This window comes from Miniopterus schreibersii (assembly GCF_964146895.1).
Source record: "Miniopterus schreibersii genome assembly, chromosome: 2".
In the NCBI taxonomy this organism is placed as follows: Eukaryota; Metazoa; Chordata; class Mammalia; order Chiroptera; family Miniopteridae; genus Miniopterus; species Miniopterus schreibersii.
The window spans coordinates 185,525,246-185,593,656 of record NC_138102.1 but is presented as its reverse complement, the minus strand read 5'-3'; the positions used below and the strand labels follow the sequence as shown (position 1 = coordinate 185,593,656).

At 62.9% G+C, this 68,411-nt stretch overlaps 1 protein-coding gene across 2 annotated transcripts; it reads left to right on the top strand.

The window, feature by feature from the left end:
- Positions 1 to 12,484: 12,484 nt before the first annotated feature.
- WNT7B (Wnt family member 7B) lies at positions 12,485 to 59,524 on the top strand. 2 transcript variants are annotated; one of them, XM_081130132.1, is made up of 4 exons: positions 12,485 to 12,654; positions 35,626 to 35,848; positions 50,434 to 50,705; positions 56,851 to 59,524. In XM_081130132.1, the coding sequence occupies exons 1-4, from the start codon at positions 12,559 to 12,561 to the stop codon at positions 57,328 to 57,330; spliced, it is 1,071 nt and encodes a 356-aa protein (XP_080986258.1). In that variant the 5' UTR covers positions 12,485 to 12,558; the 3' UTR covers positions 57,331 to 59,524. The 2 variants fall into 2 exon arrangements, with proteins under 2 accessions (XP_080986258.1, XP_080986259.1); XM_081130133.1 differs by having other exon boundaries at positions 12,500 to 12,654; positions 35,626 to 35,852.
- The last annotated feature ends 8,887 nt before the right edge of the window (positions 59,525 to 68,411 follow it).

Here is a 68,411-nt window from a genome sequence, read left to right as displayed (position 1 = left end):
AGGGGTGGCCCGGGGCCAGGCCCCCCCACCTCCGTCCCAGCCACACAGGAAGGCGGCCTGTCCTGGAGTGAACCCGCCATCAGCGTTGTGATTTCAGGCGCCAGATTCGCCTCCCGTGGAATCAAACCGATTAAGGGACTTTCAGGCTTCAAAGGGTGTGGGGCCCTCGGACCCTGCCCAGGGGTGGGGGCAGGACTTGAGGAGATCTCAGCGGCCTTGGGCCTCTGCCCAGTGCTCCCCGGCGAGGCCTGAGCTTCCTTCTGCCTCAGAGTCCCTCCAGGTCCCCCAGGTCCCCACGCAGTGGCCTCCGGGTACAGAGAAGGCCGGTTTGTGCAGCTCGGCCGGCGTCCGCCTCTCCTCTCCTGCTAGACGCGGCTCCGTCCTTTGTTTTTTGAGGGGTAGATGTTAAAGTTTTCCTTCCTCCAAAGCCTGTGCGCCCCAAACCTGGAACACAGTAGGCTTCAAAAATCCTTAGTGGTTTCAAACTGCTCAGTGAGTGAGCTGGGATGGTGGCAGTTTCTGGTCCTCAGAGACTGAGGGTGTGTGTGCATGTGTGTCTGTGTGCACGTGCGTGTACATTTGATATAGTGTGTGCATGTGTGTCTGTGTGCACGTGCGTGTACATTTGGTATAGTGTGTGCATGTGTGTCTGTGTGCACGTGCATGTACATTTGGTATAGTGTGTGCATGTGTGTCTGTGTGCACGTGCATGTACATTTGGTATAGTGTGTGCATGTGTGTCTGTGTGCACGTGCGTGTACATTTGGTGTAGTGTGTGCATGTGTGTCTGTGTGCACGTGCGTGTACATTTGGTGTAGTGTGTGCATGTGTGTCTGTGTGGACGTCCGTGTACACTTGGTGTAGTGTGTGCATGTGTGCCTGTATGTGTGGTGTAGTGTGTGCATGTGTCTGTATGTGTGGCGTGGCACGTGCACACTTGTGTGTGCGGTGTCATGTGTGTGTGCATGTGTGTATGTCTGTGTGTGTGGTGTGGTGTGTTCACAGCCCGAAGCACGCACACTCCATACCTGCCCCGCTGGCCGACTCCTCTGTGTGTCGCGCCCTCTGGAAGCTTCCCTGCAGCACTGACTTCTCCCCAGCCCCCCGGGGCTCTGCGGCCCTCGCTCCTCGGGGTTTAGGTGGGCTTGAGGGTCTCCCTCCCTCCTGACCACGAGCTCATGGTATTATTCAGCCACAAAAAGTCAGGAAGCACAACGCAAGACCACTTCATACCCACCAGGAGGCTCAAGTACAAATACCAACAGCATTAATAAAGCACACGGGGAAATAACACATGAGGATGTGGAGAGACTGGCACCCCAGGTGTGGCTGGCGGGGATGTCAACGGCGCAGTGGCTGTGAACAAAAGCTAAAGATAGACGGTGACCCTGCAATCCCCTCCTGGGGTACACGTGTCCCCGGAGAGCTGAAAGCAGGGACGCCAGCGGACACCTGCACCCATGTCCACAGCGGCACCATTCCCCATGGCTGGAAGGCAGGGACACCCCGAGTGACCACCAACGGATGTGGTCCATCCAGGCACCCCCTACTCAGCCCGACGGGGCCCCTACATTCAAATAAACACTCCTGCCCCACTCCTGCCCGTCTGGCCTCAGTCTCTCCGCGTGCGTAGGGCGCAGCCAAGCACGTCCCCGGTCTCACCGTGTCCTTGCAGCGCCCCGGGGAGGCATCGCTACGGAGAGGTGAGGGGACCGGGGCTGCACAGCCCTCCCTGTGTCCGTCCCTGCAGTGCCCTTGCAGACACAGTCCGGTCCCACGGCCACGTCTTTCCCGGCCACAGAGCGCCCTCTCGTGGTCACATTGGGAGTTTTCGGGGACTCAGCGGGAACTGGGCGGGTCCAAGGTCAAGGGCCTGAGGCCAGGGGCTGCCTAGGGATTGAGGCCCGCCCACCGGAATCCTGGGAGGACGGGGGCAGGAAGTACTTTGAGTGGGGCGGGGGGCAAATCAGACCTCCCATGTCTCAGGGGTGAGTGGTGTTACTGTCCCCATGGTGCAGCTGGGACCGTGAGGCCAGGAAGGGGGGTGTCACCAGGGCTCTCTCCCCAGAACCACCTCTGGGTCTTCATCCCACAGGGACCCACTTCCTCCCACTTGCTTCTGCCCCCCAGGCCGGGGCCGCCCTTTGTGGGGGCACAGTGGACATCCAGCCGGGGCCAGGGCACCGTGTGGCATACAGGCTCGGGCAGCCCTCAGGACACAGGGGTGCCAGGGCCCCCTCGCCCTCCCGGGTGGCCCTACCCGGATCCTGACCTCTCCCCTCCTCCACACAGTGGAGGCCCCAGAGCCTGGACTGAGGGGAGGGGCTGGGAGGCCGTGATTTGTGATCTATCAGAAGAAACATTTGGTCTCTGTCCCAGTTTCTGGCACCGAGCTCTTAAAACTCTCCGGAATTTCCTAAGTGCTGAGAGTGTAAAAGTGTCTTTTGTTATGTTAATGAGGTGACTTGGAAAGCGCCAAAGGATGGGGGTTGGTCACCGGAAGAACCAGCCACGTGATCAGAAGCTGGGACTTTCTGTCCCCCCAGGGGTCCGGGACCCCCACCCCCACCCCCACAAAGCCCCAGGGCTGCAGCCTCAGTGTCCCCATGGGCAGGGCTAAGAGCCCACACAATTCGAAGACACGCCACCCAGCGCCCGGGGAACGGTCAGCCCCACTCGCATTCCTTGGTCTCCTGGGCCAGGCTCCCTGTCCTGCGGCCCAGCGCCGGGAGGGGACAGGGCTTCACCCCGCCAGGGCCTCAGTTAGGGGTGCGCGTGTGAGGGCGTTCGTCTGCGCCACGCTGACTCCCTCCCCGAAAACCTCCCCGTGTGGCCTGCAGTGCTGGGAGAAGGCCGGGAAAGCAGCCCCCGCACGCCAAGGGAAGGAAGGGGAGGAGGCTGAACTTGGCCTCCCAGCCGGCCACCTTTCATCTCACGTCTATTCGTCGCCCACCAGGCAGGGAGGGCAGGGTGCCCAGAGCACCCAGGGGTGGCTCAAGGGGCATGAAAACCGCAGGGAAGGGAAAGGCAGCCAGTGTTCAGGAGCTGCCATGAGTCTCCACAGTCTCGGGGTGGGGCGTGGGGGCACGGGACTAGGGGAGGGGGTGTGCTGGCAGGATCCACTTTCCCAGAGCCCTGGCTCTGCCCTGAGCGTTCACCGTGTCCCTGCACCGGGCGCCCAGCTGCCCACCTGGAGGAGGAGGCCGCCCTGGCTGCCACCCCTATAGCCACCGCTCCCTCCCTCAGGCAAAGCTCCTCTGAAGGGGAGGGGGGGGGGTCACCGCGGGGGCAGTTCCCATATTACCAGGGCCCTGGAAATGCCCCAGTGTTTGCAATTATTGTCACTCGCAGGCAGGACACCTCTGGTTTACTGGGCACCTAGTGTGTGCCAGGCCCCAGCTATGGGTGGCATGCTTCTGACAACCCAGGAGGTGGCTGGTGTTTCACCTATGGGGAAACTGAGGCTCAGAGTCACAGAGCCTGATACCCACAGCCCCTGTCCCCAGATTCTTACCCCCCCTTTCTGCTCAGTTGTGAACCCGGGAGCCAGCTGTGGCAGCCCCTGTGGAACTGCCTCCTCCCCTCCCTGGCACATGGTTCTGCAGACTGTGTCTTTTTTAACCTCACCTGAGGATTTAAAAAAAAATTGATTCTAGAGAGAGAGGAAGGGAGAGGGGCACAGAGACACAGAGAGAGAAACATTGATAAGTTGCCTCCCATACATGACCTGGCCGAGGATTGAACCCGCAACCTGGGTATGTGCCCTGACCAGGAATTGAACCCGTGACCCTACAGTGCACCGGACAACGCTCCAACCAACTGAGCCACACCAGCCAGGGCAGACCGCGTCTTTCTAAGCCTCCCAGCTCAGGCTCCTGGGGAGGAAAGGCTCCCCCGAGTCTCACAGGGAGTGTGAGGAGAGGAGGGGCCAAACCAGCTCTTCAGGACTGGAGCTCCCTAGGCCCCTTGGGCACCCAGCTCTGAGCAGCCCCCGTTCCCTCTGTTAAACCTGGAGTGGAGGGGGTGGCAGCAGGGAGCGCCCCAGGGGCGGAGGCCGGTCCATCGCCTCGTTCATTCGTTCACTCACTCACCATTAAGGGGGTGCTGCCCAGATGAGGGCTGACAGGGCACCAGTGTGGCCAAGGCCTCAGCGTGGGTGACAAACTCCCATTTCACAGCTGAGCAAACTGAGGCCCAGAGCTTGTGCCGTACTAAGGCATTTTCTGGGCCAGGACGAACCTGCCCTGGCTCTTGGATGCTGCCCTCTGGTGGCCTGTGTGTCTCAGGCCTAGGTGAGGAACCCCCATGGAGGGGGTCCTGAGGAGTCCTGGTCAGTGAGCCCACCTCCCTGGGACCCACCTCCGCACTGGGGGATGGGTGCAGGCGAGGAAGACCGTGTGGCCAGAATGGGGACCCCAGACCATGTATCCGATGCTGGATTGGTTGCTGTAGCCATGCGAGGGAGTGCCAGGCAAGCACCCAGGGGACCCCTTGGATGCCGGGGCCACCATGCTTGGCCACTGGTTGACCCTGGTCGTCCTTCTGCCTCCTGAGCTGCAATCTCCCTACTCTTGAAGCAGGGGGTTCCCACCAGGTGCTCTGACCATGAATCAGTCTCTGTTGTTCATGAGTCACCTGGGGGTGGGGTCATGTGCAGCTGGCCAGGCCTCCTGTAGTCACTGTTGGCCCTGGGGCCACGGCTCTCTGGTGTCTGAGATGGAAGAACAAACACCCCATTACTTTTAGATCAATCTGGCAAATAGGATTATGGCCACAGACGCAATTACATTTCAGACAGTGAATCCAGCTTCTGAAGGCCGAGGACCCAGTTCAGAAATGAGCTTCCCCCTCCTCCCACTGACTGGCAGTCATTTCCGGAGAGGCTGGAGAGCAGGAGACTCAGCCCTGCTTTTTAAAGAATACACACGGCTTAAAAATGCGTGAAGTTAAATGCAGGGTGAAGATGGAGAGAAAATGAATGCGTTTGCATCGCACAGCGTCCCTCCCTCCTGCACCTCCCAGGCCCTGAGTCAGATCAGCCAGGAGCCGGTCTTACTAACTCAACAGTTGTTCTATGAACAGGGCTGGCTGATGGCGGGGAGGGGGAGGGGGAGGTGTCCACCTGCCCCTTTATTCCTTCATCACAGCCTTTATGGGCCTGGCTACAGGCTGGGGCCCAGTTGATCCTCCAGGGAAGTGGTCTGAACAATCAGTTGCCCACAGGCTGGGTGGATCCAGGAAGGGGACACCTGAGCAGATGGCAGGGTGGGGAGAAGTCAGTGATTGTGTGCCCCAACAGGCGTCTCCCCATCCGCCTTTGTAACAAGAGCTCCAGTTTTAGCTGGGTATAGTACTGCTCAGCTAGCAGGTTACATTTCTCAGCCTCCCTTGCAGCTAGATATGGCCATGTGACCAAGTTCTGGCCAATGAGAATTAAGCGGGAGTGTTCAAGAATGGGGAGAGGCATGCCTTTATTTGGTCCTTCTACCCAGCAGCCTGGAAAGCAGACGTGATGGCAGACCTCTAGCAGCCATCTGGGACTCTGAGGTGAAGGGACACATGCTCTGGGAGGCAGAGCAATGAGTTGGCAGGAGCCTGGGTCCTTGATGACATGTGTGGCCTTTAGGCAAGCCCCGGTTTATCTACATCTAGACATCTATTATGAGTTTTGCTATAATATGCATCAGAACTAATGTATTGGGAAGAGCATTTAAAGAAGAGAAAACAACATGTGTGACAGCCAGGGCAGCTTGGGGGCATGCATACAGTGTGATCGGGTCACATGGTGCAGCAGGATGACTGGGCAGGTCAGTGTAGGAGCTAGCCCTGAGGGCAAGGTCTCCCGGACTAAGCTAAGGAGCTAGGGCTGCACCTTCTAGACCAGCAGCTGTGGAAGCAAAGCCCTAGGGGGGCCTGTAAGAATATAATAGTAGTGTGGGAGGGTGTCAGGCATGTGTGGGGAGGGCCAGGGTGGAAACTGGCATCTAGAGGGATGTGAGGAGCTGCTGGTTTTCTTCCAAGGTCCATTGTCTCCTTCTGCCCTGATGGGTGTCTATGTGCTCACCTGTTCTGTGAAGTGGAAACTGGTTCTGGCCAGCAGCCCAGCCTGTGACCAGGGTTCCCAGCTCCCTTGCAGCTGGGCCTGGCCATAGACCGGGCCAGCATCAGTGGGATGTGGGCAGAGGTGTTGTCAATGGGATGCAGGCAGGAAATTGCTTGTTTGGACTTTTCTGCTTCCCTCATGCTGGAGCTCAGGTGTGCCCATGACCCCACTAGAGCCTGGCAGACCTGGCAGACCAGGCCACATCCCAGGGATGTCCAAGCAAGAGGATGGATGGAACCTGCCTCCTCCACATCCAAAAATCCAAACCTCACAGCCTAGACCCATGGCTCTCAAGCAGAGCTGATTCTGCCCCCAGGACACTGGACAATGTCTGAGACACTTTGGGTTGTCACAACTGGGGGGAGTGGTGTGTTACAAACACCCAGTGGGTGCCCAGTACAGCACCCACCACAGAGAAGAATCCAACCCCAGATGTCCCTGAGCCGCCAGTGAGGAACTGCCCAGGGCGCAGCATTCAGCCCTTGCCCGGAAGGACAAGCTCTGAGGCTTTGGTCTGGCTTTCAGTGTCCTTTATGGCTTGGCCCAGCCTAAGGGATCAGAAGGTCAGTAGTCAGAGTCAAGCTGTAAATGGTAGAGGAAAGAAGAGGGAAAGGAATTCCAGGTGGGGAACAGCATGGAAAAGGCACAGAGCTAGGACTGAATGGTGGACCACGGACTACTGGCTATAACAGTCCTGTTGCTTCTTTGGGCAGGTGGTGCCTCTGATGTAACAGAGGAAAATTGCCCACCAGGCCAAGGGGAAGTGACTGATGCATATTTCACAATGTGCTTTGCTCGGAGTGAGGCTTTTGCCTTTTTCCCAGCAGGCATATTTGCGGGCAACGGGAGAAGCTCACAGAAGCCACTGTGAGCTAGAAGTCCGAGCAAGGGTGCTCGGCTGTGTCTCCCTACCCTGAGCCTGAGCCATTGGTTCTCTGGCTTCAGGTGACAGAGTGAGCCCACCCTTCCCTACAGGAGAGGTCTGCATCAGTCAGGGTGAGTCACACTAGCTGCTGTAATAAGCAAGTCCTCATCTCGGTGGATGGTGGATGAACACAACGAAGATGGATTTCGCTCTCATGTGACATTTCAACAGTGGCTGGTAGGGTTTTTCAGCAGCTATCAATGGAGGTGATGTCACTGACCTGAGAGTTTGAGATTAGACAGGACGTCGGGAAGCCCAGTCACCCAAGATAGCATCTGACGATCTTTCTTTCCCTCTCCAGGGCCTGACCCAGCTCCTGGCACCTTTAAGCCAAACAGCAAGTTCATTCACAAGGCAGCCCTGAGCCTCCATCAAATGCTTCCTTTCCTGGGTTCACAACCCACATGGAGGTCGGAGGTCAGAGGTCAGAGGGTAGCTGCACATTTTATTCTGGGTGCACCAATGCTGGCTCCAGGTGCTCACGCCTGGTTCTTTGGGCTCCCGGATGCCCTGTGGAATCTCATCAAGCTCTGGGAGTTGCCCTGTCGGGCTTCCCCTTTTCCCAGGGGAAGGCCCGATGCCTTGGCAAAGGAAGGTGGTCTAGAGGCCTCCCCAGAAGGCTCTTCGGCTCCTTCAGGAACTCCTCCATCTCCCACGACCCCTTCTCCCAGGTGGGCTCCAGTTCTGTCTCACCAGAGGGTGTTCTGCTCCTCCCACAATGAACCACCCTTCCCCACAAGGGCCCTACCCACCTTGGTGGGGCTGGGAACCCTGAGGGGACTCAGGGAAACCTCATGAATGAAGAGGACCTGGGATGTGTCCTTGTGTCTACAAGGCGCATCTCCTCAGCCTGCTGAGCTCTGGAGCCAGTGGGTGTTTACTAAGCTTGCACACTCCCAGGCCCCTTCCCCAGGATGCTCTGAAGAGATCCTAGGAGTCAGCCGGTCAGGCAAGCTTGAGACACTCCCTCCAGGGCCTGCCCCTGTTTGCCCTGGCTCCCTCGAGCCTTCAATAGCTCCCCAGTGCCCATAAAATCAAGTCTGTGCTCCTCAGGGCCTGAGCCCTGCCTCTTCCTGGTCTAATCTTTCCCCCGACTCCTGCCTCTCAGCGCCCAGCAGCGGCTCCATCTTTTGGCCTTCCGGCCCCATGTCTGCACGTCCGAATCGTACTGGACTTGTGCTGTGTTGCCATGGGTGACGTTGCCGCACACAGCTTAAGGCCACATCTGTGTGTTACGCCACAGCTTTGGGGGTCAGAAGGCCAGCGTGTCCTGCAGCTGGGCTCTCTGCTCAGGGTCTCCAGGCGAGGCCAGGTGTCGGCGGGGCTGGATCTCACCCGAGGCTCCAGGGGAGAATCCAGGCTCCTTGGGGCAGAAGCCAGGTCCTTGCGGCTACAGAACTGAGGTCCCGTCTCCTTGTTGGCTGCCAGCCAGGGGCCACTCTCAGCTCTCGGGTGCCGCCCGGATTCCTCACCACGAGGTCCCCTCCACCTCCAAAGGTAGCAGTGGCACCCCAAATCCACCTTGTGCTCTGAATCTCTCTGACTGCCCCTCTGCCACAAGCCAGAGAAAACTCTCTGCTTTTTATTTTATTTGTTAATCCTCACTGGAGGATATTTTTTCCATTGCTTTTCAGACAGAGTGGGAGGGAGGGAGGGGGGGGGGAGAGAGAGAAACATGGATGTGAGACAGACACATGGACTGGTTGCCTCCCTAGGGACTGGTTGCCAACCAGGGGCGAGGAGCGAACCTGCAACCCAGGTACATGCCTTTGACTGGGAATCGAACCCACGACCCTCTGGTGCGTGAGCAGGTGCTCTAACCACTGAGCAATGCCGACCAGGGCAAAACTATCTGCTTTTAGAGGGCTCACTCGATTAGGCCAGGCCCACGGTTAATCCACTTTGGAGGAATTCAAAGTGAACTAATCAGTCACCTCATCACCTCTTTTGCCATGTACCGTGACAGCTAGCATCGCACCGCCACATTCACCGTCCCTGAAATTAGGGCAGGATACCTTGGGGGGTCATTTAGAATCCTGCTCACCACACTGCCCTTTCTCTCCAGGCCCCCCCCAGAACCTGACTCCCCCTGGGGTTCACCCCGTGCCACCAGCACGTTCCCCGTGGCCTCCTGTCCTCTGGCTTCTCACCACACTCAGTGTCCCCCCATTGAACTGGGGGCTCCGCTCCTGAGGCGCAGGCCCCGCCTGCCTAGAGGCTGCGAGTGCAGACAGAAGCTTAGCTCCGGGCCCGATGGGCCGGCGCTCGAATCTCAGCTCCGCCAACTGTGTCACCTTCTCGGCCTCAGTTTCCTCATCTGTGCAATGGGTTTAGTAGCATCCCACAAGGCTGCACAGGGTCCAACAGACACGCACGTGTTTCTTCTCTAGAGGGGGCTCAATACAGGTTCAGTGCAACCTGAGTAGACATTTGGGGGGGCCCAGGAAACGCTTGTCAATGAAGCCAGGAGCAAGGAGCGAGAACAAAGCAGGAGAAAGGCGCCGGAATGGGGCGCTTGTGCTGGCGGCACTGGGCAAAGCCCGGCGGAGCGAGGTGCCGAGCTTGATGCCTTCAAGTGACAAGAGGAAAGACAAGGGCGGTGGAGAGGAGGACAAGGGTACATGTGATGAGGCTGCGGGTCAGGTGGGGCCAGGGGTGCCAGGCCAAACCCGCACTGACTGAGTGCCCGCCCTCTGCCCCCACTGTACACGTGCTTTCACATGGTAACTCATTCGACGGTCAGGACCCCGTGGGATGCAGGTGCCACTGTTCCCCCCGCATGGAGATGAGGAAACCCAGGCTGCAGACGCTGAGAACGTTGCCCTGCTGGCCCCACGGAGCCCAAAGGTGGCCTAAGACCCATCCGGGGTCCCTAGGGTGCCCTGACTCTGGAGACTCCTGCCCTTTGGGCATCGGCCGGTTTCCATAGAGTGGGAACCAGAGCTCCATCCCTGGCAGAAGGGTCCCCTCTCCTTCCTTCCATCTGCTCTTTCCCGCGCCTCAGACAGATGTGAACCCCTGGAGCCAGACCCTGTTGGGGATGGAGGGAGCTGCAGTCCCAGGTGGGAGGAAGGGCAGGTGGGGTCGCAGACCTCGGAGCCCTGGAGTCAGCCCTGGGAACCCAGGGGTGGGGACCTCAGGCGCAGCTGCCCCCTGACGCCAGGCAGCTGCTTCTGCTCCCTGCACGCATGCACGCGTGTGCATGTATGTATGTATGCACCTAGGCATGTACGCACGTGCAGGTGCCAGCTCCCCGGCGCCGCTTCCCCCCGCAGCCGGCAGGGGGCAGCAGGACGCTGCGTAGCTGCCCCGGGGTCCCCAGGGCGCGGCGTCCGGAGGCCCAGGCCGGCTGAGTCCCACCTGCCGGCCCGGCCCTCCCACAGCCCGACCCGCAGGGGTCTGGGGTGGGCGAGGGGGGTCCCTGCGCCCGGGGCCGGGGGCGCAGAGGCCCGGAGGTGGGAGGAGGCCACCGCTGGGGTCCCTGCTGCTCCCGAGGACTCGCCCTACTACGGAATAGGGAGACGGAGGGTGATGGTGGAGGGGGTGTTGGGGTGGCCCCGGGCGCGGTGCCAGGGTGGGGACACCGCCCGTGTCGTCTCCCCCCCCCCCCCCCCCCCCCCCCCCCCCGCCGGCGTGGCCCGGTGGCCTCAGCGCCCCGCGGCCCGGCCCGCGCCCCCGCGCGCCGCCAGGTGGCAGCATCGGCCCGCGAGCGAGTCCGCGCCCCGCCCGGCTCCCCGCCCCCAGCCGCCCGCTCCGGCCACCGGCCGCGAGGGCTCGGCCCTGACCCTCCGTCTCCAGAGTTCAGCTTCCCGTCCGCGAAACCCCAAGTCCACGGCCGGGGGCGCGGGCGTGCGGGGGCCACTCGGAGCTGATGCCACTATTGTCGTTTCACGTCCGTGCCTCAGTTTCCCTGCCTGTGACGGTGTCCCGCGTCCCGTTCACCCGGGACCGCTCCCCATCCGCGCGGCTCCCCGGCTCTGCACAGCTGCACCCCCTTCCCCCATTGGGGGCCAGGGATGGCCCACGCCCGGGTCCTGGCGCGGGTTCAGGGGATTTGAGGGATTAGGGAGGGATCAGGGGCAGGGGGTCAGCCGGGCCCGGGGCGGGGACGGAGGCTCCGAGCCCCAGGTCCCCGCCGGAGCCGGGCTGGGTGGGACCAGGGGTGACAGGCAGCCACCCCTCCCCACCTCCATACGCCCACCCTAGGGAGTCTCTGGTCCCAGCTGGTCCGAGGGGACGAAGCTCTCCCAGCGCCGTCCACTCGCCCTGGAGCTGCTGCCCCGCCGGCCGCGACCCCGCGGGGCCGGGAGGCGCCGGCCAGGGCAGAGGTTGGGGGGCTCCCGTCCCACCCCCTCCCAACGGGCAGGGCTTCCACGAAGCAGGGTCTGCGGGGGCCCCGGCGCCCACTCTCTCCAGACCCGGCCGGGCCAGGCGGCTCCGGGGGGAGGCCCGAGCTGGGCCCGCGCAGGACACCGCAGGGACTGGGGGGCCGGGGCAGCGGGGAGAGGAGGCAGGGGGACCCCCGCGGCCCGGAGCCGTCTCCATCGCCCAGAGGCTCCCGCAGGTCACTGGGCCATCGCCCCGCGTCTGGCCAGGCCTGTCTGTCTGTCCCCATCCCGAGTGAGCCGCGCTGACAGGTGGAGGGACCCGGGCGCTGGAGGGAGCGTGGGGACGGCGCCGCGCGGAGCTCAGGGTGTGGCCCGGGAGGACCCCGCGCGGATAACTGCGGGGGGAGGGGAGGCGCGGGGCCGCGCGGGGCGGGTGGTCCCTCCCTCCCCCACGAGGGACTGCGGGCGGAGTGGCCACCACGGCCCGCGCCGTCCACTCCCGGCCGCCCCGCCCCGCCCCGCGGGAGCAGAGGCGCGCGGCCCCTCCGCAGGTGTCTCCTCCGAGCCGCACCCTCCCCCGCGCCCCCCCCCAGCACCCAATCTCCCTCCCCCAGCCGGGTCCTCGTAGGACAGCGGGAAGGGAGTGGGCCCGGGGAGGGGGGTCCGGGGGGTGGATGCGCCTGTGTCACGGGGGAGGGAGGAGAAAAGGGAGGGGAGCGCCGGGGAGCGAGGGAGAGAGAGCGCGCGGCGAGCGAGGAGGGCGGGCGGGAGGCGGGTCCTCCTACCTGGGGCGCGCTCGCTCCCTCGCAGCTCGCTCGCCGGGCCGCGAGTCACCTGGGGAGGCGGACAAGTGCGGACACATTGGCCGCCTGGCGCTCGGGGAGGCGCGCACGGCCCCAGGCGGCTGCGCCCAGTCCAGGCAGCGCCCGCCCGGCCGCCGCGCTCGGGCCCGGCCCGGGTCCCCCCGGCGCTCTCGGGGCTCCGCGGCCGCTCCCCGGGCTCCGAGGCTGTGCCCCCGCGCCGAGGTCCCTCCCCGAGGCGCTAGCGGCGGCGGCGGCGCCCCGGGCTCACCATGGTGGCAGCGCGCGCCCCGCGCCCGCGCGTCGCCCGCCGCCCGAGCCGCAGCGCCGGCTGAAAGCGGCCCGCGCGCCCCGCGCCCGCCCGCCCGCCCCGCCCGCGCGTCCCCTCGGCCGCCGCTGTCTATGGCGCAGCCCCCCGCCCTGGATCATGCACAGAAACTTTCGCAAGTGGATTTTTTACGTGTTTCTCTGCTTTGGCGTCCTGTACGTGAAGCTCGGGTGAGTAACGCGGCGGGCAGGGCGTCCCCGCGGGGGCGCTGGGCCGGAGGGGCCGGGCCGGCCTGTGCGTGGCGTCCTCGCGCGGGCTGAGCGTGGACCCCGCCGACCCCCGCGCGGCGCGCTGTCCCGAGGGGCGCGGGCCGGGCTGGAGGAGGGCGAGCGGGGCGCCCGGCGGCCGCGGGCGGGCTCGCGGGTAGCGGGGAGCGTGCCCGGCGCCTACTTTCACCTGTTTGGGCTCCAGGCCCCGGGGGTGGGACGCGCCTTCCCTCCCCCGGGCCGCGCTGGGCGCTGAGCCCGGGCCGAGCGCTCGCCGCCTGGAGGGCGCGCCGGGGTGGGGGGCGCGGGGGGGCGCGCGGGGGGCGGCGGGGAGCCCGGCGGGCGGGGGGCGCGCACCCCCGCCGCGAGCGCGCAGGCCGGTGCCCCCGCGCGGCCCTCCGTCTCTATCCATCACCCGGACGTGTTGAAATTACCTTGACAACTCGTCCGGCTGGCTCGGGATGGGCCGCGCGGCCGCCGGGCCGCCTCGGGCTCGGTCCGGGCCCCGCGCCCCCGCCCGCCCGGGCCTCGGGCCGGCCCCTTCTCCGCGCTCCCCCTGCAGCGGGCGGGCGCCCGGCGGGCCGCTCGCGCCGCGGTAGCTGCTCCGAGTCGAATTTCCACATTCCTGAAGCCGCCGAGTCCTTACCTGTTGAGCTGCGCGCTCCCCTAGACAGACTCCGTCTCGGCCTCGCTCGGAGCGGGGGCGGGGGGGCGGCGTGATCGCGGACGGGGTGCGGTGCCGCGCTCCCGGGGCTCCCGGACCCCGCGCCTCGCCGCGCCCTGCGCGCCTACTGTGCGCCTCGGCCGGCGGGAGGGAGGCGGGCAGATCCCGGCCGCGGGCGAAGCCGGCCAACAGCCCGGAGGGAGGGCCCGGCCCGGGCCGCCGGCCGAGACGTGGAAGCGCCACCTGAGAATCGTTGGCGTCCATTTTACAGATGGGGAAACTGAGGCCGGCGCAGCCGGGGCGGGACGGGAAGGCCTGCGTCCCAGCCGCAGGGCTGCAGACCCCGCGCGCGCGCCCGCGGCGGCTGGCGACCCGGTGTCCTGCGGGCCTGTGGGTAGGCCCCGCGTCCCTGGGTGTTTGTTTATGGGAGGTGAGGGTTCCTGCGTCGAGTCTGCGGGGGTGGGGAGTGGGGAGCGGGGAGGGAGGGAGGCACTGTCCTCGGGCCTCTCCAGCAGCCCCCGCGGTTACTCTTCTTGTGCTCCCCAAAGGAATGGGCACCCCCTAACGGGGCTCTCTCTGCAGCCCGGCTCTCAGCACTGAGGCCGGGTCCCCTCCTGGCAACCCTGGAGCTATCAAGTGCCCTCACTGTTCCCGTTTTTAAGGGTTAGGATACCCAGCAAGGGAGGGCAAGTCTCTTGCCCACAGAGTAAGCGGCAGAGCCGAGAAGGGCGTTGGCTCTGGCCTCCACCACGGACCCCTCTCCCCAGCACCCATCCTCAGCACCAGTCACCTGAAAGCCGCTTGCAGGAAGAGCTGGGGAAGCACCCCCACCTCCCCTCTCCCAGGTGGGGAAGGGAGGGAGGTCAGTGTGCCCTGCCTAGGCTCCCAGGGCTGTCCCCCCACCCCACGAGCCTCCTGTCCCCTCTGTAAATGGAACCGCAGCTGTGGCCATCCTGAACTGGGTGGTGGCCCGCGTTTGAGTAGGGAGAGCCCAGTGCGTGGGTGCCGGCCTCTCTGGGAGTGCATAAGAGAGCGAGGCCGTGGCCCAGGCCCTGCGCTCCCCTCCGGTGGAGGGACCCAGGAGTGGGGACTCCTCCCCCGGTGCCCCCTAAGGCACACACTCTCTCAGTCCCCAGAGAGGAGCAGGAAGCCCCGAGAGACACCACGGGGCCTACTAAGGGGAGGGCGGCTCAGCCCCTGCCACCACCGCAGCCCCCCTGTCCTTGACCTTGTGGGGATGAAGGGGCCTGCTTTCTTCCTAGAGCCAACTGGGTTGTCTACGGCAGGGAGGGGAGGAAGCTGGGCCCAGATGTCACCTAAGGGGTTAAAAGACCTGGGAGCCCAGTGCATCGAGGCCGAGGTTTGGGTGGCCAGTGCTCCCCCCCACTCCTCACCCAGTGGCCTTGGGTGAGTTCTTTAACCTTCCAGCCCACCTCCCCTCATCTTAAAAATGGGGTAACGGTAGCACCTCCTTTACTGGGCTTGGTGAAGGTTAGTCCTGGGGGCCTTTGTGTGAGATGGGGGGGGGGCTGTCCTAATAAACACCTGTTCACACCAGCCCAGCCTTTCTCCTAGTTAATGACCAGGACCTCACAGCGGCTGCAGGGGTCCTGGGGTGCCTCCTCACAGTGTATTCTGGGGCCTCAGCATTGGAGGAGTTGGGATTTCAGGGCCACCAAAGTCCCAACCAAATGGCAGAGACTGTGTGTGTGTGTGGAGGATATTTCATGATGACACCTTGCCTGCCCACACCTTTCCCCTCCCCCCCACATATGCCCCTCAGCCAGGGCAGATCTGCAGCCCCTGGGAGAGCTCCCAGACCAGCAGGGGTGGAGAACTCGGCCCTCACCATCCCTATGGGGATGGGGTCCCAAGACCACATGTGTCTTGGGTTTTGCACAATTTTAAAACAAGTGGCTTTGGGGAGTCACAGTTCCTCACTTGGGGACTAAGCAGCCTCCCAGCTCCAGCCCTGGACGAGGCCGAGCCAGGGCCTGGGGGATCAGTTTGGAGTCTGGGCACCCTCTGTCCTGGGGAATAAGGGTCATGAAGTCCCAAGACCAGCCCTGCTCCATGTCTGCCTCCTGCCCTTGGGCCGGGAGAGGCCAAGGGGCCTGAGAGCCCTGGGCCGGGAGAAAGACGGGGGAGAGGCAGCCCTTGCTCCTGGATGCTGGGGATGGGTCTCCACACCTGGTCGAGAAGCCGGGAAACCCAGTACCGCTGGGACCACTGGCCATACTGCGGACACATCTCTTTTCTTGCCATGTACCTGCTTTGTGCCTTTGCCCCGGCTTAAGGGGTCTACACCGCATCTTGAGAAACACTGACGTGTAACCAAGCTCGGCAGACAATAGGAGGTGGGACTCAAAACCTGTGTTTCTGGGCTTAAAAAAAAAAAATCGCTGGCGAGAGGATTGTTCAAAAAAACTGTGTCCCACACTGATCCCAAACAACCCTTCAAAAGAGAGCCAAAGAAGTGGGGGGGGGAGCCGGAGTTGGGGGCCTCTGTGCACCTGCTGGGGGTGCGTTCCCACTGTGAGCCCCTTGGAAGAGACTCGGAGGTAGAACCCCGCAGAGGCCCCAGTGCGCATGTGCGCAGGTGAGCCCCGCGGGGCCGGGCCTGGTTGGCCACAGCAGCGAGCGCACCGGACCCGCAGCCGGCCTCACCAAACCGCGGGGCGCGCGGGCAGAGCGCAGCACGCCCGGGGCATCTGTGCGCGCACACCTGCGCCCGCACCGACGGGCCCACGCTCCCGCAGGCACCCGCAGGCACCCGCAGGCACCCTGAAGCGCGCGCTGCCGAGCACGGCCCCCAACAGGAGCGCACGCCCCCGCGCGGTTACCCCGCCGTGCTCCCCCCCAGGTGCACCCTCCAGCGCCGGCCAGAGCTCTGCGGCTCGCCGAAGTTGCGGGAAGGGGTCCAAGCCGAGGCAGTTTGGGCAGGCCCCGGGGGCGGCTCCCGCCGCGCGCTCGGGTCAGCCTCCCCTTTAAAAAACCCGCCCGCGGAGGAGGCGGATGTGAGGGCCGCCCGGCCAATGGCAGCTGCGGGCCTCGGGAGACTTGGAGACGTGAGCCGGAGCGAGTGACAGAGCCGGTTCCGACCGATCCACGGACGGAGGTCCAGACGGCGGCTGAGGCTCACCCGCTGCCCCCTGCCCGCCCCACCCCCGCCCCGCACTCTAGCCCCTGCGCCATGCGCGGCCCTGGCGGCGGGGCACCGGCCACCACTGCGCCGGGACCCGCGCGCCAGGGTCCCTAAGCACCCGCTGCCGCCGCCCTACCCCGGGGCGGGCCCGGAGCCCCCGGCCTCGGCGGGTTCAGGCGCCCTGCCCGCGGGGCCTGCCCAGCCCCGCCAGGAGCGCCGGCCCACCATGCTCCTGCTGTCGCCGCGGAGCGCGCTCTTCTCCGTCTATTGCCCGCAGATCTTTCTCATCTTGTCCAGCGGCAGCTACCTGTGAGTGCCGCGGGCCGCACGTGGGCGGGCGGGCGGGCGGGGGGCCTGTCCTCGGCCTGACGCTCGGGAGCCGGACGCAGGGGACGAGGCGGCGAGGTCCCCGGGCGGGGCGCCTGGTGCCCAGCGCGCGCGAAGCAGGGGGACTTGGGGTCGCCTGGCCGGCCTCAGCCGCGAGGCGGAGGAGCCCGGGGAGCGGGGGCGGTGGGAGCTTTGGCAGTGAGAAGTTACGGCTTTGGGGTTAGAGAAAAGGTGGCCCCCAAGAGGCCAGGCTGAGCCCCAAGACCAGGCTGCGGGCACCGAGCACGAAGGCCGGAGGGCGCGGGGGCGGTGCGGCGATTCCCTGCGCGTCCCAGCCGAGTCCTGGACCGTAGCGCCCCCCTCCCGGTATAAGCCCGCGCGGGCCGCACCGTCGTGGCCCACCTGAGAGCGCACGCACGCACCCGCTCCCCTGCGTGAACCCGGCGCGCACGTGCGCGCTGCTGACCCGCAAGGTTGCTGCGGCTTCTCCCGCCTTCCCGCCGCGCTCGGCCGCCCGACCGCCGCCCGGGCCGCTCCTCACCTGGGGCGAGGGGGCCACCCGCGCGCGCGGCGGGCCAGGTGCGCCCTGGCGGTCCGGGGGGGCGCGCGCAGAGCGCGGGCGGGCATGTGCGTTCGCCGGGCTCGGGCAGCTCCCAGCAGGGCCCGGCCGGGCCCAGGGAGCCGAGGGGGCACGTTGGCGCAGCGGTGGCTTCGCTGGATTCCTAATGGGACGCATATGCTCTGGCCTCCGATTTAAAAAGAAGTTTGATTTATGGAACCGCCGTTTGGGGGAATTTAAGCTGGATGCTACTGATTAAACCTCAGAGCCAGCGCGCCCTCCCCTCCCCCTCCCCCTCCTTTACACGCGGGCCACGTCCGGGGTCGCCTACCGCGGCCAGAGGAGGCGGCCGCCGCCTCCCCGCGCCCCGCGCCACCCCTCCCCCCACGAGGCCGCAGTTTTAATAAATCGCCTCGCCCCCACCCCCTTTTAATAGAGACGCAGCCAATTTCTCCTCCAGCTCCTAGGAAATTACTATCCTACCAGTTTTCCTTCTATAAATAGTCGCGCATCTTGAAACAAAAGTTCGCAACCACAGCCAGATGCTGCGAGGCCCGCGGTTTCCCGGGCTGTGGGACATAATTACAAGGTCCGCGCGCAGAGAGCGCTCCAGGCCCGGCGAGCAGCCCCGGCTGTGGAGGCATCGCCCGGGGCGGGGGGAGCAGGCTGCCCGGGCAGGGCGCGGGGCGCGGGGCCGCTGGGCACCGCCTGAGCATTGGGGACTCGGGCTAGGAAAGGGATCCCAGCTTCTGGCGTCGCTCCCAGGAAATGGATCAGCCCAGGGGGCCTTGGAATCCCGGCCTCGGTTCTCGGAGGTCAGAGGTGGGGGTCCGGAGCCTCCCCCTCCCTAGAATGCCCCGCACCTCAGTCTTAAATCTTGCTAGAGAATCCGCAGGCCCTCTCTGCTTAAGAGCTCAGCTCGGGGCCAGCTGGCTGAGGTTTGGCCTTAATGGGGAGGTGTCGGGGCGGGAAACCTGGACTCCTGGGGTGGTTTGCAGTGAGATCCTGAGAGGAGGTGGTGGGCGAGGGGCTCAGGAGCTGGTGAGGGCAGCCGGGGGGCAAGGCAGAAGTGGAGGGGCTCTGAGGCAGGTGGTGGCCTGTATCCCTCAGCAGACCCGGAGCTTTCTTTTGGGGTTGGCCCTCCAAATCCGGGTCTGCAGGGACCGCCATCTGTGCCCACACAGGCTCTCTCCACGGTGTGTGCTGCCAGCTTGGTTGGCAGAATTCCCCTAAAACAACAGCTTTCTCAAATGTTCCTGGGCCAGTGCTGGGGTCTGGAGGGGGTGGCAGGGGCACAAGTCCGATTGCCCCCTGCCCTGCCTCCATCTGCCCGCCCTCCAGCCGGCCCAGGCTGACCTGAGTCCCCCCCGGGAAGAAAGTGCTGATGCCAGTCTTTCCGGAGCAGAGAGGAGCTCAGATGTTCCCGGGAGCGAGGGAGGGAGGCCTCAGCATCCCCGGGCCTTCCCTGCCCTGTTTGGATGGGCACAGACCGGATACATAAAGTGCCACGGGTGGGAGCCGGGCCCGGGTGATGGGAATGAAATGCGGTAGAGCTGATGCCTAGAGGCAGGTGGGGCCTGGCCGGTGGGAAAGCTCTTTGAGAACTATTTCGGGTCAGTGGTAAGCCCGCCTGAGCACCCCAGGGATGCTGAAGAAGGTCGGCCCTGTGGGGTCTGAGGATGCCCAGGGCAGGAGGGGCCCTGGGCGGAGGCTCCTTTCTTCTCTAGAGAACTTTCCAGAAGGCATCCCATTGCTGGGATCACAGACGCTGGCGGACAGTTGATCCTGTCCCTTTCATCTGGGCTGCTCTCCCAGCGCCCTGTCCTGGGCTGTGGTCCGTGCACAGCGAATCCCAGATGCATGCCTGGGCCCCTGCCACTGATTGGGTCCGACGGGTGTGCTGGCCTGGAAAAGGGCCCCGAGCCCCCCTCCACCCCCCATGCCTGATGCAGAGCTTGGCTGGATGAGCCGAGCAAGGCAGCTCTGGACAGCCACACCCTCCTCTGCGCCTCTGTTGTCAGAGCAGAAGCTCCCAGGGCTGGTGGGGGTCAGGGAGGGCCCAGGGAAGGGCAGGTGGGGGGTCACAGGCCAGGAGGAGGGCCAGCGATGCCAGGTCAGCTGGTATGGGGGCCTGGTGGAGGCCTCGTGCCAGGACCAAGCTGACCTCCTGTGCTGGGCAGGTCCTTCCGGTCTTGGCCTCCCTCTCCCAGATGTGGGGGCTGGCTGCAATGATCCCCCCAGGTCTTCCGGTCCGAGCCTCTCATGGTGACCGCCTGCTCAGGGAGCTGAGTGAGTCATGAGTGACAGGGCGGTTACTCACCGACCACCTGGCTGGGGGGGGTGGGGGCACTCACCACTACCCAGCCCAGGCTGGGCCTCTTCCCGGCTCCGGCTCTGCTGCTGTGGCTTTATTGGTGGTGTCTGCCGCAGCCCCAGGAGCCCCGTGGGCATGACCCTGGTGGGGGGGAGCTGAATCAGGTCTACTCCCGTGGCATCACAGCCCACGTGAGGCAGAACGGGGCCACCGGCTCAGGCGTGGACAGGTCACCCTCAGGAGGAGCAGCTCCCGGCTAGCTGGGAAGGCTGTCTATTGGGGTAAGGAAGGAGCTCTGCTGTGTGGCCTCGGTCAGGTCTCTGAGCCTCTCTGGGCCTCAGTCTCATTGTCCATCACTAGGGATGGAGAGCCTTCCTCTGCCCCTCAGGCCCACACGCCCTCAGGTCTGAAAGCAGGCGCAGCATTAGAGAGGGTGGGTGTGCACACGGGGGCTAGAGCCAGGGAACCTGACAAAATCTTTGCACCCAAGAGAACCCCAGCTCAAGATGCACAAATCAGAGAGAGCCCCAAGAGGTCACTATGGTGTGAGTGAGACCCGTCAAGCACTTGTTAAGGGGGCTGGTGCATACTGGAGAGGACTCCCTTTGACCCTCTGTGGGGCAGGTGAGGGCTGGGTGGGATGGGGCTCCCCTGGGGCTGCGGCGGATCCGTCGAGGCTGCAGGAGAATGGCTCATTTTCTAACCAGGTTTCCCTTGAGTCCTCGTGAGGCCAAGGGGCCCAATGGTGACCCAGATCTCATCCCTGTTCCTCCTCTTACTGCCTGGACACATTCTGGAGCCCCAGCTGTGTCCTCTGTACAGAGGGAGCCATGGGAACTCAGATCTCCTAGAGTGGGTGTGAGAATTCAACAGGCAAATGCAGAGATGTGCTCCCCTGCATTCCGAGATTACAGTGAGCGCTCAGGAGACGGGCTCATTCCCAGTTGTTAGGAGCAGGGAGGCCCAGTGCTTGTTCGGAGGAGAGTGATGAACTCTCAAGAGTGTCTCAGAGGGCTTCCTGGTGGGGCTGGCAACAAGACAGGGTTTTGAAGGGTGGATAGGAGTTGCCCAGACTAAACAGGAACATAAGAGAGGACCCTAGAAGGAACAACACTTATTGTCAAACCCATTCACCCGGGGTTCCTCTCGAGGGAGCCTCATGGCATCTTGCTGAGACAGACAGACTGAATGATGGGGCCCAGCAGAGACGCCTTCTCCTGAGGGCACCCAGAACCCAGGGCAGCAGCCCTCTGGGGAAATGTTCCCTTTGGTGTTCCAACAGAGAGAGGAGCCCTGGGGTCTCTGGGGTCTCTGGGGTGGCCAAGAGCTGGTGGAGGTGCTCTGGGGGGCGGAGACCACCATGAAGGGAGGTGTTTTCTGAGGCTCTGACTGCACATTGTTCGTTTCTGCATTGCGCTCCCCTGGGGACATGGTGGACATAGGCCCAGCAGGTTACACTCCCTGCCCCCTCCACCCCACTGTGTCCCTCAGAGCCTCATGCAGCCTGTGGGGAGCCCAGGGCCCCAGCTGGTGACCTGGACTGGTGGTGGCAGGGGAGGGATGGGAGGAGATGGAGGTCTTGATTATGGGACCCAGACCTTCTGTGGGCTCAGGACTGGGGGGTACCCAGAACAAGCCCCCTGAGTGCAGCCTGTGGATAGCCCCCTGAGCTCTCAGGCCTCTTGCCCTGGGGAAGTTGGAGGGGCTTCAGCTGGCTCCCCTGAGGCTCCATTCTTCATGGCCCTGGGTCCTGCTTAGGCTGGGCTCAACGCCCCCTCCCCCAGCAAGGGGACAGGAGGCTGGGCGCCCTCCCTTGTCAGATGAAACCCCGGCCCAGGGCTCCCTCAGCCTGATGAAAGGGTCATTGTGTGGCGCAGGCCGCCCGCTGGCCAAGGACAAACCACCGTCTGTCCTCCTTCCCTGGCTCGGGGCTGGGCCCCCCCTGGGCTGGCCGGCGGGGTGGGGGTGGGCACAGGTGCGCTCCCTCTTCCCTTTCTCCAGCTCCGCTGTCCCCATCACAGACCCGTCCTCTTGCTCAGGCCCCTCCCAGTCCTGCACTGACAGGGGGCATCCTCAGCCCTGAGTGGGGAGCCTGAGGCTCGAGCCAGCCCAGCTGTTGGAAGGGAGGTAGCGAGCTTTCTGGCCCTGGAGGCATGCAAGCAGGTGCAGGAGTGAGGGCCAGGGATGCCGGGGAAGGGGCTGGCCTGGAAGACAGCCAGCCCTCTCTAGGGCCTCTGTGCCAGTAGCCATGTGGTGTGCTCGGTCCACTCCATGGACAAGGATACTGAGGCCCTAGTGGGGCCCCAGAGCCTCTGGCGGAGCCCAGCCAATGCAGGGCCTGGAACCCTGCCCACCGACGCCTTTCCCAGCCTCGGGCTGGAGCAGGTGGCCTCTGGGGCCCTGGGGATGCCACAAAGGGCTCTGTCTGAGGCTGCCAGTGGAAGACACTATAATTGGGCAGTCCCCAAGTGGCCATTGCTCTGGCAGCCGCCCAGCGTGGAACCAGGGAGGACACCACCCTGCCCTGCAGGCAGCTCCCCGGCGTTGGGCATGGCCTGGAAGAGCCTGAGTTAGTGTTCCCTGGCTCTGATCCTAGTGACACCAGTGGGCCTCTGTCACTTTCCGGATTACCCCCTCCCCCAGTGCTGTCCCTGCCCCCAACCCCACTCCAGGTCAGAGCTGTTCCTTGTGCTGGGAGGCCCTGCTGTTACGCCCAGGCCCCTGGAGGGAAGGAGCCCGGGAGGAGGGTGGGCAGTGTCTCAGCTCACCCCCGTAACTGACATTTGTGTTGCCAGGTACCCAGAGCTGAGACTCAGGCCCTTGCTGTCCCAAGTGGTAAAACAGATTTGAAAACCCCTTTGAGTGGGATTCCTCCAGACGTGCCACCTGCCCCTGGACCCCCAGCTGGGGGACAGGGCTTTGTATTTGGCTGCCAGAGGACTCAGGTCCCCTGGGAAGGCCTCTGGTGGGGGAAGGGGGGAGACTGACATGTGCCTGAAGCTGGGGCGGCCTCCACGGTTTCCTCCCTGGCTGCCAGGACAGGAGTGCTAAGCAAGGGCCACCCCCGGGAGGTGGTGGAGTAAAGTGGGGTGTGCGGGGGTCAGTAACCCTCTAAGTCATGTCCAAGGGGGCTGAGCCCAGATGCCAGCCTAGATGCCTCCGCTCAAGGCATCCTGCTGAGGTGGGTTTCCAGCCAACGCCACTGTCCCGCTAAGTCACCCACCGCCTGTGACCCCACGGGGGTCTAGAAACCTGCTCCCCGCTGGGTAGGACTGTCTGATGACCGGGAGTCATGAGAAGCAGCCCCGGCTGGCCAGCTGTGACCTCTGCCGGGTCAGCATGTGTTCGGTACCATGTGCCCTGGACTTGTGGTAGCCTCAGGGGCACCTGCCGCTTTTCTGGACCTCGCTTTCTACATCTGGGTGATGGGCCTAGAAGCTCTCTGCCCTGCTCTCCTCCCCTTCGCACTTGCTCCCCACCACTCTGAGCACCCCGTACTCTGAGCCTGCTCCCCACCACTGAGCCCCCCTGCAGCCCCCCCTCCAAGCCTGCCCCCCACTCTGAGTCTGCCCTCCTACCACTCCGAGGCTCCCCCACCACTGCAGGCCCACTCTGCCATTTCAAGCCCTCCCCCCCAATCCGAGCCTCCCACCACTCCAAGCCCACCCCCCCTCTGAGCCTGCCCCCCCACCTCGAGCCCCCTCCCTCCAAGCCTGCCCCTCAGGCCTCAGCCTCTACAGCAGCCCAGCGGCAGGTGAATGCAGGTGAGCGGCGCCCGCGGGTGGAACTAGCCCTTCCCCTGCGCTGCACGGCGGGGCCCCTAACGCATCTGCGTCAAGGGAGGACCAGGGGAGACTTCTGGTGGAGGTGACCTCTGACCTGGTCCTGAAGCATGTCCTGGAGAGAAGGTGGCATCTGGTGGAAGGACGACTATGGCCTGGGCTGGGTACACCGAGTGGGCAGCAGTGAGAGTGGGGTAGGCGGGGGAGGTGAGGGCAGAGTGCAGGATGGGCGGCTCGACCTGGGGACGGGGTCGACAGAAAGGGGTGCTCCTGCCACTGGCCTCAGATGGAGGGGGCTTCAGGAAGGGGCGATCGGGGGTGACGGGGCACTGTCAGCGTTGCAGCTCCGCGAGGTCAGGCCTATGGCTGCAAGGTTGACAGCCGATGCCCTCCCAGCATCCAACACTGCACCGGGCACCTAGTTGGTGCCCAGTAAGCACATGTCGGATGGTCAGGTGGCCACTCGTGTGTCTGGGGCCCAGTGAGGCCCTGTCCAGTGATGGCAGAGGTCTCCAGGCTGGTGCTGGCCCCAGGGGAGTAGGTGGGCATAGGGGTGGGCTGGGGCCTGGGCAGCCTCCCAGATCCCCTGACTCAGGTCTTCCTGGTGACTTCACTGCTGGCTGGGAGTGCGGGGAATTTCCAGGTGCTTCTGGCACACTCCCTCCGGAAGGAGCTAGTCCATCACCTCACAGTCCCCATCTTCCCGGGCCCATCCTGGGTGCCCATCCTGGGTGCCCATCCTGGGTGCCCGTCTGCCCACCTCACGCCCTGCGGTAGGCTGAAGTGGTGGCTTGGCTGCTCCAGCAGGGTCATCACCCCCTGGGTGGAGCACAGTGTCTGGCATGCCCAGGCTCCCAGGGTCACCTTCCTGGGTCTCAGGCCCAGGAAATAGGATGCCTGGGGGGGGGGGGGGAGGCAGGAGCCCAGGGCTAGCCGGGCGGCCAGGTGTCACGGGAGCACTGGACAGGGAGTCAGCAGCCTCAGGCTTGGTAGCTCAACCTGTCCCCAGTAACTCCTAGCACACAGGGCCTCAGGGCTCATCACATGGGGACCCCAGAGACAGCGGCCCTGGCAGTGCTAGATGGGGGCTGCAGTCAGTCCATATCTGGGGCTGGGGCTGGGCTGAGGGCTGTGAGCTGCGGAGAGCCCCCCTGTCCTCTGTGTCAACCCCACCTGGCTGGCCCTGTGACTGAGCAAGCCTTCACTCCAGGCTGCAGCCCCCCCGCCGTGGGGGTGGGGGTAGGGGTGGGGGAGAGGGCTTGGATGCCCAGCCCCATGCTCCCTTATTTCCTTTCCAGCAGCTCCAGGAGCCAGGCAGGGTATGCGGTGTGGCGACTCCGTCTGCTGGGGAAGTCCTCCGCGTTGTCTGGCTTCTGCCCCAGGAGTGGGCATTGCAGGGGGCTCCAGCTGCTCCCAGGGTGCTGGCCACCACAGGCATGGTTCCCAGCCCCTCCCAGAGAGGCGCTGAGAGCCAGGGTTTGCAGCCAAGTCTGAGTGTGAGCCCAGAGCGACCCCTGGCTCCCCCTCCCTGCCTTCCTTCCAGGGTGGAGATTCCTGCAGGGGGAGGGGGGGGGGAGAGCGGCCAGCAGTGGAAGAATGCTGAGGAAACGGGAAGTGGGGAGAAGGGCCCAGGGCCTGGTCCTGCCCTGGGCTCTGATGCCGAACCCCTGCCAGGTGGTTGCGTGGCCTTGGACCAGATTCCGCGCCTCTCCTTCAATTGGGGGCTGGCCGCAGAAGGTGGGGGCCGTGCTCAGGTCCCCAGGCAAGGCCCAGCCAGGGAGGTGTTGCTGAAGGTCTGGCCTCATTAAGCACTCACCACATCAGTCAGGTCCTCACAGCCAGGATGCCCAGGGGTGGAGCAGGCTGCTCCTGAGGTAGTGAGCACCCTGTCCCTCGAGGCATTCATGATAAAACACTTGGCTGAGGAGTCCCTGATCGCCCAGAAATTCCCAGAAGGAAAAGCCCAGGGCAGTGGGCTGCTTAAAAAGCGAGGCGGTTGGGGAGGGGGTGGTTCTGGCTCAGAGGAGCTCCCAGCTGTGGTGGAGCTGAGGGCAGGGCCATAGAGCTGGGGGGACCTGGGTGGGGGGCCTTGGCTTGGGTTCCTGATCTGCTCTAAGCTACCACATGGCCCCTACAGGCCCCGCCTTCATGTATTCCTAGAATGGGGACCCTCCAGGACACCGGCCTAAGTTTTAGTCCTAGGGCCAGGAACTCAGGCCTGCCCTGCAGTCCACACAGAGGTGGCTGCTCACTGCCCACTGCCTGCAGGGGCTCAGCGCCCACACCCACTGCTCAGACCACGTCCCGAGTAGCCAGGGAGGCAGAGGCCTGGCTGACCTGTGAGGAGCCCAGACTCCAGCCTGGCTGTGGGCCAGCCTGGCCTGCCAGCCTCTTCCCACCTGTTCCTCCATCCTGTCAGTCCAGCGTCTGTCTTGAGGCTTCAAGTTGGCAATCCTGGTCACCCAGGCCTGCAAGGTGCCCCTGTGTCCCACAGATCTGGGGCGTCAGGGCAGAGGCTGAGGCCAGAGCTGGGGGTCTCATTCCTGCTCAGGCCTTAGCTCGCTGTGCAGCCCCAGGGAGCATGGCACCGGTGTCCCCTTCTGTCCTCTGGGGAGTGGGGAGAAAGGCCAGGAGAAGGCCTGGGCAAAGTCCAGAGCACAGCAAGGGGGTCAGGAAGTGTGGCCACGGCCTGGCCAGACAGGTATCATTGACTCTCAGCCTCTGCAGGAGCCTGGCGTGGATGCATCCAGGCTGGGAGGACAGAAGAGAGACCCAGGCAGGCTTTTTGGAGGAGGCTCCAAGCTGGGCCTGGAATTTTGCCCTTTCTGTTGGAGGGAGCAGGGGACCGCTATGGGGGAATGGCAGGTCCACTATGGCCTGAACCCAGGCATGTCATGATAGGCCCTGAATGCCCAGCAGAGGTCTGGACGTTTCTGAGGTCAGGGGTCAATGTCTTAAGGTTCTGATTTCACAGATTTAGCATATGTGGGGGCTGCTCATGGGTGTAGAGGACCCCTGGCTGTCCTTGCCCACCTCCAGTGGCCTCAGCCCTGCCCAGACCCTCTGCTCTCTGCCTGCTTTTGCCCAGCCTACATGCTTTCTCTCCAGGGTGGGGCCCCAGGATGCCAGGCCAGGAGTGCCAGCTCGGTGGGGAGGGAGGGCTGGTGAGTGAGCGAGGGAGCAGGTGGACGCTCTGCTCTCTTCCCCGGGTACACCGCAGGCTGCGAGCTGAGCAGGGCAGTGGCCTGGAAAGCCTGCGGCAAGCCAGAGTCACGGCAGCTCAGGGAGCCAGCCTGCAAGACCTGCCTGTGAGCAGGGGCTGTTCTCCCCATTGGACAGATGGGCAAACTGAGGTTCAGAGGGGCCAGTGAGAGTCAGTGGAGGAGCAGAACTCGAACACAGGATCCCAAACCAGAACACTCTCCTTAGAATACAGCTAAGGTCCCTGGGCGGCGTGGCTCAGCGGTTGAGCATCGACCTAGGATCCAGGAGATCGCAGTTCAATTCCTGGTCAGGGCACATGCCTGGGTTGTGGGCTCGACCCCCAGTGGGGGGCGTGCAGGAGGCAGCCGATCAGTGACACTCTCTTATCATTGATGTTTCTCTCTCTCTCCCTCTTCCTTCCTTTCTCTCTGAAATCAATTAAAAAATATATATATATTTTAAAAAGTTTTGCTTAAAAATAAAAAAGTGAATACAGCTAAGGTACCTCGATTGTCACCTCGGCCTCTCACTATGCAGATGGGAAACTGAGGCTTGGGTGGGGCAGGGAGGGGCAGAGGGATGGTGTCCTCTTGGGATACCCTGGTCCCTACCCACCACCTCTGATGCCCCCTTCTGGATGTTCTCTAAAGCCTCAGTTTCCTCCTCTGTGGTCGGGCTGGAGAGGCCCATCCTGAGGAGCTGTCTGGGGAGGAGAGGCAGGGTGGGGATGCCACTCAGGACGGTGGTCTTTCTGACCTGCTCCTCCCCGTAAAGTGCAGGCCCTGTGTCTAGGCAGGTGAGGGGACAAGCCAGGTGGCCAGGACGGGCTATGACCGGGTCTGCTCTCTGCACACACATCCCCACCACTGGCTGCTGGGTCCGGGTTCTTCTAACCCAGGCTAGTAAAGGGAGAAGCCATTTGCCAAAAGAGGGCTGATGGGTCCCTATTTTCAGATGAGAATATTGAGACTCAGAACAACCTTAGGTGGCCTTCCCGACATCTGGGGATGTCCCCAAGCCCCATGCTCCCCACTGAGCCTTGAACTCCAGCAGGGGAGGGAGACGAGTAAACTTGGGAAGACCAGAGAAAGGACAGGTGACGTGAGTGCCACCAGGCCTTTGGACCAGCTGTGCCCGCCTCTGACCTACTCTGTTCCCTTCTGTCCCGAGAGGAGGGCCGCAGGGACCCATCTGGCACTGTGGGGTGGCTTGGGGGGTCTGCAGAATGACACAGACCTGGAAGACCTCTTATCCCCACTTGCCAGGCAGAGGCACTGAGGCCAGCATCAGCCCCCATGGTTGCTCTGCTGGGCTCCTGGCTGGAAAGTTCTGGGCCAGCCCCTGCTCACCTGAGGGAGAGGCTGGCAGGAAGTGGCCTTGGGTGGGCGTGTGGGCCAGGTGCCGCCCTCTCAGGTATTTGCCGAGAACTTCCTGGACAAGTGGACCCAGCCTCGCCTCCCTGGCTGATCACAGATAATTAGAACATTCCTCAAATATTTTGCCGGAGGATGCCCGAGAAGGAAGAATTGCAAAGCTCCCCCGGGCCAGGAGCGTGGGCTGGAGGCGCTCTGGGCAGCTGGGCAGCCGGGCCGGGGCCAGGGCTGGGGGCCTAGAAGGAGGCTGGGGATGTGGCCCAACGTGGCCAGCATGTCCCCATCTCCCAAGGAGCTGGGGTGAGGGTGGGGCTCAAGTCCAAAGCCAACTCAGAGCCAGCTGGGTGCTGGGCAATGTTGGGGATCCCCGACCTGGGGAGCCCACAGCAGGTGAGGGTGGACAGCCCTGCCCCTAGTGGTGTTAGGAAAAGCCTGAGGGGTCCACACAGGGTCCTGCCTGGGGCCCTCCAAGGAGGGTCTGTGGGGAAGAGCAGTGAGGCTGAGAGGACACATCAGCCCCGGGCAAATGTGCGGATTCTCAACCCGGAGCAGTGTGGGGTAAGAGGGAGTGGTAAGGGCTGTGCGTGCTTGCGGCCAGTCTTGTGGCTGACACCCATGACCCTGACAGCCCAGCCTGAGGCCACTGTCCTCCTCTGTAGGGAGGAGCTGGGTGTGGGTGGGTGGCCCCAAAGGGCAGAGGGGGCTGGGTGGACTGCCACCTGGGGAGGGTGAAGGCGCAGGCATCCTCCAGTGACCCCCCCTAGCTCTAGGGGGAGGGTCTGTCTGGGGTGTTGAGGTCCAGAGGGTTCAGTCATGTGGTCCAGCTCCAGGAAGAACTGGGATCCTAACCTCCCCCATGGAGTACTGCCCTGGTCCTAGCCTGGGGAACACTCCCAGGCTCCTGTGGTTGGCTCAGGGCAGGGGGACTGGGGTGGTGCTCTGTCCAGAGGAGGGCTCAGAGGGGGCGCTGGGGCCAAGAGGGTTGCCCCCCCCCCCCGGGACACTCGATCCTGGTTTGCCTGTTGGGGAATTCACAGGAGAAATGAGAAGCCAGGTGGAGGTGTCTGGCTCTGTGGCCTCCTTGAGACACATGGCCGGCCCCATCTGTGGCCATAGTTCAAAGGCCCTGCGGACAGATCAGACAGCTCCCGGCCTGGGAGGCTCTGTCACATGTCCTGGGCTGGCAGAGACACCTCTCCCTCTGGCTTTTAAACAGAATGACAGGGCTTGTCCCATCACTGGCGATGCTGGGGACCAATGCCCAGTGGATGTTGGAGCAGGGGGGCTGCCCTGAGGAGCCCCGAGGCTGAGCCGTGGTGGGAGTATCTTAGCCAGAGCCCAGAGCTGTTTCCTCCCAGCCTCCGGCAGAGACTCGGGGAAGGGGACACGGCAGGTGCTGAGAGGAGGGCACTGCCTGTCATAGCCCCACCCACGAAGGGCCCCCTCCAGCCCAGGGTCTCCTGTCCCAGTCCTCCTCATGCCCCAGGAGCCACCGAAAGTAGCCTGCCTCCTTTATTTGGGGTTCACAGAGGCGGAGGGCCTGGTAGGGATGGGCCGGCCCCGGACCAGGCTGGGGACGCCTTTTGATCCCGGGGTGCCTGCGAGCCTGAGTTTGGGCCACACTCCTGTGAGGGCCCCCCAAGACCAGGCACACACAGACAAGGCCCACAGCAGTGATTTCTCATTCACATTGTATTTCTTAAGCGTATTTTCTTTATTTTAATTTTTGTAAGAAAACTTGGTGTTTTCCTTCTCGCCGGATCCTGTGAGCCCTGTATATTTATTTGTGTACTGAGGTGAAACTTTCAGAGCGTAACTGCAGCAATCTCAGGACAGTCGGATGCATTTTTACCAATGTGGGCACCTGTGTAACCATTACCCAGCTCGGGACAGAGAACATTCCAGAACCCAGCAGGCTCCCGGGCCCTCTCCCAGCAAGTGACTCCCACCCACGGTGACTCTAGTCTGGCTTCTGTCTCGAAGGGGAGTTGTGCCCAGTCTGGAGCGCATGTCCAGTCTGGCTTCTTTTGCTCAGTGTGTCTGGGAGTCACCCGTGTGGATGTGTGTCACCCACTGTGTGAACGTCCCATAGTGTGTCATCCCCCTGGGAGGGACACCTGGATGGTGGTGCCAGCTCGTGCAGGGCACACGTGCTTGTCTTCAGTGATGCAGGGCTCAGTTCCCTTGGGTGTATAGACTCCATCCAGAGCAAGATTTGGGGTCAAGAGCTGATCCAGGAGTGAACCCCCGGGGGGGCACCGTGGTGATGTGGCCGCCCACTGGCTTCAGAATGGCCCGGGTGAGCATCAGTCCCCCCGATGGATGTAGCTGCTCCCTGGTCCCCACAGCGGGAGTGGGTCCTCCGGGCTCAATGAATGACAGTCGTAATGGTAATGGGCCCCCAGTCTCAGGCCACAACGGCTAATGAGGGCCCCCACCGGTGACCTCTGACCCCAGGCCTTCGCATCACGCCCTCCCAGCGGCCATGTAATATAGCAGGCCCGTTGTTACTCCCATTTCACAGATGTGGAAACTGAGGCACAGGCAGGTTAAGAAACTTGCCTGAGGCCTCACAGCTAAGAGGGGGCAGAGCCGGGTTTCCAGCCGAGCTGGCGGGTACCTGTCCTCATTCCTCACCCTTGCCCCGCAGGGCTGCCAGGTGGGTAGGCTGGTACCTGGCTGATGCCACAGCAGAGGTCCCACCCCGCTGGCCACTTCCGCTCCTGTCTGTCACCTGGCAGTGGTGACCCCCCCTCCCCTCACCGGAACCACCTCATCCCCTGGGGACCGCCCCAGAAGACCCTCCTGGGTGCCCTCCCTGTGGTCCGGGGGCAGCCCCTCCTTGCACGATGCCCTGCTCCCTGCTTGAAGCCAGTGCCAGGCCCACTGCTGGCTTCCTGCCCTCTGGTCTGAGACCTGAGGCCTTGTCCACAGTCCCCAGGGGACAAGAGCTTCTTGTCTTCAGAGCCCGGAACCCCTTCTCCGTGCTCCCTCCTCCAGCCGGCCCCGGCCAGGGGTGAGGGAAATTTCCAGACTTTCAGCTTTGCCCCCTCCTCCTGGCATCTTGCCCAGGTCCCGAGGTCCCTGAACTGGGCAGGGGATGAGCCCCGAGCAGAATTTTCCATGGAAAAAGTCAGCGACTGAAACAGGAGCACCCTCCTGGCCTCTCCGTGGGCACGGGCCGCCCAGAGCGTCCTTGCCAGCGTCTCCCGGGCACCTGAGCGGGCAGCTGGGGGCGGGAGGAGCCCAGAGGGTTCTTCCCACTTTGGGGTGAGAGCCGGGCCCCCCGCAGGGCGACTGGATGAGAGAGTCATAGCATGCCCTCACCCAGACTGCCAATTACCCAGGATGCCGCCTGCGTCGCCCGCCTCCCCCCCGCACCGGCTGTCTGGTTATGTGTGTCCCTCCCCACTCCGATGGTTTCCTAATGACGGCCAGGCCGGGCGCCCTTATCAGCTGTCCCCTCCCTTCCAGGCGGAAGGAAGAGTGTGGGCAAGTCCTGGGTGTGGCCGGGCCAGGCCGCCCGGGAGGGCAGTGGTCAGGCTGGCAGGGCACTCGAGGGCTGGGGGGGGATGGGCCCCCGCTCTGGACCTCGAACGCCAGCCACAGGAGTGTCCGCGAGCCTGGGTGAGCTGACGAGTGACCTGGAGGATTTTCAAGAGGATGTTCAGCCTGGGAGGGTGGAAACTGTCCTAAGAATGGGATGTGGTTGTGGTTTCCACTCCACTAGGCCGTCCTCAGTGCTTGTAGTGCACCTACTATGTGTTACTATGTGCGGTGCTTGCAGCCACAGCGCCGCGGCCACCTGCCTCTGGAAGCAGAGACCAGGCTCCAGGCCTGGCTGTGTGGCCTCGGGCGGGTCCCCCAGCCTCTCTGAGCTCCAGTCTGCACACCTGTAGCATGGGCATAGTGAGGGTCCCCTCACCAGGAGGGGACTGAGACCTGGCAGAGGCCGAGTTGCCTAAGGTCAGTGCTCAGGACAGGAGCGTTTAATATTGTTGGGGGCAAAATCCCCACATTCTAAGGAAGACAATTCTGAAATTTTTTCTGAATTATCAATCATATCTGATTATTCATGTTCCTGGCACAAAATGCAGTGTGACTCTCTTCTGCAATGCCTATACCTCACCTGTAATCCAGGCACTCGCTGGGGGGTGGCTGGGGGCTCCCTAATCGTTGGGCCCCCACACCCTGGGGAGACATACGCGAGTACAAGTGGGGTGCCACTGGGCAAGGCCTCTCTTCCCTCAGGCCCACCCGTGGCTGGGGTGTACAGGTAGGGTTTTAAAAAATTGTTGCTAAAAGACATGTAATGTAAAATTGGCCTCTTTCACAATTTTAAAGTAAACAATTCAGTGGCGTTTGAACATTCAAAGTGTTGTGTAACCCCCACCTCTCTCTAGTTCCAGAACTTTTTTCATCGCACCAGGTAGAAATTCCACACGTACGGAGCAGGGGCACCCCATTCCCCTGTCCCCAGCGCCTTCCGTCGGGCCTGCCTTCCGTCTCTGTGGATTTACCTTTGCTGGGCATTTCACATAAACAGAGCCACACAGAATATGGTCTTTTGTGTCCAGCTTCTTTCACTGAGCAAAGTTTTTGAAGTTCATCCAAATGGCATATATCAGTACTTCATTCCTTTTTATGGCTGACTAGTACTCCACTGCATGGACATACCACATTCTGTTCATCCATTCGTCTATTGATGGGCCTCTCGGTTGTTTCCGCCTTTGGGTTACTGGGAATTGTGCCGCTATGAACTTGTGTGTTTACGTTTTCGTTTGAACACCTGTCTTCATTTCTTTTGGATACATACCAAGGAGCGGAATTGCTGGGTCCTGTGGTCTGCACCATTTTACATCCCAACCAGCAATGGGCGGGGGTTCCCGTGTCACCACATCGTCACCAACACTATTCTCTGTTGTTTGAGCATAGCCACGCCCACAGGTGCTCGGCGGCCCTCTCGGGGGTTCTGATTCACATTTTCCTGATACGAGTGATTTTTAGAACCTTTCCACCTGTTTGCTGGCCATTGGTGTATCTTCTTTGGAGAAATGTCTATTCAAGTCCTTTGCCCATCTTCAAATGGGACTCTTTTTGTTACTGAGTTGTAGAAGCTCTTTCAGACGTAACCTTTGAGCATTCATTCACTCGTTCACCGATCTATTTCACAAACACTCATGGACAGCGACACGGGGCAGCCCCTGAGGCCCCAGATTCAGCTCAGACTGGACACTAGTGCCTACTGTGCTAGTCCTCAGTGTCAAAGGGTTGGGACCCAGTGGGGCTTGCACTTGGGCCTGGAAGGGAAGGAGCATTTGCCAGACCAAAGAAAGCAGAGAGAGAGGCGCCGCAGGCAGAGGAACTGGCACAAGTAGAGGTGGCAGGGTGCTCAGGAGCCAGATCCCAGGAGACCTCCAGTCCTAGGCAAAGGAGCCTGGGAGCTATGGATGGGCTCTCAGCAGGGGGGTGGCATGGTCAATGCAGATGTTGGCACCAGCGGGGCTGGGGGGCCTGCCTGGAGGCGGAAGACCAGGGCTGCAATGATCTATTTCATCCCCCAGCATCCACCCCAAGTCCCACTGGAGTCTCCCCAGTCAGACCCCATTTGTCCGCACTCCTGCCCCCCGCAGGGGTTCTCATCCCAGGCAGTGGGGTGTTGCCGCCTAGCATGCTGGAAGAACTGGGGAGCAGGGAGCCTGCTTTCAGCATCCAGGATCCAAGTGGGCTCTGAGCGCTGACCTGTGGCCTGGAGGCTGGTGCCCGGCAGGGTTCCCATCCATCTCATTTCCCCGGGTCGGTTTTCTGAGGATCTACAATTACTCTGGGCTGAATTCCCCAGATTCCAGCCGGCTCCCAGCCCCACCCGCCCAGATGCTCTTCCTCCACGCCAGCCTTCCGGTTTCTGCCCATTGTGCCCGTGGGAGACCCAGGGGGGGTCTTGGCCAGATTAGCGGGTGGGCTGGGCGGGCTGTGGGGATTGAGTGTCGGTCGGGCATCCTGGTCCCAGCACGTGCTGTGGGCTCTGGCCACACGGGGACTTTCCCAGCTGGCTGTGGGTGCTCGGCCGCCCTGGAAAAACACCGACAGCTTTCTCTCAGGAAAGGGGCGGCGGGCGGCGGGCAGAGGAAGGGCCTGCCCGGGCCGGAGGCCAGGGCTGTGGGCATCAGCTTTGGGGGCCCTCGCAGTTCCCCTACTCGCACCCCCTGGCCCTCACTAAGCCCAGCAGTTGCCCTCAGTCCTGCCGAAGCCGCCCACCTCCCTCCAGCGTGCCGCCCCTTCTCCGGTGCTTAGAACCGACTGGCAGAGTTTCTGCAGAAAACAGTTTGGTGGTTCCCCAAAAAGCTAAACAAACTCCCGTGTGACCCAGCAATTCCACTCCGAGGTCCATGCCCCAAAGAACTGAACACAGGGACTCAGCAAAAGCATGTCCACTCGTGTTCACAGCGGCTCTATTCACAGCGGCCGAAAGGTGGAAGCAGCCCGAGGCCCAGCGGGGAGAAGCAGGCGAGCGTGAGAATGCGGTCTCTCCGGGCCGTGGGATCGTTCGGCCTTAACAAGGACGGAGGGACAGACAGACACCCGCTCAGCGCGCATGACCCCTGAGGACGGTGCGCGCAGTGAGGGAAGCCAGGCGCCCCGCGCCCGGTGCCCTGCAGGTCGCAGGGACGGAGGCGGCCTCGCGCTTGATGGGGCTGTGGGAGGGGCGGGAGTGCCCGCTGAGGGCACGGCTGCCAACGCCCTGGACTCCACGGAGGGGCTGGTTGCAGCGACGTTGTGAACGTGTAAATGCCACGGACTGCACGCTTCGAAACAGACTGCGTGTTAGGCGAACTTCACTTCCTCCGAGAGACCGAGCCTGGCGGGTGCCCTCCCGTTTCGGCCCTGGCTCCCGGAGGGTGCCGGGTGAGTGATTCCAGGGCACCCTCAGGGGCTGCTCCGAGGTCCCCATGTGGGAAAGCACCCTGCCCCGGCCCGGCACACAGTAGGTGCTCAGCTCATCTTGGCTCCCGTTTCCCCCTCTGAGGGCACCCGGTCATCTGGAAATGCCACAGCTGTCCCCCAGGTGTGCAGCCTTCGCCCGGCTGTCCTGGCAGTCCGTGTGGTGGTGGTGACCGGGGGACAGATGTCTCCTACCCCCGTTTCATGGACGTGAAAACAGAGGCTCCGAGGAGCACAGTGCCCTCCCGAGTCACACACAGGCTGCAGCCGGAGCCAGGATGCAGTCAGTGGGCTTGGCGTGTGGCCCAGGCCCCCGGGAGCCAGGTCTGCAGTGACGGGGAGCCCCAGTCGGGAGCTGGGGGTTTGCTGCTGTGGGCAGCCGCGTACGGACCCGAGTTGGTGGTTGTCAAACCCCAGTGTCTGTGTAGCTGCTTCAGAGGCATGGGTCTCACATTCTGTGGGACCCTTGGTTCGTGGGACTTGTGACTCCATGTCTTGCAGTGTCGTCGTGGCTCTTGCGATCTGGAGGTTGAGAGGGCATGTGGGTGGGTGTCAGTGGAAAGCGGCCCCTTGGGGCCGGGCCTGGCCAGCGGCTCACCTCATCTTGTCCTTTCCCTGTCCGCAGAGCGCTGTCGTCCGTCGTGGCCCTAGGAGCCAACATCATCTGCAACAAGATCCCTGGTTTGGCCCCGCGGCAGCGTGCCATCTGCCAGAGCCGGCCCGATGCCATCATCGTGATTGGGGAGGGGGCGCAGATGGGCCTCAACGAGTGCCAGTACCAGTTCCGCTTTGGGCGCTGGAACTGCTCCGCCCTCGGGGAGAAGACCGTGTTCGGGCAAGAGCTCCGAGTAGGTAAGGGCACCTCTGGGCTCTCAGGGACCCCGCCATCCCAGCTTTGGGTGCCGGGGACCAGGCCGCCTGCTAGCCCCGTGAAGGTCAGGCCAGGCCAGGCCCCCCTCTGACCAATTTCTTTCCCCACGTCCTTCTCCATGCCTGGCCTGGGTGGGGACCGGGACCCCAGGGGGACCCAGACCTGGCCTGGGCCCCGGGGACACTGCCACGTCGGGGAGGAGGGAAGCTGTGATGGGAGTCAGCCTGTGCGGTGGGTGAGGGTCCTCACTCTGGGCTGTGGGCCGGGGGACGCCGTCCTGTCCTAGACGTGAGCCAGGCAGGCTGTAGGTGGGCAGTGCGGTGCAATGGTTAGAGGCGTGCCCTGCCGCTGAGCCGCTGTGTGTGCCCAGGACCTCCAATCCCCCCCCCCCCCGTCGCCCTCACTTGCACTGCTGTCCCTGGAGATGGGATGACAGCCGCAGATTCCACATGGGGCTGCTGGGGGGCTGGACGCGATGGTGCCCAGCCCGTGGGAGCTGTTGTGTAAATGTCATGGTCCCAAGAGTGAAGGGGTTCCAGGCAGAGGGAACACGTGAGCATGTGTACACGGATGCTGGGGCATGACTTGTGTGGGAACTCGAGAGTCCGGCGGCTGGAGGGCAGGTGGTGGGGTGTGCAGGTGGAGTCCGGCTGGAGGTGGGGTGCTCCTCCAATCCCATGGATAGTCGCAGCTGCTGTAGGACATGAGGCGGGGTGGAAGGATCTCTGCTGGCTGTGCCCCCTGCGCCGTGCATGGTTCCCGGGCCACACACCATGTCTCCATGTCCTTATAGCCCTGGGGAGGCTCCACTGCGCCCATTTTACATCTCCCTGGCAGGGAGACTGAGGCCCAAGAGGGGCTTAGAGGGAACAGTGTGGCTTCCAGTGTCTTACCTGGACTTGAATCCAGCTGTGTGGTCTCATGCCACTCGGGGCTGCTCGGGGCATCAGTTTCCTTATTTGTAAAATGAGCTCTGAGCGAGCAGGCCCTCGGATGGGCCCCGGAGCCTCTCCTAGGGTCTGCGCACGGTTGGTGCTCAGTAAACTGCTGCTGAGTGAGGGTGGGAAGAGTCAGTCACAGAGCCTGCCCCCCAGGCCACTGTGAGGGTCAGAGGGGGAGAGTGGTAACTCAGGAGTGCAGACCCCAGCCTGTAGGCACAGGTGGGCCTCCGAGCCTGTGGGCACAGCATGTCTTTCCGGCCCCTGAGAGCCAAGGAGCCACAGCTGCTGGGACCCGGGCCAGAGCCAGAGCTCTGCAGGGCTTGGAACGCCTGGCATGGGGCTGGGGTGGCGCGGGGGAAAGCCCCCAGGGGCCCCTTTGCGGTGAGCAGCCTGTGGGTGGCACCTGGCTCAGCAGGGAAGGTGGCCCCACCCCTCCCTGGGGCCCCACCACCCAAGTACAGCTCCTCTCTCCAGGTGCCAGCTGGGGAGCTGGGGCTGCCCGCCCATCCAGCACAGTGCCAGGTGCCCACTTGACTGCCTGGCCCCTCACCCTGGAGGCTCTGGGCTCCGAGGCAGCTGTGAGCATCCCCACTGCACAGCCGAGGAGGCCGAGGCCCAGGCCGTTTTGAGGTTGCCTTTGGCCGCAGGGTTTCCACGTGGCTGAGCTGGGTTCAGATCTGGTCTCCTCTGGAAATCCTCGGTGCCTCGCTGTGCAGACAGGCAGTGGAAGTGGGCCCGGGGCCCGACAGAGGGCTGGGACCTGGGGCTTTATGTGAGATCACGAGACAGGGTGAGAGGGAGGCTACGCTGAGCCTCTCCTTGGGGTCGGGCCCAGGCAGGGGGCTTTGCAATCAGAGCCCCAGTAGATGCCGGGTCCTACGCACTGGTTAAAGCCTGGAGTGGCGTTGGCCTGCACCAGTGACCTGCCCCCACAGGGGACACTGTCAGTGTCCATCCAGGTCACCTTTGCTGAGCATCATGCCGCCTCCAGGGGCTGTGAGGGTCGTGGCTATCAGCTCACCCTGGTCTTTCTTAGAGACCAGTCCTCAGCCCAACAGGAGTCGGGGGTGGGGGGTCTGAAGCTCTGCCCGCAGGGAGGGGCCGCCACAGCCAAGGATGGACTGAGGCGGGGTGGGGGTGGGGGCCAGTAATAAGGTCCCCTCCTGCCTCCAGGCGGGGCTGCTCTGGGTGCTCTTCACGCCCTGAGCTCCCTCAGCATCAGACGTCTCAGGCTCTGCTCCCGGGGAGCCCACCTAAGAGACCCCCCCACTTTGATGAGCATTTCAGAGGCAAACTTTGGCAGAGCTGTCTGTACCCACTGTCCCCATCCCTCGCTGCTCTGCTCCCTCCTGCAGTAGCTAGGCCACCAGAGGCCTCCACGTGGCCGCGTGGCCTCTCTTCCGTGGCTGGTCTTCCTCATGTGTCTCCGGCTGCCCTTCTTGGCCCCTCTCCAATCTGCTCTTCCAGAGCCAAGACCAGCGTGGCCGCTCCCTGTGGATGGCTCAGCAAGCTGACCCACGGGAACCTCCGGCTCAACACGCCAGCATCCTGCTGCTTAAACCTGCCATGCCCAGCCTTCCTCCCTCACCCCACCCCCTGGCCCGACCGCCCGGTTGTCTCTGCGATAACCTGGTGCTACTCCCTGTCCACCTCTGCGCTCCACCCCCTGGCCACTGCAGGGCTTGCCTCTCTGGTCCTCCCCTGGCAGCTCTCAGTACCTTCTCCTGCCTCCCACCTAGTCCCAGCCATGCCCTTCCTCCAAAACCTGCAGTAGCTCCCTATTGCCCAGGATAAAGTGAACTCCTCAGCTTGGAGTCTAAGCAGCCACTGCCTTATGTCACTCCTGCTACCCTCCCTCTGGAAACCAGGGCTTCAGCTGTAGCTGGCACCCTCCTCTGTTCTGAGAACACCAGGCCCCTTCCCTCCTCTGGGACTTTGCTCCTGGGAGGCCCTTTCCCTCTACTCTGCTGATTCACGTCTGACTTCCTGAGGGGGATGCCCGGCCCTTCCTTGTCCACAGCCAGGCCACAGTCACATCCTCGTCTCAGCCCATCTCCCTAGTCTCAGCCGCAAGTCAGCTCAGCACCTGCCCCGAGCCATCCCTGCCCCTGCCCGGGCTGGGTGAGTTCTCCACGCCCAGGCCAAGTCCCCTGCTGACCACCGCCGTCACCCAGGAGGGCTCTGGCCACTGCTGGAACAGGGCTGCTCTCTGCAGGCAGCAGGCGTCCCCGCTGGGTGCTACGATGGTCATCGGGGCAAGCACCTTGCTCCTCCCAGGGCTCGGCCTGGGAGCTGGGAGTCACGAGCAGGAAGTGGGTCGGAGCAGCGAGGCCAGTCCTTGTCAGAGGCATGCGGGTGCTCTGGGCACAGGATGGGAGCCGAGCCATGAGCTGGCAGGCAGCCGGGGGCACTTGTGGAAGCAGCCACTCAAGCGGTGACAATTAATGATTGGCCCCGGGAGGGGGAATGGCCTGGGTGGGTGGGACAGCCCCCTTCAGGCCTTGCCTGTGACCTTGGGCCATGCCTAAATCTTGGGAGCTGAAGGGAAACCCCTTAAAGGGCCACATCAGCCCCTGTGCAAAGTTACAATCCCTGTTCTAGCACCTGGTGCTGTTGCTTCCATGCCTCCAGGGATGGGGAGCTCACTACTCCATATCAGCCAGATCTTTCTTGTGCTGACCCTGTAGCTGGCTTTGCCCTGGGGCTCTCCAGGTGCCAGTTGCTCTCTCCCTTCAGGGAGTGAGGCCAACACTAGCTCCCTCCACCTCCATGGTTTGCCCTCATGCCTGGTGGCTTCCACCCTCTGGCAACCGAGCCTGCCCCAGGCCTGTTTCCTCATCTATTGAACGAGGCTTGTGGCCAAGGCCCCTCCTGGCCTGTCTTCTACTAACTGAAAATGAGCTTGTGTGTGTGTGCGTGGGGGTGTTAATGTGTCCCCAACTCAACTGTCTTATGCCATGAGTTGGAGGGGGAGGGCCAGGGAGGGAGACCAAAGTTGGGGGTGAAGTTTATATTCCAAGGATGCCTGTTAGAAACTCAAGGACCCCGGGGGCCCCACGAGGGACAGGCCATTTCTAACGGGTCTCATATTTGATTTGGGACTGTTGCTGGGGCTTCCTGGCCAGGGTGACAGGTAAGCTGAGACCCGAGGGAGGATCAGAGTGATTCAGACCTGCCTGGAGGGGTGAGCCCAGGGAAGGGAGCTCCAGGTGGAGGGAACAGCATGCACCAAGCCCAGAGGCCAGAGAGTAGATGGTATTTTCCAGGAACTGTGGGAACATCGAGGGTGAACCGGAGGGTGCATGGACCTGAGGCTGGAGGAGGGGGCAGGGCTGGAGCACTGTGAACCTGGGGCGTGAGCTATGTGTGTGCTGGCCTGGACGGCACGGGAGGAGGGCCCCACCCCCACCCCCACCCCCACCCCCACCGGAGCCCTTGGGACCCCCCTGCACAGGCTCCGACCCCGACCCGAGCGGCCACGGAACACTGAGTCCTGCCCATCATGTGGCACTCAGACATGACCAGGCATAGGGGCCGCCCCTAATCCTGGCTCACGTGGCCGCCCCGGGCCGCCGTCTCCGTCCCATTTGCTTTGTGGGTGAGATTTGTGCTGGGAGCCAGCCTTGAGCCCACCCACCGCACGCAGTAGGGGCGCAGCGAAGGCCGTTAGTTCCTGGACAGCCCGAACGAGCAGTGACTCACCAACCTGTCTGAGAGGCAAGGACCCTGGAAAGGGGAGGGTGACCCCATGAAAGGGGAGGGTGACCCCAGGTCCCATGAGCCTAATGCGCATGGGGCCCCTGTCTGGGGTCCCCAGGAGGGCCAAGGGCTCAAGGGCTGCATGGTCCATTCCAGGGCCACAAGCCACTGCTGGCTGGGAGCACTTGGACACGGCACGTGCAAACTTAAATGTGCCAAGGGTAAGGGACACAACAGATTTCGAAGACTTTGATAGAAAAGAAAGCAAGTGAAGTATCTCCTTAATAATCTCCCCATTGCTTCCATGCTGAAATTGGCTAAACTCGCTACAGGATGAAGTTCCCCCGGTTATTTCACTTTCTGTGGCTGCTAGAAACTTTGAATGACCTGTTGGGCTTGTGTGGGACTTCTGTTGGGTCGCATGTTATCAGCGGGGTCAGGGGCAGCCCGGAGTCAGCCTGGCCAGGAGAGAGCAGACATTTGAGCCCAGATCTGACTGTCTCTTCCCAGGACAGTCCTCCAGCTCAGCTGAGGGCATAGGGTCACTGACCAGCTGCTTCCTGGGCAGCGCAGGCCAGGAGGGTGGCTCCCTGTGGTGCCCCTGTTATCGGTCAGCCTGTGAGCATCGAGTGCCTGCTGTATACCAGGCCTAGGCAGGGTGCCAGGAGGTGTCCCTAAGGCCCAGGATGCCCTAGGGGCGTGGACGGGGCCGGGCTGGGCGTTCAGGCCCTGGATCTTAGGGAGGTACATCTTTGTCCTGTCTGCCTGGTCACTCCCCACCCCACTCCACCCTGGAGTCCTGGCCTGAGGCAGAACAAAGGCCCGGGGTGCAGACATCTCTGAGGGAGGCTTGGGCCCAGGCAGCCAGGACACCGGGGACAGTGAGGGCTCGAATATGAGAGTCAGGAAGACTTCCTGGAGGCGAGCTGCTCATGCCCAGTCCTGCTTCGGGAGGTGGTGAGGCCTGAGGTGGCTCGGGATGGGGGGGCCCGGGCTCAGTCCCCTCCTCCGGAAGGCCAGCTTGCACCTGAGCAGGGCGGCCCCTAGGGTGACCATGGAAATGGTCAGGCTCAGGGCCTGCCTGTGGGTGGCATGGAAGCCCGAAGGTCAACGAGCCTCTGGCTACCTGGAATTTTCCATACTCCCTGGCAGGGCCCCAGCAGACAGACAGGCATGCAGTGGGGATGGGCCCAGGAGGGCAGAGGGCACTGCCAGGGAGGTAGACCCCACCCAAGCCAGCTGCCCCACTCCCACTGTGTGCCCTTGGGCATGGTCTTGCTCTCTCTGGGCCTCAGTTTACCCATCCATACCAGGGGCTGAGGCTGGGGCCCACACTCCACCAGGTCTGGGGGTCTCTCCTCAGAATGGGGGCAGGAAGGCCCTTGGCTCTTTAATGCCCACTGCAGGGTTCCGTCGAGGGGTTCCATGGACAGGGGTCTGGGACCTGGGCTCTGAGGCAGGACATAGGGCACAGGGTGGGCAAGCCTCTACCCTCGGCCCCCAGGGCCAGGCCTAGCCCTGACCTCAGCCAAGCTCCAGGCCTGACTCCTCTGGCCACCGTTTTGGGGAGGATCATTTCTTCTGTGACTGCAGCCATGTCCTGAGGCCCACTTTCACGAATGTCACTCATTCTAGGTTCTACTGTCCACACATCACAGGTGGGGGGCTGAGGCTCGTGAGAGGCAGGTGCCCCGCCCCAGGGCACAAGCCAGTAAGAGCTGGAGACTTGAACCCAGCAGCCCAGCTCCGCACCCTGGCAGGGGTCCCAGGGCCAGGGGCTGTTGGCCATGGGAGGAAGGGGCTCTGTGCCATCCTGTGCCCCTACCCAGGCAGCCGCTGATTTTGCTGAAAGGCCAGATGAGGGAGTGTTCAGGAGGGCAGGCTGCCTGAGGCTGACCCCCGTAATAAGAGGGGCTGCAGGAGCGGCTCCCAGCTCTGCCAGAGCCCAGGGCCGGGTGGAGGCTCGTGAGTACAGCCCAGCTCACGACGCAGACCTGGGCTCCAGCCCAGGTTGCCCCTCACTGTGTAGCCTCAGGCCATCTCTGCCCACTCTGGGGCGGGCGCTCCCCAGGCCCGGCTGGAGCACGACCCACCTGCAGGCCCGCACAGCCCCGTGAGGGCCTCGCTGGGTCAGAACAAAGGCCCGGGGTGCGGGCGCGCTGGCGTGTTCGGACCTGGCAGGAGTTTTTCCAGGGCTCTGTTTATGACAACGGCAGGGAAGGGCTTAGCATGGAGACACTGACTCAGCCGGGGGTTGAGCCCTGAGCCGGGTGGGGGCCAGGGCGGGGCTGGAGAGACAGGGACAGAGAGGGTCAGAAACCGAGAGGGAAGGACAGACAGACATAGAGGGAGGGACAGAGACCGGCAGCACACACACAGACACATACAGGCACACACATGAACACATATGTGCACACACAGCGCCAGAGTGGCCCTCCCCTGCCCCCTCCCCACCCCGGGCCAGGGTCCAGGCCAGCTCAGCGGGTAATCAAAGCAGCCACGAGCATCCTGCATTGCCTGGGCCCCGGCGCCTGCGCCCCTCGTGGCTCTGACTCACTCCCGCTGCAGCCCCTGGGAGCTGGGTGCTGCTGTGGCCTCCCCGGAGCAGGTGTGGAAACAGCCCTCCAGCCGTCTCTGGGCAGAGCCCGATCGGACCCAGGTGGACCAGGGCTCCGGGCTCGCGATTCTTCGAGTGTTCAAAGAGGGATTTGGGGCCTCGCAGCATCTCCGGGCTCGCCTGACCCCCGCCGTCCCTGCCTCCACCTCCCTGCCTCACCCAACCCGAGTCCCCTGTGTGCTGGGAGGTGGCTCGGGCAGGGAGCTGCACCCCTGGACCCTGTGACTTAGCCCAGGCTGAGGGCAAGGGGCCAGGTTGTAGTGTTGGCAGCCAAAAGGGGCCAACTGGCCCCACCCTGCGTCCCTGGGCTTCTCTTCCCAGCTCCTATGCCCCCTAAAACCTAGACTTGGGCACTGCACCTGCTTGGCCGGGGAACACCGGGCGCTGCCAGGGTGGCCTGGGGATGCCTCCTGGCCTCCTTGGCCTCACTCTCTCCATCTGTGAGCTGTGTGTGGCGTGGGGGAAGGTACTGTCCCCCACTTCTAGGCTCATGAGAGCTCATCAGCCACCACTGGCTGGGCCTCAGGCCTGGAGGCCTCAGGAACCCCATCCTTCCTGTGTCCCTGCCCCACATCAGCCCCAGCAGCCCCACTCGGACCTGTTTCTCAGGAAGATCCATCTGACCACAGCTCCCTGCTAAAGAGCTTTGGAACCCACCACACTGGGCCTCACTCCCATGTTATCTGGGGAAACCGAGGCCTGAGGCGTAAAGGACTGGGCCGGGTCACCCAGGAGCCCCAGTTCCATCTGGAGTTGGCCCTTGCAGAGGGTGATCGGCAGGGCTGGGCATCTCCCGGGCAAGGCTTGAGTACCTAGCTTCCCTGCCTCCCTTCTCCTGTCCCCCTGGGGACCCCAAACTGCCTGTGACCGAGGCAGCTCTCGATTCCCCCAAAGCTGATCCTGTCCATCCCTCTCTCAGTGGCAGCCAGGCCCCACACCAGGAGCCTACGTGGGCCCGTCTTTCCCTAAACCTTCTCACCCAGTTCACTGTGACCCAAGCCTGGCCGCCGCCTCCTTGCAGGCCACCAGCATTTCTTACGTTGACCCTTGTAGCAGCCTCCCAGTGGGTCTCCCTGTTTCCACCACACCCCTGCCATCAGCCTGAGGGTCCTTCTCCGTGTCAGTCTCAGCAGCACCCTCCAGGGACTTCTCATCTTCTTAGAATAAAGTCTAAAACCCTCCCCATGGACTCCCAAAGTCCACGCCATGGGCACCACTTCATCTGCTACTGCTCTCTGCGCAGATGGTGGCTGAACTGAGCTTCATGCCCACACACGAGACATGTACCACACACAGGCCCTCCGTGGCTGTATACATTTGTGCATCCGTGTGTGTGTGTGTACCCAGCTCATTCTCTCCTCAGAGCCTTAGCATTGCTGTTCCCTCTGCCTGAACACTGTTCCCTGTGCCTGTGCATGGCTCACTTCTCTCATCATTCAGGACCCGCCTTCAGCATCCTTTCCTGAGAGGGGCCCTCCCTGGTCACCCTCTGCCTCAGTCCCTCTAGCCAGCCTGCCTGTGACCCCTCTGTGGTTCTGATCTTCTGACCGTGCCCTGTGCCTGCACTCTGTGAACCCCTCCCAGTCCATTGGGCCCCTGGGCTGCAGTGGGTCAGCCTGGCCCTGCTGAATGCTTGGTCTTGGGCCTGGGGATGGGTGGGACTTTGAGGTTTGATTGGAGGGTGGGCTGTACTTGGTGCTGGGGAGACATTTGGATGGTAGCAGAAAGGAAGGGGTGAGGGAAAGCAGAGTGCCAGGGGCTGACACAGGCAGGCCAGAGGCCCAGGCTTGGTCGTGAGGTTTCCCTGTCCTGGCGGGTAGGGAGTGGTCTGAGCACAGACCTTGGGGGCCTGGGTCAGATCCCAGCTCTGTGACCTCGGGCCAATCGCCTGCCTCCTCCGAGCCGGGCATCCTAACTGTGAGGTGAGGCCCCTTGAGAGTTTAAATCGAGTAGGACGAGCCATGTGCAGTCACTTAAAAACCATCAAATGCTCTGTTTTATAACAGCTCTATTGAAGTATAGTTCTCACACCACACGATTCATTGATTTAAAGTGTACAGTTCAGTGGTCTTAGTGTATTCAGAGTGGGCAACCGTCACCACAGCCAAGCTTAGCATCTTTTCATCATGTTCAAAAGAAACCCCGCACCCCTTAGCTGTCTCCCTCAGTCCCCTAAACAACACACACCCGCTTCCTGTCTCCAGGGGTCACCTGTTTCCAACATTTCGTATAAACGGAATCATACAGCATGTGGCCTCTGTGTCCGGCGTCCTTCCCTGAGCCTGTTTCCCAGGCCCGTCCCTGTGTCAGGACGTCGCTCCTTTTTACGGCCGAGTAATATTCTGTTGTATGAACGGGCCAGGTGTCCTCTTATCTACTCGTCTGTAACGGACATGGGGGGTGTCTCCCCCCGTGGGCTGCTGTGACTGTGCCGCTGTGACTGTTCCTGAGTCGCTGTGCGGACACGTGTGTTCATTTCCCTCGAGTGTGTGCCTAGGAGGGGCTGCGGGGTCACACGGTGGCTGTGGTACCATCTTGAGGACCCCATGAGCGGCTGCACCACGTGACCTTCCCCGGCAGCGTGTGAAGGCTCTGCCTTTGCCACATCCGTGCCAACACTTCTCGTCGTCCGTCTTTTTATGTTGGCCGCCGCGGTGGGGGAGGGGCAGCTCACGTGGTTTCGATTTGGTTTCCCTGAGGACACACAACGTGGAGCATCTCGCCATGCGCTTATTGTTCATTCGAATCTCTTCTTAATTTTAATCGGGCCACTGGCTTTTTTATTATTGAATCGTAGAAAATGCCATTTTTATTTTTTTTTATTTTTAAAGAAGGGCAGGCATGGCCCAGGGCTCAGGAGGGCCGAGGGGTGGGGGTGGACAACGTGCGGCCTGCCTGCCCGTCTCGGCATTTCCCGGGGAGGCTGTGGACGCTGCTGCTGGCTCCGGCGCGTGAGGGTGCAGGTCTGTGCCGGGGGGGGGGGGGGGGGGCCCGAGACCAACATGCACCCCCAGGACAGCTGCTGGCCCCAAACAGACCAGGCCACCATACTGCCTTCAGCCAGCTCCCCACCCCCATCACAGACGCATCTGTGGCACCTGCTGCCGTCACTAGAGCCCGGAGCAAATCCTCCTGCCTTCAGTCTCGGTGTCCCCATCAGTGACGTGGGTCTCATCAAGAGGGTCCCTCTCCTGGGCTGTCGTGGGAGATAAAAGAAGGTGGTGAGTGCCCGAGCCCCAGCCCTGCTTGTGTTCGGGCTCAGGAAACAGCATTGAGTAGGGGGTGCACTGAGGGATCACGTAAGAGCTGGGGACATGTAAGAGGGAGGCAGACGTCCCAGGCAGGGGGAGGCCCAGCGTCCACCAGGGCAGGCGGCAGGCCCCAGGCTGTTGGTCTTAGAGAGCGGTGCGCTCTGGGGCCACCGCACCTGCCCACAGGCGAGCCGGTTGTTCATCGCGGCCACGCTCGCTGCAGGTACTGGTGGGTGGGGTCGGGTGGGGTCGGGCCCCCGGGGCTCCAGGTCACCTCAGAGGCCGGGGAGCGGGACAGCTGCTGAGCCGGGCCCGCGCGTTTGAGGGGCTTCCTTCTAAGCCTCGGCGCTCGCTCACACTCACCCTGGAGGTAGGCGTGCAGGCCGCTCTCTGGGGCCTGGCCAGACAGCCCAGGGGTGATTTTGGGAGGGGACCCCCTCCAGGCTCCACACCTGGGCACTCTGACCTGGGCAAGCTCCAAAGCTGTCTGAGCCAGTGTCTAGGTCTGTGCGTGGGGAGTGGTCCCCCTCCCCACCCCGGGGGGCTGTGGTGGGAATTAAGCAAGATGCGTGTGCAGAGTGCAGGCGCAGGGGAACCCCTCTATCCGGGACCTAAGGCCAGCCTCCTGGATTCCCCCCAAACGACGATTCTCTCAGTGCCCCCCCCCCCATCTCCATGGTGAGACAAGAGGGTTTGGCTCATTAAAACCAAATAAAAAAGGAATTAGCGGGAGTGGCGGCAGGGTGAGTAACTGATGAGTAACTGAGCCGAGCCGGGTCTGGGCGCAGCCAGGTGGGAGCAGGGGCTCTCAGCGACCCAGGGAGGCGGGTTCTGGGACATGCCCTCCCAATGCGAGCCCTGGCCTCGGTGCCTGCTGCCGGGCGGGGGCTTCAGGATGGTGGAGTCCCCATGGCTGGAAGAATGGGCACTGAGGGAAGAGGAGGGTCACGGGCGGGTCCCAGGCCATCCTCACTCAGGCAGCGCTTGGCTGTGGGGACTTTTAACTCCCCCGGCCTGGCCTCTTGGCAGGCTTGCACAATCCTCTGCGACTTCTCTGCCTGTCCCCCTTCACTGGGTCCTAGCTTGTGACATGCCCCCTCGGAGGCAGCATTCACCGGCTGGCTAGCCGCCCATCCCCCCACCCCGCCACTAGGTCCACGGACCGTCCAAACGTAGCATCCCCTCCCCTGGGGGCTGCGCGTGCTGCTCTCCTGTCTTCTGCCCAGGTCCCTTGGCTGCAAAGGGGCCAAACTGGGGACAGGATGACCTCCAGTGACCTGTGCCCCAGGCCTTGAGTCCCTCTCCTTCTCTGGGCTTTGATTCCGCTGCCTGGGTTCAAATCCTGCTTCAGCCCCTACCCCAGTTTCATATCCTGTGCCTCAGTGTCCTCACCTGTGAGATGGGAACAGGGATGAAACCTGCCTCGTATGTGGAGGGTTAGAGGAGTGCCGGGGCACGGGACAGCTGGGGAGTGACAGCAGTGAGGACCCCGTCAGCACAGCTCTGCTGCCCTGCTCTCTGACCGGTTCCAGAATGCCCATCCCGTGTGGCAGTGAGCTCTCCAACCCTAGTGACCCCAGGCTGCCTCTGGCCTGCCAGCCAGGCTCCCCCAGACCTCAAGTGCCTCTTTCCTTATGACTCTCGACCTCATACTTCCAGAGCCAGCAGCACCAAACTGTGTCACATCATTGCTCTTGTCATGGCCAGAGTGTGCACACACACCAGACAGCCATGCACACACACACCACACACATACACACACATACTCACCCACAGGCACTCATAGGGAGTTAACACACTTCTTGTTAGGACTTACTTTAAGATGTCACCTCCTCCAGGAAGCCTTCCCAGACTCCACACCTCACAGAAGCAGGTCAGGCATCCTTTGAGGTTCTATGACTCCCTGTGGCCCCTTCTTGCAGAGTTCCATGGTCCCCTCCTTTCCTGGACCCCCCCCCCACCAATTTACTACTGCCTGCCTGTGTCTGGGGGACAGCTTGTCGGCAGGCTCTGCTGGGCTGGGGCAGCACAAGCAAGGAGTTCAGTAACCCGCTCCACACCCAGCGGATGTCCCTTCAGTCGTAGTGACCTAATTTAGAGCTGGGGAGGTTGCTTCTCATATTTTCCCTGTTCCTGTCCCCATGCCTGTCTGGGAGTCCTTGACACAGGGACTGGGGCACCTCCATGCTCCTCAGAGGGCCACTCTTTGTGCTGAAAGATGGCTCATTATGGAGTGGTGCCAGGGGAGCCAACCCCCTGTGGTCAGCTGGTACCAGGTGGCCGTGCACTGACCCAAGCTGGGAGGGAAGGGCCCCCAGGGAAAGGGAGGCTGGGCCCGCAGCAAGACCCTGGGAAGGCATTGGTGGCCCTGCCCCTCTCCAGACCCCGGTCTTCCTTGGGAGGAAGGGGAGCTCGAAACCACCCTCCCCTCAGCTCTTTCCAGAGGAGGGCAGTTTCCAGGAAGCCATGGCCCCTCCATGATGACTGAGGCAACCAAAACCTCCTCTGTCCTGGGCCCCTGAGACCAGCGGGTCCCATCCTGGTCTTCACCCTGGATGGAGAGAACCCTGGGAACAGGGACCCCACCAAGGGTGGAGACCACCCCAGGAAAGAAGGACTTTACCAAGGGTGAGCCCCCTAAGAGATCAGGGACCCCATCTAAGTGAGCCCCCAGGCGGTGGGTGGGTGGGGAGGAAGACCCCAGAGCACACAGGGAGCGCCAAGCACAAGGCCGGGCACAGTCAGTGTTCAGTGAGTGTTTATGGAGTGAGCCTGACTTCACCCCCTTCAATCTGGAGGGTCACCCCGGTCCCCAATGACAGGGACAGCAGCCAAGTAAACAGAGGGGCTCGGCGGCAGTCACGGACACAGGTGCAAGGGCCTGTGTAAGTATAGGGTCGTGGGTGTCCAGCTGTCCCTCCCAGACCGACGCTGGGCCCTCCCCGTTACTGCTCAGTCGGGCAGTGCGATCCCGGCTCATCGGAGCTGGACTTTGGTCCCGTCAGCATCACTGAGCTCCGTGCCTGCAGTGCCAGGTGCTGGGGACCACACAGACCTCCAGATCATGGGCAAGGGGGGGAGGGGTCCGAGGGACTGGGGCCTAACCAGGGGCCGTGGAAAATAAAGAAGAAATAGAGCTGGACCCGCGCATCTGAGGGGCCGTCAGACCCACGGGTAGCCAGGAAGTCCCCGGGTGGGGCTGGCCGGGTGCACAGCGTGGAGAGCAAGGAGAGGGTCCGATGTGCCCCTGAAGGCGGCCAGGCGGGAAGGGCTCTCTCCGGCCGGTGGTGTGGGAAGGCTGCCAGGAGGAGGAGGCATGGGAACTGGCCTTGGAAGGTGCTTAGGATTCGGGCAGGGAGAGGAAGGGAATCCCACCAAAAAGACCAGGTACCTTCCGGGGCCTGTGAGCAGTGCTGGAAGGAGAGCTGTTTGGGGTCCAGGGTGGACAGGTGGCTGGGGGGCACTGGGCTTGGGCTGCTGGCGCAGGCTTCAGGGTGGGCCTGCGGGCCTTCGCTTCCCCGCTGGGGCAGAGGAGAGCTGTCGAAGGTCTGGGGGAAGGTGCCCAGAACTGCACCCCGGGGCCCACGTGGATGGCGGTTGGGGTTGAGGGGGGCAGGGAGGACCGGCACCCAAGTCTGGGTAGTTCAGGGGCCCCTGAAGCAGGCGGGGGGGGGTGGAGGTGGGGGGGGTGTTGGAGAAGGGAGACTCAGGAGGCTGGGGCCCAGTGACAGGTGATAGTGGGTGGTCACACAGAGGGAGGCGGCACCAAGGAGGCCGGTGGGGGCCCCACGGGGGTCTGCAGGAGCGACTGGCTCATAGGAGCAGCCCTGGGAGTCTGCTGGAGGGGAGAGGGCGAGGGCGGAGGCCCGGGCTGCGGGCGGGGAGGGGCGCGTCGGGCACGCCGGTGGCAGGGCGGACGTGCACGGCCCGTTTCCGAGTCGGGAGCTCAGAGAGGGCGCGCGCGGCGCCCGGGGCCACACAGCCCGCAGCAGCGGCAGCAGGCGCCCCTGCCCGCGCGGGCGGAGCCCGGGCCTGACCCGCGCCGTGCCCGCAGGGAGCCGTGAGGCCGCCTTCACCTACGCCATCACCGCGGCCGGCGTGGCGCACGCCGTGACCGCCGCCTGCAGCCAGGGCAACCTGAGCAACTGCGGCTGCGACCGCGAGAAGCAGGGCTACTACAACCAGGCGGAGGGCTGGAAGTGGGGCGGCTGCTCCGCCGACGTGCGCTACGGCATCGACTTCTCCCGGCGCTTCGTGGACGCGCGCGAGATCAAGAAGAACGCGCGGCGCCTCATGAACCTGCACAACAACGAGGCGGGCAGGAAGGTAGGCGGGGCGGGGCCGGGGGCGGGGCCTGGGCGGTGGGCGGGGCCATACGGGCGGTGGGCGGGGCCTGGGAGGCGCGGCGGGGCCGAACCTGGGCGGTGCTGGGCGGGGGCGGGGCCTGGCAGGGCGGGGCCTGGACAGGGGGCGGGGCCATGTCGGGCGGTGGGCGGGGCCTGGCGAGGTGTGGCCTCTGAGTCCCTGGGGCTCGACCTCCCCGAGCTTTGGGCGGCTCCCTGAGCACAGGGACTTGGGAAGGGGACCACGAAGGTGTGGCGTGGGGGGTGCTGGGCAGGACAGTCACGTGGGATCCTCCCAGCAGCTCTAGGAGACGGGCCCTAGCGTTCCCATTGCAGAGGGGTGAAAACTGAGGCTCCAAGGACGCAGTGATGTGCCCGCGGCCCCCTCCCCGCAGGGAGCTGTGGGAGGCGGGAAGGCACAGGGACCCTGTTTCCATGCAGGATGGGAGCCAGGCCTGCCCGACTGAGGACCCCAGGGCGGGGGCGGCCTCCAGGCCAGGCCCGTGTCCCTGCTGTGGTCCCAGAGGGTCGTGCCAACATCCCGGGGAAAGGACCCTCAGAGGAGGAGGCCTTTGGCTCGGTTTTCCATGGGAGACTAAGGAAGGGGTGTTCCCAGGAGGCAGGAGCAGCCCCCGGGGAGGGTGGAAGCCGAGTGGGGGGGCTCTTGAGCAGCAGCCAGCTCCATGCATGGGGTGGACGCAGTGTGGGGGGTGATAATGCAGGACATTCCTGCCGGGACACACTGGGGAAGAAGTCAGGGCGGGCCCAGTCCTGCCGCAGGGAGATGCGGGCCCCAGATACTGGGCTGAGAGGAGCGGCCACTGTGGCGGCAAGATGGCCAGAGATAGGATGGGCAGCAGAGCAGAACAGCTCTCTGGGTCTGATTCCCCAGCCCCAGGGCCGCGCCCAGGGCGCCTGGCCTGAGGGGCGCTGCAGGCATGCGACAGAGAGAGGAGTTGAAACTGCCCTCTGCCCCGGGGACCGCAGCTGAGGCCACCGGTCGCTCACTCATTCACTCAACGAACGCTCCTTGCCCCTCCTTTGTGCCAGTGCTAGGCTGGGCACAGGGGATATGGAGAAGTAAGACATGACCCTGGCTGTGGGAGCTCCCCCAGCACCAATGGGGTGCACGTGAGGGGAGCAGAGGCCATACCCAGGGACAGCGAGAGCCCTGGGGACCAGCGGAAGGGGCAGCAGAGGCTTCCTGGAGGTGGCGATGTCCAAATGGAGCCTTGAAGGACACCCCAAAGCTGAGATAAGCAGAGGCAGAGGGAGATGGCACTTGGGTGGGAGTGGAGCTGCCAATGGTTCAGGCTGGCAGGGGCAGGAAAGGTGGGCAAGAGAGGGCTGGAGAAGTAAGCAGGGGCCAGCCTAGAACAGGCCTTGACCGCCAGGCCAAGGGTTTGACGTTCATCTTGTAGATGTGGAGGTTGCCATACAGCAAGTGGTTATTAAATTTTGGCCAAATGAACAAATGAATGAAGGAATGAGTGACGGGCTTGGCCTCCAAGGAGCTCACAGCCAGTATGTAGGCACCACTCACTAGGCCAGCGATTTTCAATCTTTTCCATCCCATGGCACATAAACTAAATACTAAAATTGGGCAGTACACCAAAAAATGTTATATTTTTTTGCCAATCTGACAAATAACATCGGTATAATTTTGATTCAGTCACACTGGACAGCTATTGTGTGTTGGCTGTTGTCATTTTTTTTATTTGGCAGTCTAAGGGAAAACAGTCAGGCACTGAATGTTTTAAAAATTCTTGTGGCACACTGGTGTGACCTGCAGCACACGGTTGAAAATCGCTGCTCTGAGCACAGGCAGATCGAGATCTGTGCCTGGGAGGGCAGAGGAAGGTGAGATTCACTCACCTGGAGGCATCTGGAGGGCTCCCTGCAGGAGGAGGCATAGCTGAGCTCTCAATGGAACCACCTCCCCTTGAGCCTCTGTGGTGGCTTGGGTCCAGAGCAGGGGCTTTCTCACACCCCTGGGAAGGTCTCACTGTCCCCATTTTACACAGGAAGACAGCAGGGCCCAATGTGAGCTGCAGAGCTACTGGTGGCCCGGAGGCCTGAGAGCTGGTCATTGCTCTAAGGGGATGTGTCTGAGTGAGCAGCAGAGATGTGGGGAAGGGAACTCCTAGCGGAGGGACCCGAACAGGCAGAGGCACGGTGTGGGGCTCAGGTCACGTGTGCAGTGCAGCCAGGCCACCTGCCTGGCTCAGGGTGTTGGGTGGGTGAGGAGACCGGCAGGTTGGATGGGCCTCATGGTGAAGGACTGTGGCATCCAGGTTGGATTTTGGCCTCCTGGGCACAGGTGCTGTAGCAGGTTCCTGAGGGAGAGTGGGGTTGAGCAGCTCGAGGGCCAGGGTTGTGTCTCATTGGGCTCTGAGGTCCCGTGTGAACCCCAGAGCTGGTCTGGTGTGGGATTGGGGTTCTTGGAGACTGGCAGGTGGTAGAGAGACATTGGGCAGGAGGCAGGCAGGATTGGGCCCTGAGGGGTAGGGAGCAGGAGAAATGGGAGGCTGGGGATGGGATCCAGGCCTGCCATGGGGACAAGGGTGGAGGAGGGTCAGCACTTGGGGGGCTGCACTGGAGCTGAGGGGTTGTCAGGGGCGTGGGATCAACAGTTTGAGGGCCCACTGGGGACATGGTGGCGACAGGAAAGGGCTAGAAATTGGTCAGCAGTGAGGATTCCAGTGCCAGCGCTGTCCCTGACCGCCTGTGAGGCCCTGGCTGACCCTGTCCCTGTCCCTCTTCTGAGCCTCAGTCTCCTTGTCTGTGCAGTGGGCATAATACACCGTGACCCCCTACCCCTGCTGCCCTTCCAAAGCTGGTCTGAGCCCTTGAGGTGGTGACAGCACAGTGACCCCGGGGAGCAGGTGCTTCTCCCCGCAGCACAGAGCTTACCGGGGGGTGGGGTGGGGCATGGCTTTCGAGGTTTCTATAGAACTGATTCCAGACCTTCACGAGTCTCCCGAGGGCGGGGGGGCCCTGGCCCCATTACAGAGCGACCATGCTGCCCCCTTCCTCCCGCGTTCTCAGGGCCACAGAGTTCAGCACGTCGGATAGAAAGCGAGCTTACTGCTGCCACGAGGACGCACACAAACCGGGCGGCTTCACGCAGCAGAACTCCATTCTCTCTCGGTCTGGAGCCAGGAGTCTAGAATCCAGGAGTGGGCAGGGCCAGACTCCCTCTGAGGGTGCCAGGGGAGGGTCTTCCCTGCCTCTTCTGGCCCCTGGGGGTGCCAGGTGCTCCTTGGGCTGTGGCCCCGTCACCCAGTCTCTGGCCCGTCTTCACGTGGCTTCTCTCTGTGTCTCCTCTTCTGTCTCTTACAAGGACAGGCGTCCTCAGATTCAGGGCCGACCCTGATCAGGACAATCACATCTCAAGTCCTGTCTTAATTACATCTGCAGAGTCCCAAATTCCAAATAAGGTCACATTCTGCGGTTCTCAGTGGAAGTGTGTTTGAGGGGAACACTACGCAGCCCCCCTAGGCCAGCACATGCTTCCCCCCCCCCCCCCCGCATCCCTGGTGGGCCAGGGTCAGGCAGGCTGAGCAAGGAGGCCTGTTCACTGCCCTTTCCTCTGGACTCCAGGCTCCCCTGGGACTCCGATGCACCACCCTGTGACTCCCCTAACCTGGCCATACCTGAACACTGTTCCCAGAGCAGGGGGCACCGTAATTCCAGAAAAAGCCCCAAGTTAGTTCTTTCCCGGAGCCCCTATCCACCTCCACACTACCCGGTGGGGGGAACCGAGGCTGGGGGAGGGGCCCAGCTCAGTCCCAGCTCTTCTGGGGAGAGCCAGTCGCTGTGCACCCTCCCAGGTGGTCTCCCGGGGCAGCGGGGCTGGCGCCACCTTCGCTGTCGCTCTTATCTTGAGGGCACTGGAGACGGAAACGGCACATTCTCCAGTCCTGTGATCACTTCACAGGAGAGGCTCGGGCTCAGGGGACCCAGCCAAGCGAGGATGCGGCCCCTCGCTCTGCAAATAGCTGCCAATCGGCTCCATCTGCACACTGTCACTGGCCCGGCCACACAGGGTCCCCAGGCGGTGGGTGGGGCTGGGCTGTTCGGCCTTGACGAAGACAGGGAGATGGGGACAGAGGGAAGGGGTTCAGGCAGGTGGCACAGCAAAAGTGGGCATGCGGATGGCAGTTAAGCCTGGACCACCTGGCCTGCACTACCTCTAGCGTGGACGCCCCTGCCAGGTCTCTGGCCACTGTGGGTTGAGAGGGGGGATCTCCTGAGCCAGCAGCCTGCGGGGGGACTGTTTCCCAGGGAGGGGTTCTGAGAGGGGCATCCGTCTGGTCAGCTCCTGGTCCACTGGGGGGCATTCAGAGTGGGCAGGTGGCCAGGGTAGGGGAAGCTTCCAGGCCCTAAAGGGCCAGTTAATAGAGGGAGGGGCTTTGAGGAGAGGGGAGGGTCTGAGCAAAGAGGAGCTTTGGGAGGTATGAGGAAGGGGAAGGACAGGTCTGACAGCTATGCGCAGGAGAGGGGAGGGGGCTTTCCCTGGGGAAAGGGGTCCCACCAGGGTCCCTCACTTCACCCATACCCTCAGAGCAGACTTCTGGCCTGTGCCCTCGACCTGACACCCCATGGCCCTGCAGTTCTAAGTCTGACTGTTCCCCCGGGTGTCATCCATGTAGCAGAGAACCCCATCCCCAACTCCAGGCCTCCAGCCTCATGGCCCACCCAGCACACACGTGATGCTCATTCGGGCGAAATATTCTCTTTATGGCCATGCTGACAGCTCTCCAGACCTTGCCCATGCTGCACCCCTCCTAGATCACCCCTCCTCTTTATCTAATGATCTCCCACTCCTCCACAGACACGCAGTGCACGCACCGCCTCCCCCAGGAAGCCCTCCACCCCAGGCACCCTTGCCATGGGCAGGTCGAGGCTCCCACAGCCCCTACACTTTGCGTTTTTTGTGTCGGTTTCCTTCTGTTCCCCACCCTGGACTGTGAGTCCCGGACATCCTCACCGAGGTCCAGGGCCTCATGTCTGCCAGGGCCCCGTGCCCACCAGGGCCCCGTGCCCACCAGGGCAGGAAGAGAGGTTGGGGCAGCAGCTGGCTCTGTGGGATGCTCCTCTCACCCTTTTTCATTTAGCATGCGCTGTGGGTCTCCTCCTCGGGGCCAGGGCTGGGGTTCTGGCGGGGGGGGGGGGCAGCGGGTTGCCAGCTTCCTCAGGACTGGGGTTCTGGCCAGGGGGGCAAGGGGTTGCCAGCTTCCTCAGGGCTGGGCCTCGGAAGTGAGGCCGGGGAGCAGGGACAGCTGACAAATGGCCCCTCTGCAGCCGTGGGCAGAAGCTAATGATTCCCATCTTTAATCAGCCTGGCTGGCAGGGCCCTTTCGATCCGGGTAAATGAGTACCTGGGGTCAGGGCTGGCTCTGGGAATCCGCCTTCCGGGGCCAGGGAGGGAGGCCCAAGGAAAATATGAGGCTGCACCCATCCCAGCCGCTTGGAGCCGGGAGAAAGAACAACACTGGTTGGGGCGGCTTCCCAGCAGACAGCACGCCTGGGCCTCGCTGACCCGTGTGCTCACCTCCCGTCCTTCAGCAAACGTGGTGCAGGGAGCTCCGCACGCACACCAGGCGTTCATCGAACAGCCATTTATTAAGTGCCCACTGCATGCCAGTCCTGCACCGGGCAGGAGGGCCATGAAGGGGAGAGGCCGGGGGAGGGGATCCTCACCTATCGATCACCCACTGCTGCTGGGCTTGGTACCACCGTGAGGTGCCCGCCCCTGGCCGGCTTCCCCCCCTGCTACCCCGTGACCTGCAACAAGTCCCACAGCACGCCAGGCCTCAGTTTCCCCGAACTGCATTGACTCCCAGCTCCCTGAAAGGCGGTTGTGAGAATTTACGAAGCACTTTTGACAAGTGTGTGCCCAGCTCTGCTGAGTTCTGAATATTCTCACGGGCCCCTCGTAAGGCTCTGCGCAGTAGGTCGGCAGCTGCCTTTAGCGGACAAGGAGACTGAGGCTCAGAGAGGAGACCCTGATCCGTGGGGACCCAGCGGGAAGTGTGGGGGCACCGGCTGCGGTCAGGCTGGAAGCGTGGGGGGCGCGGGCGGAGGGGCGCTCCCTGCTCAGCCCCCCCTGTGGCCGCCCGCAGGTGCTGGAGGAGCGCATGAAACTAGAGTGCAAGTGCCACGGCGTGTCGGGCTCCTGCACCACCAAGACGTGCTGGACCACGCTGCCCAAGTTCCGCGAGGTGGGCCACCTGCTGAAGGAGAAGTACAACGCGGCCGTGCAGGTGGAGGTGGTGCGGGCCAGCCGCCTGCGGCAGCCCACCTTCCTGCGCATCAAGCAGCTGCGCAGCTACCAGAAGCCCATGGAGACGGACCTGGTGTACATCGAGAAGTCGCCCAACTACTGCGAGGAGGACGCGGCCACGGGCAGCGTGGGCACGCAGGGCCGCCTGTGCAACCGCACCTCGCCGGGCGCGGACGGCTGCGACACCATGTGCTGCGGCCGCGGCTACAACACGCACCAGTACACCAAGGTCTGGCAGTGCAACTGCAAGTTCCACTGGTGCTGCTTCGTCAAGTGCAACACCTGCAGCGAGCGCACGGAGGTCTTCACCTGCAAGTGAGCGGCCACGGCCACGGCCACGGCCACGCGGGCGGCCGCCCCGCTGCCGCGTGTGCACACGGGCTTCCCGCCTTCCCCGCTCCGTGCGGCCGGCTGGGACAGAGGTGGCCGCGGATGGCGGGGCTCCGGACGCAGGAGGGCTCCCTCTGGGCCCGTCGCCCTCTCCCCGTCCCGTGGCTCCTTCCTGCCATTCCCGTCACTTGCTGTGGCAGAACAGTGCCCGTGACTTAGCCGAGGTGTCCTTGACCGAGCCCGGTGAATTAATTTTCTTCTCCCCGGGAAAGTAAACCTCAAGGACACCCGTATCCCTGGAAAGCAAAGAGATGACAAGACTCTGAGTGTCCCCATCCCCCGCCTGGTGGCATGAACACGGACCTGCTGCACCGCCAGCCCCACGTGACACTGTTTCCCAGGCCGCATCCGCCGTGGGGCCCCATGGTGGTCTGGGCAGATGCCGACAAAAATTATTTATGTTTCCATAGTATCAGAGGAGGACTCAGCATGAAGGCAGAGCCGGTCCCAACCCCATACCCCACGATAGCAGACCCCTCTCTGCCCTTTTCCTCTCCTGGACCCTGGAGCATCCTTGTGCACTGTGCCCTCCTGGCCCTGCCTGGGGACAGGTGGCTGGGCGTGGTGGTCCCCAGGTGAGCTGAGCAGGGGCTTGGTGACCAGCATGGCCCCCAGAGGGCCTCTGAGGACAGCCCTGGACAGGGACCTCTGGCTGCTTCTCTTCTTTTAGAAAACGCTATCAAACCAGTCAAAACGCCACCTGTGTCAGGTTCCGGGAGTGCTGTCTCCCCTCCCCAAGGCTGTGACCCTCCCCGCCCCTCGCCAGCCTGGCACCTTGAAGTTTACAGAGCCCCCTCCACTCTGGAGCCAGCCAGACCCCAGGATGGCACTGTGCTAGGGGAGTGCGGGGGGGCGGGGGCGGCTGAGAGTCGTTCAGGGTGTTTGCCTCATTTGACAGATGGGGACACTGAGGCCCAAAATGGAGCACTAGCCAGAGGCCCCAAGACCTGAGTGGAGGTTCCTGCCTTGGCTTGGGTGTCCTGACCCCCAGCCCATGGCTCCTGGCCTCAGAAGACAAGCTGTGGGGACACCCAGGTTAGTGTAAGGTGGCCCCCATGCCTTGAGAAATCACTGGGGCCTGCACTCCCCCCCCTCCGGAGGTGCCTTCGAGGGTTTGTCGGTAGCCTTCTTGCACATCTGGCCCTTTCGCCCTGACCTCGATGTGGAGAAAACTTGGATGCAGGGTGTCATTGTGCCAGGGCCCCACCAGACACCTCCCCAGGGTGCCCACAACCTCCCTTGAAGTCCAGCTCACCCTGAAACCTGGGAGACAGGAACGGGAGGGGGTCTGGCTCAGTTCTAAACCACGTGTGGGATGGGGAGAGAAAGGAAACCCGGGACTTGGGCCTGGCTGTGTCCTCTGCAAACCCCCCACCCCTCCTGGGGAGACCAAGGCAGAGGAGGTGACTTGCCAGGAAACGTGGTGTGCGGTGACTTCTGGTGCACCCTCTACTGCCCACATATCCCCACCCCAAATTTAGGGTGTTTTCTCCCAGACACCCATCGAAATGTGTCCTCAGGTGGCTGACCGGCCAAGCGGGCTGGACATGAGCCTGGGGCGAGTGACACTGTCTGGGCCCTGGCGTCCACCCTGCGTGCCCCCAGTGATGCCAGGACACTCCATTAGCTGCTGTCCTGGGAGCCTCCAGGCCAACGTGAATGCCCCCCACCCCACTCCTCGGGTCCCAGGACACCCTGAGTCCACAGGCCCAATGTCCTCTGCCAAGGCACCTGGTTAACTTATATTGTTATATAGTGTTGAGATGTCTATAGTGTCTTAAATTATTGTGACCTACACTGGGTACTGGGGAGGGGTGGCCGCTGCTCTCCCCTGAGACAGGCTCTTCCTTCTGCTTGAAACGGACGCTCGGGGCTCCTGACGCCACCGAGTCACGCGCACTGTCCCTCGGCCATTGAGTGCCCCTGCTGAGACCCCGCCCGCCCTCAGTCCGTCAGCAGCTGCCCTCCCCTTGGGTGAGGGGGTCAGTGTGGCCCGGTCAGGGGTGGCGGTGGCCGAAGCTTCATGCCCCTGCAGTGCCCACTTCAGGAGAGCCGGTGGGTTTCTGACGGGCTGTGTCCACTCCCTGGAGGGGAGCAACGGCTCCAATAAAGCTGGAATCAAAGATGCGAGTGTGTGTGGAGTCTGCGCGGCGCCCCTGGGGGTAGAGACACGCTGCCAACTGAGGGCCAGCCCTGCCCTCCTGGGTCCCTGGCCCCTCTCTGTTGGCGCTGCGCTGACGTCCCCCCCCTCCATGCTTGTCCTCACATCTCGCCCAGGTCCCAGGTCCCAGGTCCCAGGTCCCAGGTCCCAAGTGGGGCCTTGAGTCACACCTTCCAAGTACCTTTGGGCCTTCCCCACTCAGCAAGGGCCACTGGCGGGGGCTGGACACAGACTCTGAGGCGTCCCTGGACAGCCTGGGCTCAGGCTGCAGGGACAGTGGCCGTAGCCTGGTGCTGGAGCTGACTCATGGGGCTGGTGGAGGCCTCTTCTCAGGAGAATGGGGAGCCTGGGGGTGGGAAACCCCCAGCCAGGAGTCCCCCGTCCCATCTGTCTCGTTCTGTGTCTGGTTCAAGGTACCTGAACCAACTCGCCTCTGGGTCCCTGCGGGTCTATCCAGCTGTCTGGTGGGTTTGGGCTCCGGTGCCCCCTGGGGTGCTCCCTGCCCTCTCTGGCTGTGAGAAGGCAGCTGAGGCCCCTGGGCAGCCCCAGGCCTTCCTCTCCCCAGAGGCCAGGCCTCCTCCTGTGCTAACCGTGCCCGGAGGATGAATGGCATTCCTGCTGAGGCCCGAAGGCATGCAGTGGGGCCGGTTTGGCCACTGCCCGCTGTCCCAGCAGCCTGGCATCGGGCGGAACCACTGATCAAACAGCCCCCGTCTGTACTGTGCCCGCCTGCAACCCATGGAGCCTGGCCCCAGACCCGGCTCCCAGTGGAGGTGCCACCAGGTGGGCTTTCTGGGATGTAGGGCTCCTCCAGAGTGTGCAGAGGGAGAGACAGGTGGGAAAGGACCCTTCCTGACCTCTAGGCTCGGGCAGCCTCCGGAGTGACCGTCCCTGATAGATAGCCTCAGTTTCCCCATCTGAGAGCTAGAGGTGGCTGGGCTGGGTGTCGGTGGTCACTGAGGCCCACAGCCCAGGCCCGGTCTGGGTCTGAGCAGTTTGGCAGGAGGCCCTGGTTCCCCGTGAGACGGTAAGCAGATCCCAGGTGGTGGCTGCAGAGGAACGCCAGGGTCCGACTACTCCCACAGGGCCAGGAATGAGGAAAGAGCTCCGAGAATGCCACGGCCCTGGTGCCCAGACTGTACTTATTTCTTGGCCACGGTTCAACCCTAGCCCCAGCCTCCCAGGGCTGCCGGCACACCCTCCGGGGGGCCCTGCCCCAGGTATGGAGCCTGCACTGCTGGCCAGGCCCAGGGCCCTCTTGACCCCCAGCCCCAGATTCCGCCTTCGAGGCTGATATTTCTGAAGCATCCCCCCCCCCCCCCCCCCCGCCCCAGCCCTGTGCCTATTCACTGGCTCATTGGCTTGTGCAGCCCTGCTGGAGGCCCGGCCCTGGGCTGGTCCCTGGGGGTGGGGTGATCAGGCCTGGCCCTGACCTCAGGGCCCTCTGCTCTTCTCCTGCCCGCAGTGGCAGCCCATTCTGGTGGTGCATCTACTGACTGAGGTGGCCTAGGAGACAGGAAAAGGCTTGGAGTGGCTCTTCCACACTCTGAGCCTCAGCTTCCCCCTCTGCAGAATGGGTGCAGGGAGCAAGCTCCACCTGGCCAGGCCCAGCTCCCCTTTTTCTTTCTGGATAAACACAGGCCAAGCTTTAGCATTGGGCCTCCAACACTGCTCCCCGCCAGGGCTGTCCACTCACGGCTGTCTGGTGGCTGGAGCTCCCAGGGTCCCTGTAACCCTGGTGGGCAGTTCCTGGTGTGGTCTGTGGTTCTCCCTGACCCTCTGCCTCATTTCCTGCAGCCCACTCCACCCCGCCCAACACAAAGCCCCCTGGCTGCCAGTGAGCCGCCCCCGCCTCAACGTGTTCATCACGCTCCACACCACCCCCAGTCTGCCCCAGCTGTGCTCTCTGCCCCTGGGGAGCTGGCTTTCTTCTAATACCTTGCCGACACCCTCCCTCCTATAACATTCATCTTCCCCAGCAAGCTGACCAGGGCTCCTGCTCTTTCTTTCCCCTCTGTCTGGGCTCTCACCCCCACCCCCATCCTGATGGGCAGGTGTCTCATTGCTGTGACTGCTGCGACCTCCCCAAGCAGGCCAAGGGTCCGTGGAAGTGAGCAGGTCTGTGGAACACTGAACACCCCCCACCGTGCCAGTCACTGGGTCTGGTCCATAGGTGCCCACCACCTTCACAACACACTTTCCTCAAATAGGTCAGCACTGGCTCCATTTTATAGATGGCAAAACCAAGGCACAGGGAATAAAGGGCTCTGTCCAAGGTCACACAGGCAGTGAAAGGCAGGATCAGGATTTGAACTCAGGTCCTCTGGGGTCTTCCTTCCACCCAAGTCACAGGCCTCCTCCCATGAGGGGAAAAGAGGACCCAGGACCTGTCCAAGGCTGCCCAGAGATGAGTGGAAGGTGATGGCAGAGTCAAGTCTCAGGGAGGAGATGACAGCAGCGATCTATCCTCACCTAGGACAGAACAGGAAAGACCGGGTTAGAAAGCGAGGATCTGGGTTAGACATCTGGGTGAACTTTGGCATGAACCAGAGCTGGGGAAAGGGTCAGGAGGGCAGAGGCGGGGTGAAGGGAAGAGAGGGAGCTGACCTGGGCTGGGGCGGGCTGGGACAGGTGGGGCTGTGGTCTGGGCCCCAGAGGGGAGGAGAGGCGAGTGGAGGCTGGAGCTCTGTGCAGGCAAAGTGTGAGCTCCCTGGGCAGAGCAGCCGGGCCGCTCCTGGGAGGCGCGGAGCTGGGAGCAGGTGGCCAGGAGCCAGGAGGTCAGCCTGGGCCTTGCCTGCTGGGGTCCTGGCCCGTTTCCTTCCCTAGGTCTGAGTGTGCACCCACCTGCCTTCTCTGGAATGCCACCTGCCTGCTTAGCAGGTCCTTGGTCTTGCAGAACCTAGGGACTCAGAATCACCTGCCCTGGGCATCCCAGGACCCTTGGGGATCAGAAGTTGTGTCTTGGTGGGCCCTGGGAGTGGCAGGCCTGGAACCCAGCAGAGGCCTTAGGAGTAGACAGCTGGTCAGCCAAATGCACCGGTGAGGGGAATCTGGAGGCCCAGAGCCCACCCACCGCAGGCAGTGCTCCCAGGGCCCCGGGGGAGCAGTACCCAGGCGGGGCCTGCCTGGCCAGCTCCGCTGGCTGGTCCGGGCTCCGCGCCTCTCTGAGCTCAGCTGGAGCCCTGCAGCTGCGGACACGCTATGGAAGGGACGCCCTCCCAGCCTTGCAGGGAGCAGCCCGGGCTCGGGCAGGGAAGGCCCAGCGTGAGGAGTCCTCTTACTCCACCTGCAGGCTGAGGCCAGTGGCCGACAGGGCAGGCCTGGGACTCTCCAGGTGTGGGACACAGGTGTCCTTCTGGGCCTTGCTGGCCTCCCTGGGTGGCCAGCCCACCCACCCTGAGGCTGAGGGTGGCCTTCAGGGCTTCAGTCCTTCTACAACTTACCCAGTGTATCGGGGGGTCCGGGCCGACCACTCTGGGCAGGACCCCTGAGGAGGCTCTCTCTCTGGAAGCCCCCTGCCCGAGCTGCTGGGGCTGGGCCGCAGCTGGGCTATTTTGTTGGCTCTGCCTGTGGACCCCACCTCACTGCCCTGAGTGGGCTAGGGGGCTTTGCCCAAGGTCCCTCCCTGGTTTCTGGCTCAGCTCTGGCTCCCGAGCCCCGGGTTTTCCATAAGCAGGATGGGGTCTCACATCTGTTTATTCACACGTCCCTTTGCTCACCCGTCTGTCACTGCTCAACTCCTTGGTGCCCAGAGCTTGGCTGGGTATAGCAGGGTCCCAGAGCAGGATTGGGAGTGAGGTCTTCCCTTAACTAGCCCCAGGCCAGGTCAGGGATAGAATGAAGGACAAACTGGCCCTTTGGCCCACCCCACTCGCCCCCAAAACCTGAGGCTGCAGTGGAGGGAAGAGGGGCCAGGAGAACAGAGGGGTGTGGAACCTGGCCCCGGGGGATGTGGTAGTCAAGGAAGGCTTCCTGGAGGAGCTGGCATTTAGGCTGGGGCCTAGAAGAAAAGAACAGGAAAGGGAGGCGTTGGGAGGGAGGCAGGAAGAAGAGATGCTTCAGGCCTAAGAATGGAGGTGAGCGAGGATCTGGGGTGGGACCTGGGGTGAACTGAAGGGATAGGGAGCATGGAGTTTGGGGGGCTGGGCAGGGGGAGAGTGCAGCTTGGAGAGCTGCCGCAGAGCTGACAAGGTTCCAGAAGGTTCCAGAAGGACAGTGGGGAACCTTACACTTGAGTCTCAGGCTTTCCAACATTTGGCAGGAGCTCTCACTGCCCCCCCATCCCCCTCAATGGCCAACACAGGCTCAGTCCTTCTGAGCGGACGGCTGCCTGCCAGCTGGCTTTCCCGACACCCGGCTGCTGTCTAGAGTCTTCATTTTCCAGTAGAAAAGTCTCCCGAATAAGAGTCACAGGCTGTGAGGGGCGTGGGGAGTGAGGGCTGGGCCCCGGGCCCCTCCTAAGGCTGCTCCTGGCCCTTCCCCATCCCTCTTTTGGGCCCTGGGACACCGTCTGCCAGACCGTGGGCCGTTTCCTGAGGTCCCACCAGCCCAGCACGATATTCGAGGAGGGGCCTCCGGTCCTCTGGGCCTCCGTTGCCCTGTTTGGACTGTCTGCTCCCAGAGTCCTTGTCAGAGCCAGGATGGGCCCAGCCGAGGTGGGTTCCCCGTGCCTGCCACCTTAGAACTAACCAGGCCAACACCAGGACTTTGAGCTTCTCCAGGTCACCCAGCCACTGGGATGGGGCCCTGCTGGCCGAGAGAGTGGGATGGCCTTTCGGATGGGTCCCAACACCGGCAGGGTGACTAGTGCCTGCTTCCCCTCCTGGGTTCCCAGGAAAGAAAGATCGATGAACTCTCAGTGCCAACACTCTGGGGGAGGGAGGGCAACCAGCGGCAACAGATCTGAGTAGCCAGGACTGTCTCTGGCAGCTCCGGGAGTGCCCGCTGCGGGAGGGGAGCTCCCTATCTCAAGAGCCCGTGGAGGGGAAAGGGTCGGCCAGGGCCTCGTATGGCACCGGGAGACCTGAGGGCAGCCCAGGAGGCCCTGCAGGGGACATTACAAGGACTTTCTCATGGCCAGAGCTACTAGAAGGAGGCAGTTTCTGGCCACTAGAGAAATTAAAGGATAGTTTGATCTCCACGTGGTGGTGAGGGAGATGTGCAGCCCCCCAGGATTCGGACTCCACAGTTCTCGGGGGCTGAGAGTTTGCACTTTTACACCCAGGGCTCAGGAGTCTTGGTTCTGTGGTTGGAGGGGTCACAGTTCTGGGCCGGGCAGGGGGCGGGCCGTGCTGGGTTCCACGCCCTCTCCTCCGGTGCCCGATGCCCAATTCCCTCTGGACATGAGAAGCTTTGCTTCACCTTTATTCACGCGGTTCACAAATGTTGTGCACGTCTCACGTGTCAGGTGCTGGGAGCTGACAGTCTGGAGGGGGCACGAGGCAACAAGTGTCTATTAGGAATGGAATAAATGTCATAAACCATAAAGGGCTGGCACAGAAGGAGGTGATCAGGGCTAAGGAAAGTCAAGGCCGGTGATGGAGGCTGGAGAGATGCCCGGCCCCGCGGCCAGGCCGGAGCAGGCACCACAGGCCTGGAGCTGCTGGGAGAGCCGGTGCTTCGGGAAAGTACCAAGAGCCTCACCCTCATGTCACAGCACTTTACAGTTTACAATTTTCCTACGACCATTACCTGGCTCAGCCTCAGGGCCGAGAGCCCCATATCCTGGCCTTCCCTTCATCCTCGGGGACCACTCCCTTGGGGACCACTCCCTCGGCTGGCGTCCCTGCCCCTCTCCGATTCCTATACTGGTACCTGACCCAGGCTGCTGCTCAGGGCCCCCCAAGTCCCCTCCTGTCCCCTCACAGGGTTTTTGTGGCCACAAAGCTATCAGTGATCCTGAATCTTTTTTTTTTTCATTTATCTTTATTGATTTCAGAGAGAGGAAAGGAGAGGGAGAGAGAGGGATAGAAACATCAATGATGAGAGAGTCATTGATCGGCTGCCTCCTGCACGCCCCCTCCTGGGGATTGAGCCCACAACCCGGGCTTGTGTCCTGACCGGGAATCGAACCACGATCTCCGGGATCCTAGGTGGATGCTTAACCGCTGAGCCACGCCTGGCCAGGCCAGTGATCCTGAATCTTTGTCTACCTGGCTGGCATGGCCTGTGACCTCTTGACCTTCCACTGCCTGCAGGTGCCACCCAGCACATCCCCGAACTGCCCCTCACTTGCCCTGGACTCCTCCCCATAACCTAACAGATCCCCCTCCTCGAAGACCCTCAGGCTCATGTGCCACCTGCACCCAGGACACTGCCCTGGGCAGCCATGCACCTGGGCCTTCAGTGTGATCAGGCCACCTGGGGCCCCCCCAACCCTTATCAGACCCCCTGAACTGGCCCATCACAGCTCTCTCCTCTCTCTTCTCCTGGAGGCCAGCAGGCTCTTCCTCCGCCCCCCTCACCCCTCCCTCATACCAGCCCTGCTCCCTCTGGCCGACACTCCCCCAACCTGATGGCTCCTGGTGGCCCCTCAGCTGGGAGGTGGCTTCTTCCCGGTGTGCCTCCCCCATCAGTCTGTGTTATTGTCTGGGGGGGGGGGGGGAGATGTTATTACTGTCGGGCAAAGGGGGGCGGGCTGGTGTCAAGCCCCTCACAGTGCCCCTGGCCCAGAGGCCGGCTCGCCTGGGTGTGGCAGCCCTGGCTGCCTTGCCTCCTGCAAACAGTAATGGGCACCTTAATCCCATAATCATTTTCTGATACCTGCATACTCCTGTCACCCGCAGTTAAGTCAAAACTTGGCATGGGACCCGGAGCTCCAGACCTGGCCTTGCACAACACTGGGCGAGGCGGGATGGGGGAGGGAAGGGGCGGGTGGGGGCGGGTGGGGGGAAGCCCTGCCGGGACGCTGAGATGCACCTATTTTTAGCCTCAAGAAGAAGGCTAAACCCCAACACGCAACATGCAACACAAATATTTGTTTTTATTCTTAAAAGGGCTCGGGTGGCGGGTTTGGGGCCTGAAGCACACGCTTGGTTGAGCCACGCTGGCTCAGAGGGAGCTTCGCTTGTCCCCACACGCCCCACCCAGCGCTCCCTCCTGGAGGCCCCCACCCTGCCACTCCCCGAGCCTCCCGGGGTCCCCACCCACCGAGCAAGCGCGGTCCTTTAGGGAACCAGCTCGGCAGCTTCCCACCTCCCACCTCCCACCTTGCTCAGGCCATTGACCCTCCTGCCCAGACACCATGCCCCTCCCTGAATGGGCAGCGAACAAAAATTCTTAGGAGCCAACTTGATGGCTCAACCACCCGAGGACACAGTCAGCTTACACCCTGTCCCCCTGCCCCCTGTGTCCTGGTTCGGGTTTAGGGCCTGAGGCCCTGGTCAGGTTTCGGTGACTACAGGTTAGGAGCTCAGGTGATGCCTTCATCCAGCGAGCACACTTATAGAGCACCCGCTGTATGCCAAGGCTGCATGTGAACAGTGTACTAACTCCCAGGCTGGTGCACCCAGATGAGGCCCAAGCCATCCTCAGGGCCCAAGGGGTCTTTGTGGAGGAGCATGGGAGGCTGGACACGTCCCTGGCTGGTGTGGTGGCCTGGGGTCAGGCACACCAGAGGGCTCGGTGGATGCTTCTGAGCCAAGCTAAAGGAGGAATGAGCCCAGAGATTGCGCACGGCCAGCCGGCGGTCTGGGAAGTGTTCTCGATGGGGTCGGCCCGAAACCTTCCTCAACCACACAGTAAAAGAAAGGGGTTTGGAACTCAAATCACTGTGAGCTGCTGCCCCCCCCCCCCTTTACCATGGAGCCTCGAGCTGGGAGGAGTGGGCAGGCCTTGGTCAGCCAGGCTGGGAGAGCCAGTGGGCCCCGGACAGAGGCTCCCTCTGGGCCCTCCGCTTCCTCCACTGTGGGCTGCTAACCCCCACCCTCTCGGTGGGAGCCGGGAGTGGGAATCCAGGCCCTGGGAAGACGCCCCAGCCCCTCTGCTTGGGCCTGGAGGGTGACCCCCAGGGTTTTCACTGGTTGCCCCGCCCTTAGGGTAATTGAGAAAGCGGCTTCCTTTTAATTAAAGATCTGCAAAGGGCCGGTGCTCCCCGGGAGAGGAAGAGTGTAGATGCCGAATAATTAGCCAGACAAAGGCAAATCCTCTTAGCATCTCTCTGGGCGACTGCAGGTTAATTGGTTGGTGCTCCCACTGGCTGGTCCGGGCCAGACACACCGGCTTTTCCCCAGCCTCCCACCGCTTGCTGACCCCAAGGCCACACCTGCCCCTGCTGGCTGGCGTGGGAACCCAGCAGGGGCTCCCCTTGCCCTCTGATCTGCCCCGTGCCCTGCCAGGCCCTCTGCTCGGCCTCCCGGCCCACCCCTCCCTTGTCGCCAGGGTGAGCAGCCCTGGCCCATCTGCCTTCGTGGAGCTCCTGCAGCCCTAGGCAAGCGCTCTAGTGTGCCCCAAAGGCATGCTTTCCCGTGGCCACAAGCCAGCCACAGCACACCTCCCAACCTGTGGCCAGCTGACACCTGTGCCTGGAGCAACCCCCACCCTGCCAAACGCCCCTGACCCTGGGAAAGCTGCTCCAGGGGCAGGACTGGCTGAGTCTCTCCTGGGACCAGGCTCTTCCCGAGAGGTGCCCCCCACAGGACTCTCACAGCAGGTCACAGAACTGGCCACTAATCCCAGCTCTCTAGGCGGCCCCACCCTTATCTATCCCCAGGCACAGCTGGGGTCCTCTCCTGGGACTCGGGGCCCAGCCCGAGCCCAGCACACAGTAGGTGCCCAGCGAAGCCTTCACGCAGGTTGAAGCTCAGGGGCTGGGAAGGGCCCGGAGCTCTGAGCGAGCAGCCCACCCCTCC

Bases quoted from the DNA above. Each gene is read 5' to 3' on its own strand.
- WNT7B (XM_081130132.1), top strand. From the start codon at position 12,559: ATGGCGCAGCCCCCCGCCCTGGATCATGCACAGAAACTTTCGCAAGTG. The intron at 12,655-35,625 runs GTGAGTAACGCG...CCCTGTCCGCAG, and splicing joins GTCCTGTACGTGAAGCTCGG to AGCGCTGTCGTCCGTCGTGG. The intron at 50,706-56,850 runs GTAGGCGGGGCG...GGCCGCCCGCAG, and splicing joins ACAACGAGGCGGGCAGGAAG to GTGCTGGAGGAGCGCATGAA.